A 72089-nucleotide genomic window follows, 5' to 3' on the forward strand; every position below is an offset into this window, starting at 1 on the left:
CTAAACAATTTAGCACACACTTTTCTGAGTTTCTTTTCTGTTTGGTTTTGGTGTGTGTGTGTGTGTGTGTGTGTGTGTGTGTGTGTTGAGAACTCTTTTAAATAACTTGGGCCTGAGTTTCAGTAATCATTTACTTAGAGTAATAAGCATAAAGCTGTCTTCATTTTTGTCTTTGAGCTCCCAAAGGGTACAGTGATTTTTATCCTTCATGCTCAGAGTCATTAGTATCTCCTTTCATATATTTTGCCTAGTTTTGATGCTATTGTTTCTGAGGTGAAGGTAAGGATTGTTCATCATTTTCAATCATATTTGGAAGCAGATGTTCTTCCAACAATTTTAAGTGACAAAGTACAGTGCTAAAACTTCATAAATGAAACGTAGTGTGTGTTGGTCATGAGGAAGGTCAGAAGTTCAGAATGATATTTTTCATAAATTAAGATACTGTGGCACATGCCACTCGGTTCTTAGGAAGCTAAGGTAGGCAGATGGCCAACAGCTGGAGGCCACACAGTTACTTGCAGTTCAGCTTCGGCTACAGTGTGATTCCCTGTCTTGGAAAATGTGTGTTATGTATAATATATACTTCCATTTATATTACATTATGATATGCATTGTTCCCCAACTTTATAAACAACTGTATTCAAAAGGAGCATCCAGAATTCTTGAGCAAAACAGTATGAGTTGCATTTCATTCTGCATTTGATTAGCTTTTCAATCTTATAAGAATCGTTAGTAAGAAAGGAATTAATTTTCTAACTCTCTACTAGAAAAATTTGTTTGCAGCCCAGTGAGGTAGTTCAGTGGGTGAAGATGCTCGACACCAAGCCTGACCACAGAAGCTTGCTATTTCCAATGTAGAACTAACATCTAAATTTCTAAGATGAATAATCAGTAACTAAGCTAGTAGGTAAGGGATATCTAAGAGTGACTCAGCAGCATGGAAGGAGAGGAGACAGGGTGACTGTTAAGACCCTTTATAGTCTTAACTATGCATGATCTATTTATATAAACTCATAAGTTATAAGGGTGCAGGAAATAGAAAATTCACTGCTTTCTTATTCCATGTAAATGAATAAGAAAGGATTTAATGACATTTTTAAAGGGCAATAAATTTCAACCTAATTCATTAATTAAATGATTATCTATTAATGTATATAAACTATAAAATATTTAAGCTATTATTTAACACTAGTCAAAAAATGAGACTGTTTCCGTGTATAAGGAGCTTTGAAAAAATAGCCTTACTTTTTCCCCAGAAATTGCTTCTTCTTAGAATTTTGTGTGTGAGAGATGGTCTGCGTGTGTATGTGTGTGCATGCTTATGTGTAAGCATAGATACTTGCAGTTACATATGCATGTGGGATTGTCGGTTAGATGTTGATGTTGAGTATCTTCTTTAATCACATTGCGCCATAAGTTTTGAGATAGAATACAAGCTAACCTGGTCTATAAGTTGCCTTTCCAGGCTGCTATTCAGATGAGTGCCATGCATAACTTTTTCATATGTGCTGGGGATCCAAACTCAAATACACACACAGAGATACACACACACACACACAGATACACACACACATATATATATACATACTCATACATGCACATATACATATTAATGAATGAAATACTTTATGATAGACTCAATTAATGGCTCAAAATCTTTACCCCTCTTTGCATGCCTTTACTTGTCATGAGCACAGAATGGGAAGACTGTAATTACCTTATTATTTTCTTTGGGCTCAGAGCTGTGATTTGTTTTGACCAACTGTGCCTTAAAATGGATCTTGTACTAGGTTTGCATATTAAAGTGTTAAGCTATTGCCACTATATTCATTATAAATAATTCAGGCATCTCTTTTGGTGCCAGTCAACCTACAGTATGAAGCATAGCCATCTCAGCCAACCCATGTATTATGAGGACAAATGGTTTTGTTAACATGCTAAGTTTTCATTAGACCACTGAAGCTAACAGACAAGTGCATTAAGGGCTAATAGCAGTACAAGAAATTTCTATGTTATTTATGGCTTTGGTTTTCTTTAAATTTTTTCTATAGGAACAGATAGATATATTCAGAAAAAAATCTTCCCTAAGCTCACATACAAAGAGGGCTAATATCCAGTATATATAAAGAACTCAAGAACTTAATCACAAAAAATTATTAAATAAAATATTTTTTAAAATGGGTTATAGAATTAAACCGAGAATTCACAACAGAGTAATATCGAATGGCCGAGAAACATGTAAAGAAATGTTCAAAGTCCTTAGTGATCTGAAAAATGCAAATCAAAACAACACTGAGATTCCACCTCATACCAGTCAGAATGGCTAATATGAAAAATTCAGGTGACAGCAGATGCTGGCAAGGATATGCAGAAAGAGTAACACTCCTCCATTGCTGGTGGAATTGCAAGCTGGTACAATCACTCTGGAAATCAGTTTGGTGTTTCTTTGGAAAATTGGGATTCGATCAAAAATATTCTTAAGTGTTAGGAACAATAAAAATTAAAATATACACGGAAGTAGAGAATGGTGCCACAGACTTCTAATTCTGGCACTTGGAACCTGTAGGAAGGAACATGAGTTCATGCTCAATCTTACCTACATAGCAAGTTTGATGTTATTGAGGGGTACATGACATGGTATATCAAACAAACCATGACGAAAATAAGAAGTGGAGGATTCCAGTATAACCATTAAGGAAATAAAACTTGAAAAATAAACAATGATTTAAAATAAAAGCTAAAATATTTATGCTTATTTCACTAACAAATATAGACAATAAAAAAAATCAAGATGTCATCAAGATTTCTGTATCAAGATAGCCAATTTTTTACTTATTTACTTGACATCCTGCTTACTGCCTGCCTCTAGGTCCCCCTCCCATAATCTTCCCCATTCCCCTTTGTACCCTTTCTCCTCTGAGCAGGTATGGCCCCCTTGGATATCCCCTAAACCTGGCATATCAAGTCTTTGTGAGCAAGGCTAGGGACATCCTCTCCCACTGAGGACAGACAAGATAGCCGATCTAGAAGAACATACCCCACAGACAGAAAACAGATTTGGGGATAGTCCTGCTCCAGTTGTTGAGTACGCACATGAAGAGCAAGCTGCACATCTGCTACATATGTGCAGGGAGGTCTTGGTCCATCACGTGTATGTTCTGTTGTTGGTGGTTCAGACTCTGAGAGGTTAGTTGATGCTATTGGTCTTCCTGTGAGTTCCTATACCCACTGGGGCCTGCAATCCTGGCCCCTATTCTTCCATAAGAGTCCCCAAGCCATCTACTGTTTTTGACTGTGGGTGTCTTCATCTGTCTGAGTCAGCTGCTTAGTCCAGCCTCTCAGAGACACCTATGCTAGAAACTCTGTCTGCAAGAAAAACAGTGTGTTATTAATAGTATCAGGTATTGGTGCGGGTTATTGGTTGACCATTCCCTTAGGGTCTGTTCCACCCCCTGTCCCTGCATTTCCTGTAGACCGGATAAAGTTTGAGTTGTAAGTTTTGTGGGTGGATTGCTATACCTATTGCTCCACTGGGGTTCCTGCCTGGCTACAGGAGGGGGCCACTTCAGGCGCAATATCCCCAATGTGGTGAGTCACAGCTACTGTCATCCCCATTGATTCAAGGATGACTCCCTAATCCCAGGTCTCTCTCTTGTCCTAGAGATGTCATCCATTTCCCCACCCATATCAGTTGCATATTTCCACTCATTTATATGGCCATCTGGATATCTCTTCTGTCCCAGCCCACACATTGATCCTGAACCACCCTAGCCCTCTCCGCATCCCCTCTGCCATCCAGTTTCCTCCCTCCATCTGCCTCTCATGATTTTTTTTATTCCCCTTTCTAATTGATATTCAAGCATTCTCACTTGTGAGTTCCTTCTTTTTAGATTCTATTCATCTGTGGAGTATAGCACAGGTATTCTGTATTACATAATTAACATCCACTTATCAGTGATTATATACCATGTGTGTCCTTTTGGGACTGGGTTAGCTCACTCAGGATGATATTCTCAAATTCTATCCATTTGCCTGTAAAATTCATGATATCTTCGGGGTGTTTTTTCCCCTTTGATTTTTTTGAGACAGGGTTTCTCTGTATAGCCCTGGCTGGCTGTCCTGGAACTCACTCTGTAGACCAGGCTAGCCTTGAACTCAGAAATTCGCCTGCCTCTGCCTCCCAAGTGCTGGGATTAAAGGCGTGTGCCACCACTGCCCTGCTACTTGTTTATTTCTATGTAAAATACTAAATCATGGGGCCTGCAAGATGGCTCACTGAATGAAACACATGCCACTAAACACAATTACCTGAGATTGATTCTCAGGAAACACATGGTGAAAGGAGAGTACCCACCCACATGTTGTCCTCTGACCTCCACACACATGCCTTGCTGTGACCATGCACAAAATACATACATAAACTGTAACATATATTGTTTTTATTAACCGTTAGCTGGGTGATACTGCAGTGGATAATCTTAAATGTTTTTCAGAGTTGATCAACATTTTCAGTTTTAATTGCTAACATTGATTTGCATAAATAGGAATTATAAAACATCAGAAATATGTTCAGGGCCATTTCAGAATTTGTCAGAAATTCTGCCCTAATCGTAACCCCAAACTCATTTAATGATTTTTCTCTTTTGACATAGCGTCTCATTGTGTAGCTGGCCTGGAATTCCTTTTCTAGAGTGTTCTGAACTTGAACCTGCACCAATCACACACTCTCTGCTTTCTGAGTGCTAAGATTGCAGGTCTGTACTATTTAATGATCTAGTATAAGACTCAAGTCAACAACTCAAATAAACAATGCTAATATCAAATATTGTAATACATGACAATCTAAAGATATTAGAAAAATTAAAAATCTTTCTCTGTCTCTGTGTGTGTGTGTGTGAGATAGAGAGAGAGAGAGAGAGACAGAGAGAGAGAGAGAGAGAGAGAGAGAGACAGAGAGAGAGAGGAAGAGAGAGAGAGAAAGAGAGAGAGAGAGAGAGAGAATAGAGGGTAGGTGTATGTGTGTGTGTGTTACATTGAGGCGAGTGTTTGTAAGTGTGAGTGTGGACATGTGCTAGTCCTATGTCTCTGTGGTGGTAATAGAACAACCTTGGGTGTCTGTTTTCACTTCCCTTCCTGTTTGAGGCAGGGTTGTGTGTTTATGCTGCATAGGCCAGGCTAGCTGTCCCTGGAGCTTCTTAGGGATTCTTCTGTCTGTGTGTCCTGTCCTGCCATAGGAATGCTGGGACCACAGTGCTTCTCTTGACATTGATTCCAAGGATCTGGACTCATGCGCTCACACTTGTGTGTCTGGCACTTTCCCCCTGAGCCTTCTCTCAGTAACCTGATACTTACATGCTAAAGAATGATAGTAAGAATATATTAAATGCTTTTGCATAATTAAAAATTATGTTTCTATAAGATCAGACATCGTGTGTGTACATTAAAATCACTGCAATTCAGGGCATACAGTTCAAATATGAACCAAAATGTTTCCAGTAGTGTTAGTTAGCATTGCATAGCACAATATCATACATGGTGCAAAGTATCCATTCTGTGTGATCAGAATCAAGATTGTAATAAAGTCATATATTACCACATAGAGCAGTATTGCCAGAAACACTTAGGATTTTGACTAATTAATACTTTCAGTTTTAGTTTATTTTGCTTGTTGCACGTTGAGGAACATTTTGCTCTTGCTAATTTTTTTCATGACACTCAGATTCAATTATGCCATGTGAGGTCTATACCCACAGTTTAAGAAGATGGTATATGAATTAAATCCTTTAACATAGACACCTTGGATGTGTAAATTCTTTGCTTAGTTATCTCTTAGAGGTGATGAGGAACCCCAACACATCTCTCCACCAATTTCATGTCCTCTTTTTAAGTTTTTTATTGATTTACCTTTTCAATCCACTGAATCCAATTAGTGCTGTACATCCACACATGGTCATGGGGTCACCCAGTGAGGCATGAGCAGCCTTCCACTGGCCACCCCTCCCAAAGAAAAGTGACTCTCCCTCGACTTCCACTAGCAGCCATCACTTGCCAATAGCGCCTAAGCTATGGGGGCGGGTGGGGGAGCATGAGTAGCCTTTCTCACATCTATGCTGAAAGTCTTAACTGGCTTGATTTTGTACAGTTTACAGGCATGCCCTGTTCAGAATGCGGTATTTCACAGTGCTCCTCCCCATTCTCTGTCTTTCACATACTTTCTGTTCCTTCTTCTGTGATGTTCCCTATGCCTTGGGGTTGGGGAAGGACACATGTGCTAAGCCACTTATTCTCGGCACTTTGAGTGGTTATGTAGCTCTGCATTAATTACTATGTGCTACAGTATAAAGGTTCTCTAACTAAGATTGAGAGCAGCACTCATCTATGGATATAAACTTTAGGTGTACAGAAGGCAATATACATGGCCAGTAAGAAAAAAGGCAGCAGCTGGTCCTACACTTGTTTTCCAACAGTTCTTAAATTGCATCTCATCTGATCATGATAAAAATGATGCTAGAATCTAAAAATGATAACAAGGTTAAATTTTCAAATTTATTTTTAGTAAAATAATAACAGCAAAATGAATTGAAATGGATAATATTAGTTACTAGTTTACTATACTTCAGGTCAGTAGTCTAAATAATTTAAATAAGAATCTATTTGGAGAACATACCTTCTGCACTCTGGAATTCTGACATAATATTTTCCATAGTTAGCTTTTGTTGTATAGTATAGCTTTTTTATATTTTTATATCATTGAAAATTCTTTTTTTTTAAAGATTTATTTATTATTATATGTAAGTACACTGTAGCTGTCTTATTATTAGATGTAAGTACACTGTAGCTGTCTTCACACGCTCCAGAAGAGGGAGTCAGAATTCGTTACAGATGGTTGTGAGCCACCATGTGGTTGCTGGGATTTGAACTCTGGACCTTTGGAAGAGCAGTCGGGTGCTCTTACCCACTGAGCCATCTCACCAGCCCCCTCATTGAAAATTCTTGTGTAACTTAGATTCAAGTTGATATCTTAAAAATCCCCTCCCAGATGTGCTGTGAAATTGAAACAATGAAAGAAATGGAAATGAAAGCCATTTGTGTTACATAATAAAGGACATAGGTACCTTTTGGAAGAAAATGTTCATTTCTCCCCAAAAGTCTTTACTAAGAGCCAAGTATACCTTAGGACAACCCCTTACAAATGGAAACAAAGCAATATACTGTATTCACATGTTAAAAGTGGACGAACATGAGTTTTGATCATCTGGGTTATGTATGCTGACTTTACCACATTTATTTATTTAATGGTTTGGAGATCTTTTATGAATGCCATTGAAAATACTGGCAAGTATTGGGTTGAACAAAACACATGTATTTTAACTTGTTATTATATTAATTATTTGTTAAGTCACTCTTGTAGCCAATATTCACTACAAAGTAGAAGGACAGGGGATTCTGCATAATGTAATTCAGATTTCCCAAGTTGGTTGAACATTTAAAAAGTCAATATAGTAGCTTTGTTCAAATACCACATAGGGACTATGTTTGTTAGTTTGTTTGTTTCTGTCAGTCTGCCTGTTCGTCTGTCTGTCTGTCTGTATCTGCCTGTCTGCCTGTCTATCTACGCACATATGTATTCTTTCACCTTTTGGGAACCATAAAAATTTCAGAGAAAAGACTTACAAAACTCTAGCATAAAAATTTAGACTATGAAGAGGTGCTTAGCAAAATTGCCAGTGGGGAAATGTCAGGCATATTTTTATGGAAAATGGCATTTTGGGGGTTGAAACATATCCAGGCAGTAGAAATTAACAGCTATTCTGAATATGACAAATTCTGATAGTTCAAAATTTTATCACTGTATTCATAGTCCCATATTTGTCTTTTCCTCAAGGTTTATGTACCAGTTGACTTGTAGCCACAGTGAAGTTTGGATTCTGCTAATATTTCCCAGAGCACTGCAAATTTAATGGATTGAGATATCAGAACTGAATTGTATTTCCACAATGCTGCTACAATTCCATTTTAGATTTCCTATTCATGAACTTCAAACACTGTGATGCACAGGCCTGGGGAAGGTTTCAATGGTCTCATCCTGATTTTTTGCCTCTAATATTTTATATGCCTGGTATTCAACAGGAACCTTCCACAATTCTAAGCCTCTTTATTGATTGGTGGAAATCAAGGGGTAGGTTGACCATCAGAAGGATTTGGTTAGAAAAGGAAGGCTATAGTTGTCTTCTCTGTCTCACACAGCCAGGTGGCAGTATTGCTTCTTGAAAAATAGTCATCGGAGGTTTGTAAGCTTACAATTAAGCTTAGGGCTTGACCTTTCACGTCTATTTTATTCTACTGGAGCCAATCTATCTGCATGGAGTTTTCCCTAGTCATGTCACTGGAACAACAAAACAAAAAACAAAACAACAAAAAGCTGACCCTTTAAAAATTATTGGCTTTTATTTATTTGGAAAGCACACTTCTAATGCTCTGGAGGAAAAAGAAGCGCAGGAAAGAAAAACCATATGAACAAGTATTAAATCTCAGCTCCTCACTTTTTTTTTTTTGGTAGAAAGACTCATCATCTGCAAAACAATGGCAGTCTCTGCAGGACAGTCCTTGGGAACTAATTTAAAACCTATTGCAGAAGAATACAAAAAGTAATTCCATCTAATCCATGTGAGTGCAGGATAATTAGTGAAATCTAGATTAATCAGAAACATGCTAACAGCCGGGCAATTTCACTAACAGTCTGGGAAGATACAAAATAACTGGCTAATGAAGTGGAGCCAACAATAATGTACACATTTGCTCCGGAGATTGTACTGAGTTCCATTATTTAGACAAATGTCTTGTCTTGTGGACAAGAGATCTTTAAAACTGGAAATGTATCTTTCCGAACTAATTGTGCTTCTTGCCCCTGTAGGTCGAGGAATGAAGACCATAATTAGAAAAGGAGATATTTTAGGAGACCTTCCAGTTTGATACCTGTCAATAAGAGGTGAAGGATGCATAATGCTTTATTTTAGGGTATTGTCACATAGCACTTACTTGAGCCTCATTTAAAAATAACATTGTCATTAGTAAGTAGGAAAACAGCATCACTAGAGTATATTCATTAGTGTGCATCATTATACTTCAACAAAGCTTATTTCAAGGATGAGGAGGAAGAGAAGAGGAGGAAGACAGAGGAAAGAAGAGGTTGCTTAATGAGTCTAGAATTACATTTAGCTAGTCAGAGGACAACCTGGTGTTTTGATGCATAGAGTACTGATAATGATCATGCACTATAGATGATAAAAGGCAATAGTTTGAATATTTCACCATAGTGGAATCTTTAAAGACATTGGTGTGTTTATCCTTATTTAAACATTACACATTTGACACACATATTAAAATATCATAATTGTGTATGCAATGTTCACATCTAAATACTGGTTAAAATTGAATTAATGGAAAAGAAAAATGAGTGGTGAAAATAAGTGAAATAAATACACTACCATAGATAGATGTTTACAATAAAATGCATGTGGGGATTTTATTGGATATAATTTCATTTTCCTATCAATTCCTCACAGATGTTATATATCTGATTCTTGCTTAGATTTAGATAATCTTGCTTGGATAAATTTATCTGAGTGCATTTCAAGTTTGCTTTCATCCACCTTTCATTGAGAACAGTGTCTAATCTAGGTCTTGCAAGTCCATTCCAACCTAACTCAAAATCTGAAACCATCCCCAATTTATGATTCTTTTAAACTTCAACTTCAGGCTGGGAGGAGGAGAAGGAAAAGAGGGACTGAAAGAGATGAAGAGGAAGTGGAAGCAGCCCTAGCCAGCAGCATGCAGTGCTTGGAAACTTAGGCTTCAAACCCTCCTATGAGCATGTGCCATTCCATTGGTGAAAGTGAGTTACAAGGCCAATTTAATTCACCCTCCAGTTATAAATGACTTTATTTCTTAGACATTAAGGAATTGGGCACATAATGCAATGAGCCTTTTGCAAATGCCTTGCTGGGCTTTGGTGAGACTCCCTGAAACCCACTGTAATCTTAGTGTTTTCCCTCTTGCCACCCCTTCAAAAAGTTTCATTGCTGGGATTTATATATTCAGTGCATTATTATCCTTTAATTCAAAGATCAGCAATAACAATTCTGTTTTACTTTGAACAATTAATACATTAAAATTTATATAAATTCTGTTTCAAACTTTAGCTCTATTATTGTCGGAAAGCAGATTATATATATATATATATATATATATATATATATATACATTGGTTATAGAGATTATTTATAAATCACATCTCCCTTCCCTTTTCCACCAAGAAACTCTCCTATATATGCTTCATTTCTTTCAAGTTCATGCCTCTTTTTTCGGTGTTACTGTGTGTGTGTGTACTTCAGCCTAACCCACACAATCCATACAATGTTACTTGCATATTTGTTTGCAGGTATTGGATATCCAACTGGCATGCTCTTCCAGGGGAATACTATTTACCCCGTTGTCAACATTCTTTAGTTGCCCATAGTATTTTTGTGTAGAATTGAGGCCTCATGGTCTTTTACCTGTTGTTGTCTTTGTTCAACTTGTGTTTCAGTAGTCAAGTTAATGAGACTTTGTGAGTGTAGCTTCTGACAATCCTGAAAGATTCTCATAGAAAGCTCCCTGGTTTTTATACTCTTTCTGCTCCCTCTTCTGTAATGACCCTTGAGCCTTAGATGCGGGGCTGTTTTACAGATGGGATTGTGTTCTTCAACTCTCCATTTGGAGTAGTTGTGGCTTTCTCTAGTGGCTACTGTCTATTACAAAGAGAAGGTGAAAGGTGAGGAGTAGACATAAGTTTGGTTATAAGGACAAATATTTAGAATGTGGTTTGGGATTATGCTGATTTAGTAAGCTGGCAGTCGCAGGTTCTCCTCCAAGATCCATGACTTGGCTAGCTCTGGGTAGCTGGCTAGGTTTCCCTCTTGTTGGTTATGTCTTAAGTATAACTAGAGAGCTGTTGATTCCTGGTAAGGTATGAGTGCTACTACTGCACCCTTGGATGTAGTTTGCCATGTTACCTGCTGTGATACATAGTAATCATACCTAGGCAGGACTATTGGTTGTTTGCCTCCTTTGGCAACGTTCATGATAACAGGAGGTACTATTACTCAGGGAGGAAGCATCCATGCGATCTCCAGCTCTAGAGCTTCTCGGATTGGTGTTTGAAGTTCATGAATCTTTGGTAAGAGAGATTTTAATTTCAAGTGCTATTTTGCTGAAGTAGCCCAGTCTTGCAGCCTCAAACTTCATATATAGCCAAGACTCTCCTGAACTACTGATTCTCTTGCCTCCATCTCCCAAGTGCTATGATTATAGGATTATGAAACCATGCCCAACTTTTCCTTCACATTTCATGAGAATGTAGGCATCATAATACATCACAGTGCATTGCTGTTGTTTTCATCTGTGACGCCATTATCCTTGATACCTAAGATTCTAGTATTTTCAGAACGTTCTCTAGCAAAAGATTGGTGCTACATCTGCTTGGTAATTTTAACATAGTCATTAAACATGGCTTGTCTATAGTTTAAAGTGTTAGTTTTCCTACTTTTTGTCTCTCTCTCTCTCTCTCTCTCTCTCTCTCTCTCTCTCTCTCTCTAGATGTAGATGTAGACGTAGATATAGATATAGATATTTTCTTCATTTATATTTCAAATGCTATCTCAAAAGTCCCCTATAGCCTCCCCCTGCCCTGCTCCCAACCCACCCTCTCCTACTTCCTGGCCCTGGCATTCCCCTGTACTGGGGAATATAATCTTTGCAAAACCAATGGACTATCCTCCCATTGATGGACAACTAGGCCATCCTCTGCTACATATGCAACTAGAGACACGATCTCCAGGGGTTACTGGTTAGTTCATATTGTTGTTCTTCCTATAGGGATGCAGACCCCTTCAGCTCTTTGGGTACTTTCTCTAGCTCCTCCATTGGAGGCCCTGTGTTCCATCCAATAGATTACTGTGAGCATCCACTTCTGTGTTTGCCAGGCACTGGCATGGCCTCACAAGAGACAGCTCATTCTTTGAGGGCTTTGATGGTTAAGGCAGAAGTAAAGACAGTGCCTCAGTTTAGACCTGTTTATCCTCACAGGTCAATTTTGCTGTAATTATTAGACAAGTTCTACTACTGATTACCTTGGCATGTCCTCATCAGTCCTGGTTTTCAGGCAGACCCAGAGACCAGTCAAGGAAACCACACTAGACTTGAAACTAAACCTCCCTCAAATGGAACTCAGATGTATTCCTTTCATGTTATTGTAGTCAAATTGAGGCAACATGATGAAGGCAGCTGGTATTGGATAAATCTAAATGTACGATGCCAAGACATTTGAAGCAATTCCTCCTAAAAGCTATAGAAGCCTAAAATAGCGCTATTAAATGTGTTTTAAAGGATTAGAGATTAGCGTATCTACTGTGTGTTCTACCAAGTTTTTCTTTTCTTTTTCTACCCTTTGTAAAATCTGGAAAAAAAAAAACTCTGCCTCACAGTACATATAAGGAAGTGTGGAAGTGGGAGGGAGGTTTGGAAGGAAGAGAAAAGGAGTGATTTAAGATGCTGTGCTGAGGTTGTTTAGAAGTCTAATAGCTAAGGGTCCTGTTGTGAGCAAGGAGCAATTCTGAGGCTGCCCTCCAAGGAGGTGATAATACTCAGGTGAAAGACTTATGATTGCCTCTGCTTTTCTGGGTCAAGTGGGCAAGGGATGCCACACTCACTTTGTGTGTCACAAATGATGACTAGGAAGCCGCAAAACTACCAAAACTCAAGATAAAAATCATAAAACCTTAATTAGAGCAGAAATTATACTTCCTACTAGCCTGGTCAAGTGGAATTTCAATTTGGATTCAGGTTTAATTTTACTTAAATAAGATAATAAGTAGTGAATATTTCTGGCATATCTGAACTTAATGAGCTAGAGTCCTTCCTGTTATATGTGAAGGCAATGTGCCAAGGATCCTATTATTGGAAGTAACTGTATTCATGACCAAGTCAGTTGTGCTCATCTGAATCAAGAATTGAACAAACTTGAACTGGAAAGATGGCTCAGAGGCCTGCTGCTCTTCCTGAGGACCCAACCTCACTTCCCAGCACCCAAGCCAGGTGTTTCACAGCTTCTGTCATGCCACAAATAGGGACCCTGGTGCCCTCTTCTGGCCTGTGAGAGAACTTGCACACAGACTGCAGATGCAAAGACACACATATACAAGAATAAAGAAAAATAAATCCTAAAAAGGGAATTGGACATGCCATGTACCATTTTATGTATTAGAGTGAAAAGGCGCACATCACATCTGTTCAACTCTCTGCCTTTAGAACTTCATTTTGTGTCCACCCCAACTGCAAGGCAAGAAGCTATCCTCCATGATATATCCAACTTGTATGTCAAAGACTTTGATTTGTGAGCCAAACTCTTCTGGTGTTTGTCCTTCTTACTGTTAAATGTTAGTTTTGTGCTTTTCCCCACATAGGAAATGCATCCACTCTTTGCTCAGGCAGAACAATTCCAATTTACTTATTTTACTGTATCCAACTGAACATACATGATCACTAGCTGATCTGTATTCTTTTCCATAGACTGAGACATCTGTAGGAATTATATTAGAAACCGAGAAGAATGGAAAGCACACAACAAACAATGATCTAAAGCAATAGTTAAATCTGTCTCTATGGCATGTCTTGATTAGACCCTGAATCACTGTCTAGCAAAGTTTTCCTGGTAAACATAGAGTGTCCTGGCTATTGTCTACTAATTGAATTTCTTTATCAATTTTTTTCTGGTAAGAAATTCACATTTGTCATGCTTAATTTACCAATAACTAGTTTTGTATTTAGAAAAAGGTGACATAAAGTACAGTGATCTGGAGAGCAATTAAATAATATTTACATTATCTGTATGATTGTTTTGACATTTAAAAATATATTTAGAAAAGTTTTCTGATTTGAGACAAGTATTAAAGAGTGATCAACATAAAGTATATAAATGATTAACTTGGTGTCTATTATTATTATTATTATTATTATTATTATTATATCTTTTTAACAATCCAGTCATTATCCCCTTCTTGGTCTACCTTTTGCCTGTTCCTCATAGTATTCCTCCTCCTCTGTCTCCAAGAGAATGGCCTCACCCCCCAACCCCTACCCCATTAGACCTCCCCTCTTCCTGGGGCCTCAAGTCTCTCAAGGGTTAGGTGCATCTTCTCTCACTGAGGCCAGACCAAGCAGTCCTCTTCTTTATATGTGTCCAGGGCCTCGGACCAGCTAGCACATGCTGCCTGGTTGGTGACTCAGTGTCTGAGAGATTTCAGGGGCCTAGGTTATTTGAGACTGCTGACTTCCTATGGGATTGCCCTCCTCCTCAGCTTCTTCCAGTTTTTCCCAAATTCAACCACAGGGGTCTCCAGCTTCTGTCCATTTGGGTGTAAATGTCTGTATCTGACTCTTTCAGCTGCATGCTGGGCCTCTCAGAGGGCAGTCATGCTAGTCTTCTGTCTGTAAGCACACCATAGCACCAGCCACAGTGTCAGGCCTTGGCGCCTCCCCTTGAGATGGATCCATTTGGGCCTGTCACTGGACCTCCTTTTTCCTCAGTCTCTTCTCCATTTCCATCCCTGTAATTCCTTCAGACGGGAACAATTATTGGTTCAGAGTTTTGACCATGGGATGGCAACCTCATCCCTCACTTGATGCCCTGTCTTTCTGCTGGAGATGGGCTCTACAAGTTCCCTCTCCTTACTGTCGGGCATTTCATAAAAGGTCTCTTCCTTTGAGTCCTGAGAGTCTCTCACCTCCTAGGTCTCTGGTACTTTCTAGAGGGTTTCCTTACCTTCTACCTCCCGAGGTTGCTTGTTTTCCATTCTTTCTGCTGGCTGTCAGGGCTTCTCTCCTGTTTTTCCTCCAATACCCAATCAGGTTCCCCCTTCCCCCTCCCTGTTCCCTCTCTCACCCAGGTCCCTTCCTCCCTCTGCTCCTCGTGGTTGCTTTCTTCTCCCTCCCAAGTGGAACTGAGGCATCCTCACTTGGGCCCATTGGCTTATTGAGTTCTGTAGATTGTATCCCGGGTATTCTGTACATTTTTTGCTAAATATACACTTATTAGTGAGTACATATCATACATGTTCTTTTGGGTCTGAGTTACCTCACTCAGGATGATATTTTCTAGTTTTATCCATTTGCCTTCAAAACTCAGGATGTCTTCGTTTTTAATAGCTGAGTAGTGTTCCATTTTGTAAATGAACCTGTATCCATTCTTCTGTTGAGGGACATCTGGGTTGTTTCTAGCTTCTGGCTGTCACAGATGAGGCTGCTATGAACATAGTGGAACATGTGCCCCTGTGGTAAGGTGGGACATCTTTTGAGTATATGCCCAAGAATGGTATAGCTGGGTCTTCAGGTAGATCTATTTCAAATTTTCTGAGGAACCTCCAGATTGATTTCCAGAGTGGCTGTACCGGTTCGCAGTCCCACCAGCAATGAAGGAGTGTTCTTTCTCCATCAAAAACCTGAGTTTTTGATCTTAGCCATTCTGATTGGTATAAGGTAGAATCTCTGTGTCATTTTAACCTGCATTTCTCAAATTAGTGACCTTTTGAGGGTTCACAATTCTTTTGCTTACATATGTTAACAGCAGTTTATATTTTAGCAAGTCATCATAGTAATTTTAAAAATATTTATTTTTAGTAAAGCAACACTTGCTGTTAATCATTATTTAAAAACACCAGTATTAACTTAAAGATACAATAACAAAAAATAGGCTGAAATAGATTTGCTATTCAGTGCATTAGATTTTTGGTAAACACAAAATTTAAGTAACCTGTACCAGGAAAGGCAGAGCATTCTAGGTATGCCCTCTAGACAGACATGTTCAATTTCTGCTGGGAGTCAGTCCAAGTACCTAACAGACAGGATGTAGCTTCACTTAGTCAGGAAGGTATTTGATATGGAGAGCTTAATTAAGAGATTTTTTTCCCTTGAATTTTTTTTTCAAGATTTCGAAGCTTACCTGTAGCTTTTTTTTTTTTTTCTCATTATTTTGTCTAGGTTTTGAAATAGTTCAGTGCAATAAAGAGATAGTGCGGGGTGGCCCCCAGCAGAGTGAAAAAGGAGCTCTCACAGAGCTGAGACCGTGAAGACAGCAGCACTGTAGCACTAGACACAAGGAGCAACCCAGTGTTTGGCAACAATTTCCCAGGGATTTGGAGAGCAGTTGGGAAAAGCTGAACTTGAACTCTGCCGCTTCCAGCCTTGCCAGAGATTTCTGTTTCAAGCACAGGGAAGGTGGAACAAAGAGGAACTTCATGACCCTAAGGTGACCAATCGTAAGTCACTGTTATAGAAGTTCAGGTCCAAATTGGTGGAGGAGATGGCTGAGGAATGATTAATGCTAAGTATCTCACTAGCCTTGTATATTTAGCAGTTAGAAGTCAGTTTCTATTTGATTTGAAGAAGTAAACAGGGGGATAATATTTCTTTCTTTCCCTTTTGTGATAGTGTCTCCTAATATTCCAGGCTGTCCTTGAACTGTTATTGAACTTCCAAATCTCCTGCTTCTGCCTCCCACTGCACGGTTTGTATAAGTTTATAGGCAGGGAGTTGGAGTTTGGGCTTCCTGCCTGCTAAGCAATCGCTTTACCATTTGAGCCATAGCTCCACCCCACTGCACTGTTTCTTTTTTCCTAGTAATTTATTTTCTCATTCACTTTCCATCCTAATTGCAGCCCCTCCTCTCCTCTCAGTTCCTCCTTTACAGGGCCCCTTCCCCCAACCTCTTCCCCTTCCTTTCTGACAATGGAGAGGTCACCTCTGGGTATCAATTCATCCTGACACCTCACATCACTTCAGGACTAGGTATATCCTCTCCTACAGAAGCCAGACAAGACAGCCCAGTTAGGGGAACAGGATCCACAGGCAGGCAGCAGAGTCAGAGTTAAGCCTCTCAGTTGTTGGGGGACCTCATGAAGACCAGGCTACATGTTTGCTACATATGTAAGGAGGGCTTGGGTCCAGCCCTTTTAAGCTCTTTTCTTGGTGCTTCAGTCTCTAAGAGCCTCCAAGACTCCAGGTTAGTTGACTCTCTTGGTCTTCTTGATGTGGAGTTCCTATCTCCTTTGAGTTCCTTTGTCTTTCCCCCAACTCTTCCACAAGACTTCCCAAGCTCCATCTTCTTGGCTGTGGGTCTCTGCACCTGTTTCCATTGCCTGCTGGGAGGAGCCTGTCAGAGGAGAGTTATATGAGTTATGTGAGTCTGTGAGCATCCATCTTGAATGACCAAGTTATTTACCCTTCTGCATTCAAGCATTCTCCCTTGACCTGCCCCCTTGTTATTTAGTTTCTTTGGTTCTGTGGATTGTGACATTGGTATCCTCTATTTTATGGCAAATACTGCTTTCAAGTGCTTAATACCATGTTTGTCCTTTTGGGTATAGGTTACCTCACTCGGGATAATCTTGCCAAGTTCCACCCATTTGCCTGTAAATTTCATGATGTCCTTGTTTTTCATAGCTGAGTAGTGTGGAGATTACCACATCTTCTTTATCCATTCTTGTTGTTTTTGTTGTTGTTTTCTGTTTTTCTGAGTCAGGGTTTCTCTGTGTAGCCCTGGCTGCCCTGGAAATCACCTTGTAGACCAAGCTGACCTCGAACTCAGAAATCTGCCTACCTCTACCTCCCAAGTGCTGGGATTAAAGGCATGTGCCACACTGCCCGGCTATCCATTCTTTAATTAAGAAACATCTTTGTTGTTTCCAGTTTCTGACTAATACAAATAAAGTTGCTATGAACATAGTGGAGCAAGTGTCCTTGTGGAATGGTAGAGCATCCTTTGGATATATGCCCAGGAGTGGAATACCTAGGTCTTGAGGTAGAATTATTCCCATTTTTCTGAGAAACTGCCAAACTGATTTTCAGAGTGGTTGTACAAGTTCACATTCCTACAAGCAATGGAGGAGTATTCCCCTTGCTACACATCCTCACCAGCATATGCTGTCAATTAAATTTTTTTTATGTTAGCCATTTTGACCTATGTAAGATGGAATCTCAGAATTGTTTTGATTCGAATTTCCCTGACGACTAAGGACTTGGAAATTTCTTAAAGTGCTTCTCAGCCATTTGAGATTCCTCTGTCACGATGCCCACAATACAACCCACAGACCATAAGGAGCTTAGGAGGAAGGAAGACCGGGGTGTGGATGCTTCAGTCCTTCATAGAGGGGGGGGCAGGTAGATCAGGGGAGGTGGAGGGAGGGAGACCTGGGAGGAGAGAGAGGAGAGGGAGGGGGAAAAGGGGCGCAGGATCACGTACTGGAGAGGACAGGGGAGGGGTACAGAGGGTTAGGAAATTGAATAAAATTATGTAGCAGTGGGAGATGAGGAACTGGGGATAGCCACTGAAGTGTCCCAGACACCAGGAAAGTAAGAGGCTCCATGACTTTAGCCAAAATGAACAGTGAAGGGGAGACAGAACCTGTAGAGACCACCTCCAGTAGATAGGCACAGCCCCCAGTTGAGGGATGGGGCCACCCACCCATCTCAAAACTTTTAACCCAGAAATGTTCCTGTCCAAAGGAAAGACAGGGACAAAAAATGGAACAGAGACTGAAGGAAGGGCCATCCGGGAACCTTCCCCACTTGGGGATTCATCCTGTCTGCAGACACCAAATCCCAACACTGTTGGTGTCGCCAAGAGGTGCTTGCTGACAGGAAACTGGTGTGGCTGTTCCCTTCTCCTTCCCTTCCAGGTCCCCCTCCCTCCACCTCACTTGATCTACTTGTTCCACCCTCTATGAAGGACTGAAGCATCCACACTCTAGTCTTCCTTCCTCCTTAGCTCCATGTGGTTTGTGGGTTGTAACATGGGCATCACATTGTGACAGAGGAATCTCAAATGGCTGTTCCCTTCTGCCAGCACCTGACCAGTGCAGATGTGGATGCTAGAAGCCAACCATCAAACTGAGCTCAAGGACACCAGTTGGGGAGCTGGCAGAAGAACTGCAGGAGCTGAGGGGGATTGCAACCCCATAGGAAGAACAATGTTGTCTGGCTGAAACACCCTGCGATTCCAGGGACTAGACCACCAACCAATGAGTGTACAGGGAGGAATCCATGACTCCGGATACATATGTAGCAGAGCCTTATCTGAAATTAATGGGAGGGCAGGCATTTGGTCATGAGGAGGTTTGATGTCCCAGCAAAGGGGGATGCTGGAGTGGGTGGGTGGGTGGGGGAGCACACTCATAGAGGCAAAGGGGAGGGGGAGAGGTCAGATGGGATGGGGAGGTTATGGATGGGTAACTGGGAAGGGGGATATCATTTGAGATATAAACAACAAGAATGGTTATTTTTTAAAAATGGCCACATAAAAAGCAATCACAGCCCATATCCATGACATAAAAATATTCACCGTTGTTTAGTTTTTCTAAATACATACAGACTTTTCTTGAAGAAAAAAAAGAAGAGAATTCTCTGTTTAACGTTGTACCCCATCTTTAAATTGGGCTATTTGGGTTGTTGCTATCTAACTTCTTGAGTTCGCTATAGATTTTAGATATTAGCTCTCTGCTAGATGTAGAGGTGGTGAAGGTACTTTGGCAATCTGTAGCCTGCTGGTTTGTCTTAACAGTGTCCTTTGCCTTACAGAACTGTTTCAGTTTCATGAGGTCCCATTTATCAATTGTTGGTCTTAGAGCCTGAGCTATTGGTGTTTAAGAGGTTGTCTCAATATGTTCAAGGCTATTTCCCACTTTCTCATCTATAAGATTTAGTGTATCCAGTTTTGTGTTGGGGATTTTGATCCATTCTGACTTAAGCTTTGTGCAGGGTGATAAATATGGATTTATTTGCATCCTTTGACATGCAGACATCCAGGTAGACCAACATCATTTGTTGAAGATGCTTTCTTTTTTTCCATTGGATTATTTTTGTTTCTTAAGCAACTAAAGTTTAGACAGATATTCACACTATTACAAAAGTAAGCTTGTCTTCTGTGAACAATATTTAGAAAAGTTTGATATTTCTTAGGCCATCAGAACAGGGAGGGGATGATACTTGCATATGTTTAGTTTTTTTTTAATTTGGAGGAAATATAATTAGCAACAAAAATATTATGGGTAAAGAAAGAAAAATCAGGCTGCTGTGAGCACATCATTAATGGGAAAATAAATGCCCAAATAACAGCTGTAACATCTCTGCAGACAATAGGATATGAATTTCTGGTCAATTTAAACATTTCCTACATTTTTCATTTTTACTCTCTTGTGGATGTAGCCACTGGCATTATGATATTTTGATATCTAGTATAGTGAATATAGTAGGTAGAAATAAGTATATGTGATTTTTTTGTTTATGATATTATTGACAAGTTTATTTCTCATTGCAGATTAGATTTCTAATTTTACTCGCTACTTCTGTGAGCTCAGATGCATCTTGGTTATAAACAGCTTTGTGGAAACTGGGAGCTTAAAATATCGGCAGAAAGTCCATGACTTTTTTTCTCATGAAGTGGTGGCCACGGCCTTGACAAAAGTATCTTTCTTCTGCGGCATTCACCTTTATAGTGCTATGCACTACAAAAGAAGTTAGATTACCATGATGTAGTCAAGAAAGGGAGGGAGGCTTGAGGGCCCGGAGGTATTGAAGAGAGAGAAATACTCTTGCTCCTGTAGCCATCCCACTGAATTTCTTGATTCCTGTTGCAGAGACACTGTGATGAACAAATACACACTGGTTGTTTGTGGAAGGCATTAAGTTGTGAATTGATTTGTTAGGAATAGAAATAGCCGTAGAAAATGTACCAGGGAGTTTAGACTTCTGAGTCTGGAATGAAGAGGTGCAGAAGTTGAGCAGTGAGGAAACTACCAAATCATGTCCGTAGTGAAAGGTTTCTTGATGGTAAGTCAGTTAGCCTCTGCCATGTCGCTGGGACTTTCTAATTTGAAGCTCAGTCCCAGCTAGACCTTCTATATGGACCATTAAACTACCTTTCATTGCTTATTATCCCATACCTGCCAATCTAAATACTGAGCATCTTTAGCAACTATGTAATTAACACTAAGTTCATCAGTGAGAGTTATCAAGGAAACCTACTAAGTAGCTAAAAGTCTCATGCCCTGGAAGCTTTATCTTAATCAAAATGGTCAAAGGGAGTCAAACAACCTGCAGCTATGCTGGCATTCTAACAGCTAATGTTTGGATTGGCATGATACCCAAATGTTGTCCTCTGTGTCCAAAACTTTCCAGACTTTTGCACACTTAATGCTTACAACATCCCTGTAGGTAGATTCCGTTATAACCATTTTACAAATGAGGACACCTAGTCATAGAGAGTCAAGAATATTTTTTGCAGGGTTTCTGGAGAGAGAAGCTATAGGAGGAATGGAGTTCATAGTCTCTGAATATAATTCCACTTTCTACCACAATTTACTGAGTCTCAATGGACTTAAAATTCTACAATGAAATTATTAATCATTGTTTTTAAGTAGGTGACGTGGTAAAGGATACAGAACCCAAGACTTAGGGTCTGGTTTTGTGTAAGATCTTCATGTTTTACTGAATGTGCTATCTTACACAGGTTATAAAACTTCTCTGAACAGTCCTTTGAGGAAAAAAAGTCAGTAATGGACATACTACAATATACTTTCAGGACTCCAAGCTTGTTAGCTGCTTTGCATTATGCTCATTCTAGTGACTATTCCTATTCAGTTAACTGATGGGATGGCTGTCTTCAGCTGATAAGACAAACCTGCGATGAAATTATAAGTCAAAGGCAGATACAACAACTAAGGTAGCTTCCATCGAATTGACACTGCCTAACGGATATTTAAATAGCCTACAAGGAATCATGTGAACCAAATCCTCAACTTTTTAGGAAATTTCCTTGCCAAAATAACAGAAATGTAGGAAAATTTTAAAATGAAGAACATTTCAGTTATGAAACCTGGATCTTTGTATTAGATATGACAGGTGAGTCTTCCTTGTCGCAGTCTCTGAGAGCTGGAGCAATTGGCTCAGGGTTTTCAATATTAGAAAGAAAACCTCCGTGTGCATGCTGCCAAGGTGTCTACTCAGAATTGAAGGAAGAAAGACATCAGGAGAAACTTGACACATTACAGAAATTCCAGCCCTGGAGCCAGAGAGCCTGCACTTTCTGTCAAGGTAAACGACTATTGGCCAGCCTGACTACTTGCAGCTGCTGCCTGCTCACTGTCCTCTGAGCAGACTTAGGAAGTGCTTTACAGGGGAGGCTTGGAGCCCTGCCACTGTACAGATGGGGAGAACACATAGACACAATGGGAATGTCTTCCTATTTTATACTTCTATCAAAACTCCACAGAGGAGGGAAGCATCCTTTATTCGGTAGCTCCAAACATAGCATGAAGACAGAGAGTGTTGTGAGTAAATCTCTGAGCTTTTTCAGTTTCATGATTTTGTAATGAAAACATTAGTTTTGGCTTCATTCTCAAAGTAATGTAAAAGACAAATTACACTTATCTTGAGGAAGTATAATCCCAGTAAACCTCCTTTCTCCCTCTCATTAACGGCAATAAAGCCCTTCGATATCTTCCTGTTACATTAGTGAGAAAGCAAACACCGAAAACAGAGAAAGGTGATTTAATTTACCCTCAGACTATTCTTTGATGTTATAAAACTTTCATAACGAAGTATAGGGAGAATGATGGAGGAGGACGAGGAATTATCTTGTTTTGACATATTAAACTCTTTCTCGGAGAAAATATTATTTAAAATGACCTTCAAAGTAGACAGAATTTTAACGACCCGATTAAATTTCAGGAAAAGCAAGAAACCCAGGGAAAAAATACCAACCAATGAACAAGCAACTAACAGTAAATATTTTCACAAAAGTGTTAGAATATTTTTTTTAAAAAATCTCAATTGTGACAAATATCATATGACTACCAATAATATTCACCTGTTTTTACTTGAACTTTTTAAAAATTAGTTTCAATACACCAAACTTAAGAAAACAATTCTTATCAATGCATATAGATTATACAGAATAATGAGTTTGTGACATTTTCGAATGCATAGAACATATGTGAGAAATGCTTCTCTGTTAAAATAGCTATGGTACAGGTAGAATAGGCAAGAAATTGAAGTTAAATGGCTTTTTCTGTCAATCTTGACTGGATTTTTGAGTCATGTTTCTCACTGTACATAGGTTGCCCTTCAGGCTAAACTGGTTAACAAACAAGCCTCCAGGGTTCTTCTCTCTCTGTCTCCCAGCTCTGGAATTAGAGGTGTGGGCAGGCGTTTTTCATGGGTGCTGAGGATCCAAATACAGGTCTTCTTGATTGCATGATAAGCACTTAATCCAGGGAGCTATCAATCAACTCATTCACACTCACATATCTTTATTATATGTTTACTTAGATTCTTTAGGATATATACCAGAGGAGTGGTGTAGATAAATCATAAGGTAGGTACATTTATTTTTTAAGTTATATTTTAATCTCTATGCTGTATTCTATGCTAGCTAGACTAATTTGCATTACCACCAAAAATATGTAATAATTCCCTTTCCCATAGATCATCCCCAGCATCTGATGTTGTTGTTTTATTTTAGTATGTAGAATTTCAGCACTGTTAGACTCCCTACTTCCATCTTTATTTCCTTTCATTCTTTCTAGTTTTATTTTGCTCAGTTTTTGAGACAGAGTATCACCATACAATTTACACTAGTTTCAAACTCACAATTCCCTTGCTTCATTCAACCTCTAACATACTGGAATTTCAGGAATTTGCCAAATGCTCTGGAATTCCAATGTAGTTTCGGTTTGCATTTCTCTGGTAGCTAATGATATTGAACATTTCATCACATGTGTAATAGTCATTTGTAGTTTTGACTTGAGACATGGTTACTGTCAGGTTATTTGCTCTTTTACCAGAGTTTTTTTGTTGTTGTTATTGTTAGGTTTTGTTTGTTTGTTTGTTTGTTATATACTCTAGATATCACCTGTCAGATGCATGGCTTAGATCTTACTTTCATTCAGTGGGCTGTCTGCCACTCTAGTTGTTTCTTGACCTCTGCAGAAGCTTTTTAATTTTCAAACAATCCCAATTTGCAGGGCAGAGGTGGCGGGGGAATAAAGGGAGTGGGAAAAATCTGCATCCCACCAGAGTTCCAGTGCTCTGGGCAGGGGAAGCACTCTTTCCATGCGGGTGGGTGTCTGGCTGTGGGAAGCCAGGAACCCCAGCTCAGCGAGTGGTGGACAAGGGGCAGTCTTAGGTAACTGGTTTTCAGCCTTATGCATCCCAGACACCCCCTGGACACCATGGAAGAGCTGAGAACAGAATGGGGGCTCTGGGGGGGGGGCTCAGTCAACCCCGGGCCAAAGGGAGGAGATGGCAGGGGAAGAGGGGGGCACTGGGTGGTTCCCACAAGGACGAGAGTCCTTGGTCTGGTTTGTGGCTGAAGCCACTGTAAGGCCTTCTGTCGGGAGGTTAGACAAGGCTCTTTAGAGGAAAGCCTATCCCATCATTCAAGCACGGTGACCCATGATGAGCTTTATTATAGAAAGGCATGGAGAAAGAGAGAAGGTAGAAAGAGAGAGAGAGGCTGGCCATGGTCACGTAGAGAGAGCAGGGATGAGAGAGAAAGAGAGAAGGAGAGGGCTAGAGAGAAGAGTAAGAAAGATGAGAGCTAAAGTGAGCAAGGAGGGGCCAAGCAGCCCCTTTTATAGTGGGCTGGGCTATCAGGTAACTGTGGGGAGGAGCATACCTGGCTATAGTCAGGTAACTGTGGGGGTGGAGCCTAGCTAGAATGCCAGGAGCTTGGGACATTGTCTGTGGGGGCTGTAACTTCGATAGGAGCCAGGGGTCCAGAAGACAGGATTGAACACCTTCTGTCCCATGTAGGTGGAAATCACCACTCATTGGGTCCTGCCAGGATTCAAGACCTATGCTCCACTGGAGACCATACTGTCTGTGTGCAGCTCACTGCCCACACCAATTGTTAATTTTCCTATTATATTTTGAGTTGCTGGCATCCTGTTCAGAAAGTCTTTGCCTGAGCCTGTTTCATGGAATTTTTTACTTGAATATTTTCTAAGTCCCAGGTCCTACATTAGAATCTTTAATCCATTTTTGCCTTGATCTTGGTATACAGTGGGAGATATGGATCTAATGTCATTCATTTATATATCCAGTTTTTCACCTGTTAAAAGGATGGTTTTATTCCAGTGTATTTTTGACACTTTTGCACTGAATCAGAAGGCATAGCTTCATTGGTTTATTTCTGGGTGGTCTGATATAATCAATTGGTCCATGTGTCTATTTAAGGCCCAGTACATGCTGGACTTGATGAAATTATGTTTTAATTGGCTTATTTTAAAAAATTTATATTTTTATCTTGCTTAGAAAGCAGCAGTTTCCTCATGACATTTTCATAGGAGTCTTGATGGGGATAGTATTGGATTTGTAAATTGTTTTCAGTAATATAGCCATTTTAACTCTATTTAGGTCAGTTGGTATGCATAGGAGTCTTTCCATCTTCTAAAGTCTTCAATTATTTCTTTCTTTAGTGCTTTATAGTTTTTTGTTGAATAGAACTTTCTCCTCCTTGGTTAGGTTTATTCTGAGATAGTAGTGTTGAGGATTCTGTGGATAAGATTCTTTTTTCTTTCATGTCTCTCTCTCTCTCTCTCTCTCTCTCACACACACACACACACACACACACACACACACATGTAAGATGATCTTGTAAACTCATCTGCTGATAGTTAATACAGAGGCCTTTAACCACAAGATTTGGATTAATACAATGGGAAAATTGTAAAGAGTTTTAAATATTTTTTATTTTTTGAAAATTCATGTTTTATATAGTTGTGTGAGGATTGGTGTATGTGCCCATTTGCTAAGGAAATGATTCTTAATAAATAATAAACATCCTCTGTGACAAAAATGGTAATGATAGCCACTAGCTCATCATCATCAAAAGTATCTCATCAAAATGGTTCAGTACCAATAATATTGTCATTCACTCATTTGGCAGTCCTCTGTTAACAAATGATATCTAATGCTCAAACAATACCAGCCTGAGAAAAGTATCCAAAAATTTTCAAAAGAATAATATCTGTTAATTTTTTTCACTCTTTCACCTTACATTTTCCTTGAAAAATTTGGAAAAATTGGAGGTCTCATTCTTCAGTGTATTTCCCTACATCTTATGCATGCATGGGCAATGCTAATTACACTCAGGGATTGCTTAATAACACATAAAGGAAATGAAGTTGGGAGAGATAGGTGAGTAGAGAACACCCAGGGAGGATTAGAGATAGGAAGTGACTTAAGGATATGATCAAAATGCATTTATACAAAGCATGAGGTTTCTAAAGAATAAATAAAAATATTATTTAATTGGAGCTATATTATATATGCAGATGGCCTCTTTCAGACAGGTCCATGTTCTGTGCTTGTCATTTCAGTCTCTTAGATTAGATGAACTTTGATCATGTGGATTGAGAGGGCCTTGTTTTCGAATTCCTAAACCCTCTGGCTCTTACACTTTTTTCTCAGCATCCCCTGAACCCTGAGGTGAGAGATTTGATGGAGACATCCCATTTAGAGCTGAGGGAGAAGAGCATCCCATTACTCTATGTGTAATGTCTGGTTGTAGATCTCTGTATTGTTCCTATATGCTGGAGGAGGAATCTTCTCAGATGATGTCTAAAGTAGGGATTTATCTATGAATATAACATATTATTATTTTGTTGATAATTTTTTTAATCCAGTAGTACTTGGTTTTGTCCTATATCTCTGTGCTATCTAGTCTTGGAGTCACACAAACAGTATCAGGTATGGGTGTAAGTTCCTGGAGTAGGCCTTAAGTTGAATCAGACATTATTTGGCCACTCTCCCAAGTTTGGACCTATGAGTATAGCAGAATATTATTAGCAGTCATATGGCTTCCAGTTTACTGTTTTTATGGCATTCCTGAGTGTGCAAACAAGTGGCTCTCCGATTGTTGTCCTTTCTCATGGCTTTTTCCTTCTGCTTGTCTTACCCAACTCTAATGTGATAGTTTTTATTTTATTTTATTTTGTTATATTTTATGATTATCCCTAGAAGCCTGTTCTTTTGTCATGAGAAACAGAAAGGGAGTGAATTGAGATTAGGAGGAGATGAGGGGGTGAAAGGATAGAGGGAGAGGAAACCGTTGTGAGAAAAGAACCTCTTTTCAATAATAAGAAAAATATTGTTTAAACTTCCTTCATGCTTTTGATTAAATTAATTTAAAGCTTGTGGTTAAAAGCATCCTCATTAACTTTCAGCAGATGAGTTTCTTAGACCACCTTATTTGTATTCTTGTATCATGTGACTATTTTTATCCCTTCCTCTCCCCCACAAAAAACAATGATAGAAGCAGTTTTCTGTAGAGGCAGGATCCATTTTCTTGGTGCTGTCTAGTTTGTTTCCTTACCTTTCTTTAGCACTAATACCTTGACAGTATTAACAACTGTTTTTCCAGAACTCCCCTCACTCACCATCAAGGAACATCGAAAGCACAGCAAAAAACCAAACCAAAACAAACAACAACAATAACAACAAAAACAAAAACGCAGTTGCTTGAGAGCAGGATGCTTTCTACATAATGTGCAGGAGCTCAAGCAAAGCAAATGAAATTGCATGCTAAAATCAAAGTGATTATTGGCCTACAAATCTTTCCAAATGAGGAAAAATGAGAACAAAGAATGCCAAGTTCACTCAATTGGAACTTCCAGGCATTCTCCAGGTGTGTGGATGAAGTGGTAGGTAAGGAGTATCTTCCACCTACTTACTTTTCTGAGTACCTTTTAACATCACCATTGATTCAAATTACTACTCGACATAACCTTACATGTCTCACACTGAAAAAAAATCTATATCTCTGGCTTTTGGTCTCCTGATAAGAAAAGTCATTGCTTTTATTGTTCACTAAAGCTAAATGATATTAGGTTACAATTTTATTTTTGAAATGGTATCTTCTGTAGAAAAGACTGGTATTTAACTTTTGACCCTTTTGCTTCTACCTCACAAGTGCAAGGATCACAGGCTTACACCACCCAAACTTATCACTTACATAGTGTCTCTTAAAATGAACATTAATATCTTTACATAAAAGTACAGCTGAATATATGCAGATCATGTTTTGCTTTGTATTTCTTAACCTCAGTAAGAAAATCTGATCCACGTTATGTTATACACCCTCTATACCTTTGTTACTCAGTGTCTTCTGAGGAAAAGAAACAACACCCGTATTTTTAAAAATGTAGTTGGTTTTCATTTAGGTATGTGAATGTGTATATGTAAGATACTCATTTATGCCAGAAAAGGGTTCCTGATGCCCTTGATCTGCAGTAACAGACAGATTGGGGGCTGCCCAGTGTGGGTGCTGGGAAGTGGACTTAGGTCCTCTGGAAGAGCAGCAAGCCCTCTTCACCTATGAGCTGTCTCTCCAGTTCCACCACCAGTATTTTGAATAGAGAAGATTGAACTAAAATAACTATCAATTAGACAGTACTTGAGTACGAAAAGGGTAAAAAAGATTCTAAAGTGTAAGAGGATAGCAAGTCTTAAAAGAAACTGTTCTAGTATCTAGGCAAAGAGAGAAGAAAATATAACAGTAAATTGATGGCTGATTCCATCAAGACTGGCATCTCCTGAAAGAGAACAGTTACAGGGAGTCTCCAAGGGCAGAGACAATTACTGGAGAGCACAGGCCAGATCTGATAGGTCAGTAAGTATGTAGCAAATGACCTGAGAGTCTGACTATGGAGAGCTGTTCCATTAAAGGCTGTAGGCATCCCTGCTGTTTCACTGTGTGCTGGAGAGACGGCTCAGTTGTTGAGAGCACTTGTTGCTCTTGCAGAGGAGTTTTGTCCAATTCCTAGTATCCAAATAATGCCTACTGGACGTCCCTAATTTCAGTTACAGGGGATCTGTCCCTCTCTTTTGGCCTCCGACTGTGATACACAGCATGTGATACACAAGCATGTGATACACAGGCATGGAGTCAAAACTCCCATACACAAAATAAAAGTAAATAAATACAAAGAACAAAGGACTAGAGTGTTCTTGATGTTTCGGTTCTGTAGTGCTCACTTAAGAGATTTCTCTGGTTGCAATCAGCATTGTGGCAATTATACTTCTCAGATGACAAGAAAATGAAAAGATGGAGAGGAAAGTCATAACTGGCATCTTCACATATACAGTGAATCTAACTTCTGATCCCATTGTAGTTTGGATAGGAAATGTTCTCAACAGGCTTCTGGTTTAGACGTCCAATTCCCACCCTGCCTGCTGTACTAATTGGAAGGCTCTTGAGCCTTTGGGAGACTGGGTCTTGAAAAGTCATACCCACCCCTGGTTTCACTCTGCTTTCGGTGCATACTGTCCTCAGCTATATGAGGAGTTTCTACTCTACTCTTTCTCTTTTAGGAATGATGCTGCTCAGCCATGCCTTCCCACCTATTCTGTACTGAATTCACGAAGCAAAATAAATCTTCCCTCCCACAAATTGCTTCTGTCGGGCAGGGTACTCTGTCACAGGGATAGCTAATACAGTTTCCACATTTTTTACATAATTATCAACATTTTAATAAACTACCTTCTATCTTAAAACACTAACATAGTAATGAAAGTCCAGATCAATCAAATGAGTAGCATAGAGATGTATAAGGCAGTAAAGAGTGATATGAGCAAAAAACAGGGCAAAGAAACAAAGCAACATGCTTCATCTTCCAAAAATGAATTAATCCATATATAATATATCTAGAGTCTGCACAAGGAAGCAGACTGATTTTGACCAGTTCAGAGATACCAAAATATTTTGTTAAAGTTGTAAAACTGCATAATGGAGCTATCTACAAAGGATAATTTCATTTTATTGGGGTTTGTTTTCTACTTTGTTTCTTTGTTTTGTGCAATCAGTGAAAACTTCCACTCTCATGTTAGTTGTGGGAACACAGATGAAATCATTCCAACAGAATAGAAGGGGGTTATCTGCTGTTTAAATGTTGCCTCCAGAAAGACTCCCAAATAAATGACTCGTGATATTTAGCAAGATATTTGTTTGAGTGACTTTTGGGCTAATTGAGAGTAATCATTTTTGTTTTGTATTGGAAACAAGAGCAGTAAGGTTCTTTGTATGTTTTAATATTAGTATGCCATGCCTAATTTGAGCTGGCAGACGGTTTCTATTTTGGCAATTCCTTTGTTTATAATTTAGACAGCAATGACAATAGTAGCATCAGACTGTAATACAATTATTTTGTGGAGGTAGGGAAAAACCACTTAAAACATTGTAATTGCATCAATGTTATTAAATCCTCCACATGTATTTTTAAATGTCTAAATCCTAGCATTAATTACCTTTATAAACTGAAGCATGAAATAGTTTCAGGGTCCTTAGGTAAACTAGACTTCTGACAAAATTAGTACAGGTAAAAGATGAAAACCTGAAGGAGACAAGAGTAACTGGCTTGAAACGACAGAAGTAGGGTTTCCAGAACATATTTGTTCTTTTCAAACTGGGTATCATTTATTTCATGTCACTTCATTTTTTAAAAGTAAGATGATTTGGTAAAAATCAAATAGAATTAGATGCATATTATATTTTATGCTTCCTCAGGCTTCCTGGTATAAATGTGAGCACAAATATTGAAGTTCAGATAAGTCATATATCACCATTTCTGTTTTAGAAACTGTTCACTGTAATTATGCAAAGTGACATCATGTGTGCCTAGAAGTCTTTGGTATTTCAATTTTAAAATGAATGTCAGATTATTCCCATTTAGCTTCTGTAACTCAACTGGACAACAGTGTATTTTGCAAAGGATGCAGAGACTTTTGTCATTTAAGCATACCTTGAAATTCTAGCCAAGCTTCATGCTATTGAAGGAGTCTTAGAGAACGCCTTGACACTGCATCTTCATTTTGTTAACTAGGAAGAGAATCTTTGACTTGTAACATAGTGTAGGCATTGAAAGGTATACTTTATAAACAGCACTCAAAATAAGACGCAGTTCAATGAGTATTGGCTTTTTTGCTTGAGCTCTTTTTTTTTTTTCTTTTTAAAGACTTATTTATTGATTTGTTGTTGTTTTTGAGACAGGGTATCTCTGTGCAGCTCTGGCTGTTCTGAAACTCACTTGCTTAGACCAACCTGGCTTTGAATCTTGAATTCACAGAGACCTTTCTGTCTTTATCTCCTAAATGTTAGGATTAAAATCATGTATCACTATGCCGGTGTGTGTGTGTGTGTGTGTGTGTGTGTGTGTGTGATCATAAGTTTATATCTACCACATGTAGATAAAAACCCTCAGAGGCCAGATAACATCAAATCCTATGTAACTAGAGATACAGGTGCTTGAGTGCTGCTTGATGTGGGTGCTGGGAATCAAACTAGGGTCCTCTGCAAGATCAATAAGTGCTCTGAGCCGCTGAACCATCTCTCAAACCTCTCTGGTTTTATCTTTATGGCATGTTTGCACCTGCTTTTGTTGGCTTTCCTTTCTTGTTGCAGTCCCTTCCCTGATGCTTTCTCCCACCCCTGCCATGGTTTTCTTTTTCCTTTTAGTCTAGCAGCTTCTACCTCACTATTTTTCATTTTTAAAAATTATTTCTTTTATTTTTAATCTTAATTATTTATTATTAATTGGTTATTTTATTTACATTTCAAATGTTGCCCCCTTCCCAGTTTCCCCTCTGCAAAGCCCCTATCCCATTCCCCTTTCCCTTTGCCTCTATGAGGGTTCTCCCTACCCATCCACCCATTCCCTCCTCACTGCCCTAGCATTCCCCTACTCTGGGGCATCAAGCTTCCACAGGACCAAGGGCCTGCCTCCCTTCTCATTGATGCCAAATCAGACAGTCCTCTGCTACATATGTAGCCAGAGCCATGGGCTGACTCATGTATACTCTTTGGATGGTGGTTTTGTCCCTGGGAGCTCTGAGATGTCCGGTTAGTTAATATTGCTGTTCTTCCTATGAAGTTGCAATCCCCTTCAGCTCCTTCAGTCCTTCCCTTAACTGTTCCATTGGGATTCCCGGGCTCAATCCGATAGTTGGCTATGAATATCTGTATCTGTCTTAAATGCTAGCAGAGCCTCTCAAAGGATAGCCATACTAGGCTCCTGTCTGTGAGTACTTCTTGGTATCAGCACTAGTGTTGGGGGTTGGTGTCAGCAGATGGGATGGATCTTGAAGTGGGGCAGTCTCTGGATGGCCTTTCCTTCAGTCTCTGCTCTATTTCTTTCACCCAGCATTTTCTTGAGTCAGAAACAATTCTGGGTAAAAAATTTTGGAGATGGCTGGGTGGCCCCATCTCTCAAACGGGGGTCATGCCTATCTACTAGATATGGTTTCTGCAGGTTCTCCCTCCCCTTTGTTGGGTATTTCAGATAATGTCATCCACATTGGGTCCTGGGAACCTCTTGCTTCCCTGGAATCTGTGACTTTCTAGTGGCTACCCCAGTTCCTCAGCCACCAGTGCTACCTCCATTCAATTTCCTGGTATTTCTTCCCAGCTTTCTTCTCCCACACCTGATCCTGCCCCACTTTCCCCCCTCCTCTATCTCTCCTGTGTCCCTCGTTTGCTCTAGCTCCTGTGATTGTTTTGTATCCCCCTTTTAAGTAGGACTGAAGCATTCATACTTTGGTTTTCCTTCCTCTTGAGCTTCATATGATCTGTGAGTTGTATTGTGGGTATGCTGAGCTTTGAGCCTAATACACGCTTATCATTGAGTATATACCAAGTGTGTCTTGTTGTGTCTGGATTACCTTACTCAGGATGATATTTTCTAGTTCCATCCATTTGCCTGCAAAATTCATGAATTCATCATTTTTAATAGCTGAGTAGTATTCCATTATGTAAATATACCACATTTTTTTAATCCACTCTTCCATTGAGAGACACCTGGGTTGTTTCCAGCTTCTGGATTTTATAAATAAGGCTGCTGTGAACATGGTAGAGCATGTGTCCTTGTTATATGTTGGAGAATCTTATCGGTATATGCCCAGGAATTGTATAGCTGGGTCCTCAGGTAGAACTATTTCCAGTTTTCTCAGGAACTGTGAGACTGATTTCCAGAGTGGTTGTACCAACTTGCAATGCCACCAGCAGTGGAGGAGTTTTCCTCTTCCTCCACATCCTTGCCAGAATCTGCTGTTGTCTGAGTTTTTGATCTTAGCCATTCTGACTGGTGTGAGGTGGAATCTTAGTGTCATTTTGATTTACATTTCCCTGATGACTAAGGATGTTGAACATTTCTTTGGGTGCTTCTGGGCCATTCTGTATTTCTCAGTTGAGAATTCTTTGTTTTGCTCTGTATCCCATTTTTAATAGGGTTATTTGATTATCTGGAGTCTAACTTCTTGAGTTCTTTGCTTATATTGGATATTAGTCCTCTATCAGATGTAGAATTGGTAAAGATCTTTTCCCAATCTGTGGGTTGCCCTGTTGTCTTATTATCAGTGTCCTTTGCCTTACAGAAGCTTTTCAATTTTATGAAGCCCCATTTATCAATTGTTGATCTTAGAACCTGAGCCATTGGTGTTCTGTTCAGGAAACTTTGCTCTGTGCCCATCCCACTTTTTAAGATTAAAAAGAAATGATATTATTATTTTTTAAAAAGTCTTTATAAATGTGTAAGTTTGTATTTAGGTATGTACAGATATACAGACAGGTGTCAAGGAAGCCAATTGCATAGAATCCCTTGAATCTGGAGTTAAGATTGGGAACTAAGTAATGAACTCTGATTCTGTGGAAGAACAATGCCTTAGTGAGGTTTTACTGCTGTGATCAGACACCATGACCAAGGCAACTCTTATAAGGATGAAATTTCATTGGGGTTCACTTACAGTTTCTGAGTTTCAGTCCATTATCATCAAGGCAGGAAGCATGGCAGTATCCAGGCAAGAATGGCCCTGGAGAAGGAGGTGAGTGTTCTACATCTTGTTCCAAAGGCCAACATGAGAAGATTGGCTACCACATGGCTAGGATGAGGGTCTCAAAGCCCACCCCCATAGTGGCACAGTTCCTCCAACAAGGCCATACTCACTCCAACAAGGTCACTCATGATGCTACTGCCTAGGCAAGCATATTCAAACCACCACAAACAGCAAATGCTCTTTACTGATGAGTCATTTCTTTAACACACCCATTCTCTTTTTATGTCACATATATTCTATAGTATTCCCTTTTACCCCCTCCTTCATAAAACCTCATTTTCATCTTTTACAGTTGCACTTATAGTTTCATGACCTAAACTTCCAGCCTATATACACACATAAAATTAAAATTTATTATCCCCTAGGGGAAAAACATATTTTTCTCTCTGAATCTGGTTATGTAATGTACCATAATAGTTTTCACTTCTATTTTCTCATGAATTTTAATTTTTCTTTATAGCTGAATAAGCATTTCATTATGTATGCACACTACATTTTCTCTACCCATTCATCAGTTAATGGTCATTTAGGCCAATTCCATTTCCTTGCTATTATGAATCAGTAAACATGGGTGTACACATATCTCAGTGATAGGGTACACAGACATTTGGTAACATATCAGGTGTGTTATATCTGGGTCATATGGTGGTTCTACATTTAGTATTTTGAGAAACTTACCAAACAGATTTCCATAGTGGCTGCATCAGATGCACTGCCACCCAGGGTGGATAAGGTCCTCCTTTTCCCACGTGTTAGCCAGCCTTTGTTGACAGGTTTGTTTTTTGTTTGTTTGTTTGTTTTTGTTGATAGCAATTATGACCATGGTAAAATAGAATCTCAAGATAATTTTAATTTGTTTGGTTCATAAAGCTAAGAATATTGAACATTTCTGAAATATTTATGAGGCATTTACATGTAGTCTATATAATGTTACTTGACTATATTTTTAGGCCAAGCCATTTGGTATTGGGTAAGAAATTAGTGTGCTCTTCCTGTTGAATACTATTTCTTCCGCTACACTGTCAGCGTTTCTTAATTGGCTGTAGTTCTCTGTGTAGGGTAGAGGCTTCTAGAGCTTTCTCTCTTCCACATTAGCATGTCCATAGATGTCCTCTTCAAGGTTATATTTCATTACTCCTGTTAGTAAGACTTTATTTGTGTAGCTTCTGACATTCTTAGGAGACACACTGTCATAGTAAACTTCCTGGGCATGTACTCAAAAGTTGCTCAACCATTCCACAAGGAGACTTGCTCAACTATGTCCATAGCAGCCTTATTCATAATAGCCAGAAACTGGAAACAGCCCAGATGTCTCTCAACCAAAGAATGGATAAAGAATGGGTCATTTCCACAATGGTATAGTACTCAGCTATTAAAATCAAGGACATTATGAAAATTGCAGGCAAATGGGTGGAAATAGAAAATATCATTCTGAGTGTGGTAACCCAGACCCAAAAGGACATGCATGGTATGCACTCATGTATAAGTGGATATTCGCCATAAAATACAGGATACTCATGCTATAATCCACAGACTCAGAGAAGCAAAACAAGAAGGAAGGCTTGAATCTTAACAAGGGAGCATGCTTGAATCTCATTTAGAAGGGGGAATAAAATAGTCATAGAAGGAAGAAGGAGAGAGGGACCTAGGTGGGAGTGGAGATGGGAAGGGGAATGGGGGGGGAGAGATCAATGTATAGGGAGATCCAGGAAAAGAGGGCCCAGAGAGTGAACAGAAATCTGTGGCTTGTGGGGGTCAGGTGGGGGAGGGCAGTGACTTGATGTACCAAGGTTCGGCAATACCCTGGGGGTTACCCCCTTATTAGAGGAGAAGAGGAGGGCTATATGAATGAAGAACTGGGAGGATGGGGGGCTTCGATCTTGATGTAAAGTGAATAAATAAATTAATGGAAAAATATGAAAGAGAAGAGAGGAGTCAAATTGAACATAGATGAAGGAAGATTGAAGTTGTCACACATGTTATTAAAAATAACTATAGCTATATCAAAGACTCAGTATTTATCAAAATATTAATTAAAGCACATTTGTAACTGAATATTAAAAGATTTGACTGCAAGTTCCTTCTGAGGCACCGAGAAAATAATACTCTAATTAAGGGTGGAGGTCATGATGTAGTAATTAATAAAGTTTACATAATATTTTATTATTGATAATAGATTTTTATACATCCTGACAACAGTCTCCCCCCCAACTCCTCTTATCTCTCACCCACTTCCCCCTCCCCCAGATCCACTACTCTTCCATTTCCTTTCCAAAAAGAGCAGACCTCCAAGAAACAAACACTACCAAAAAAGACACAGTAAATCTAGGCACATTGCTGCATATGAATCCAGGCTGTACACAGAAAGCCAATAGGAAGAAAAGAGTTCCAAGAGCAGGCAAAAGAGTTAGTGACAGCCCTCACTCTCACTGTTAGGAGTCCCATAAAAACACCAAGCTACTAATATGTATAGAAAAAATATTCTCTCTCTCCCTCTCCCTTGTCCTCCCTCTCTCCCTCTCTCCTGCCTTCTCTCCCTCCCTTCTTCCCCCTCCTTCCCCCCGACCCCCACTGTGTGTGTGTGTGTGTGTGTGTGTGTGTGTCTGTGCATGTGAGTGCAGTGACCATAGAAGAGGCATGATAATCATCCGCCCTGGAACCAGAGGTAAAGCAGTTGTCTCCAGTTTACAGGATCCTTAATCTGTCAACAAATTTTAAAGTGATTGGTGCCTACAAGTTTGACATTAATCACATAAGAATTGTTCTGCTCCTTTACCCTTTTCTTCTTGATGTCAGAAACATCATAGCTATTAAAAAAAAAAAGGAAGCAAGATGTTGAAGTAAGAATAGAATGACAGAAACCCCCTTGGTTAAAAACATTTGCATTTATTCTGGAGTACTGGAGTTTGGGTATCAGAGCTCACATCCATGATTTAAAACCTGTTTAACTCTAACTTCAGGAGATCTGACAGTCTCCCTGTTCTGTGGATACTTGCACATGTGTGCGTGGGAACACACACACATAAACAAACACACACACAAACTGGATATGGCTGGAATAATTAGATTTATAAACTGTCATACTGAGAAAAATAGCTATTAACTTTCATAGGTTCTAAATCAAGTCTGTGCACTTCCTTAGTAAGAAAATGATAAATAGAAGACAGAGTTTGAGACTGAGTGAAATGAAATGGGAAAAATAATATTAATTCTAACTATTTTTTCAATTGAACTATGATCTTTCCCCTTCAATTATAAATGCAAGTTATATAATACACTTGTCCTGATAATACATGACCTTGGCTGACATCTGGGAACTTCTACTTCAGATGTTCTCTTCTTTCCTAACTCATAGAAGTGATTCACCATGTCCAGACTATACACAGGGAGGTTTAGACTGAGCATCTGTTTGTTTTCTGTCTATTTGGAACTTAGATACATGATAGATGTTGAGTACCAATGTGATCAGCCTCAATAAACACATCTAAACTCAGAATCTCAAAAGATTTCACTGGACAAAACCATCACTTGCAGGTTGATTCATTTTTGTTGCCAGGGGAAGATTTCATTCTGTGTGACCCTGCATACACAGGAGAATAAAGCAAGATGCCTGCTGATGAATTCATCCACATTCTGCCTATCTTGCCCTGATACGATCCTGTCACATATTGTCACATCTCTGTAATAAATCTTAGCTCTGAGTACAAACCCACATGGAGTGCTGAAAACAGCCTAATGTAGAGGTAATCATGGGGATGACCATACAGATGGCAATAATGGGGCTTCCTAGAATGATCCGTTTTCTCTGAAATACAACCCCCATGTCATTTGGGGACTGACAACGGTGTAGAGAATGCTGAAAGCCTAGGATGTGAGCAGTAATATGAAACAGCAGCAGAACTCGTACCTGTGACCAGATGTACAATTTCCTTATGCAGTTCTGTGTGCTCTCAATATTATTCAAGAAAGGGAATTGTCATTCGCAGCTTTGTATTTCTGACTATTACATCTGGATGGTTGATATAAAATGATGTATGCTTATAATTTCCTGAAAGTTGCATGGGATTTTTCATTTGGAGAAAGCTGCAAAAAGGATACATGAGAAAAGTATGATGTTGCTCGCCTTTACTCAAGTAAAGTACTTGAGTAAAGTACTTCAGTACTTGAGTAAAGTACTCCAGTACTCAACTAAATAGAGACTAGTCATACCTTGAAGGAACAGAGCCAAGTATACTGGATACCTCATATTTGATAATTTCATGTGTCTGGTTTGCCACTGAATCGACTTCATGTGGAAGGTTTTGAACTTTAGAAGTTCATATCTTGTACAGAGAAAGTCTGTGTTCAATAGTTTCATCAGTTTTTTAATGGTCTTTGAAAAGGACAAAACCAAAACCAGATAACTTTTAATATCCACCATCAACTCATTGCTTGTGTATGTTCTGCCTTTAGAAATTGCACATTATTTTATTCACGTACTGATTCACTTCACTTAACACTATAGAGGCTCATTTATGTAGTGCAAACCACATAGTTACCACAGAACCATGCTAAATCAAAAGGAAGTCCAGTCTAGGAAGAGGCTTCTCCATTTTGATCTCCTTAATTTTTGAAACTGGACTTTATTCTGCAGCTCAGACTGACCTGGAAGTCACTCTGTTGTCCAGAGTGGCCTCAAATCTGTCATTTCCCACAGCCTCCCATGTTTTAGGATTATAAGTCACCACTCCCCAGATAGACTCTCCTTTACTTATAACACTAAATAACATTTTAGTATGTGTTTCCAAACTGTATCCACTTATTAAACAGAGGTCCCTTGCTTTGTCCCATCTGTAGCTAGGCTTTATAACTATACTTGGTATTTCGTATGTTGGGGCAACACAAAAAATTAGAACCAACATCAGGAAGAGGTACATTATTGAAGCTTTTGTATGTACCATGATTCAAAAAGGTTTGACTTGTTTGTTTCTTTTTAGCAATATGCTTTTGTGAAATCAGATATCTTATGCTCACAAGCTAAGGGTTTTCTGCCCTGATGTGCATAGTTTTACATGAGTAAAATTAGACAATATAAACTAATAGGGTAGATGGTGCTTAGGACTGGTCACTTGACTGTCTTTTCCTATATTGTCTAGTGTATACTGATGCTGAATAAAAATCCCTAGTTGTTTGGAACACTCATCTGAATCCTAACGTTGTCTGTTATCGACTAGTTCAATTTTACCACAGAACCATGCTAAATCAAAAGGAAGTCCAGTCTTCATTGAAATAATGGAATCTTCTAACTGTTGTCACCAGTTAAAGGCATCATACTAACAAAGTGTTACAGATGTTGGAATGTCTGGTGGACTCTGAATTTCTCACTTAAACCAACTGCTTTCCTATCTTACTATTCCTGCTGAAAGCTGCAGTTTCAGACAAGGAGTGTGACACCTCTGCCCACTAGATGTGCTATATAATACAGTTACATTGAAATGTTATTTGGTGAAAAATTCTTCTGTCACTCTTCAATGCAGTCCTTCCAAATGAAAAGACAGGGTGGGAAAAAACCCTAAAACACTTAAGAAAAGCTGTGAAGTTGGGAGTATTGAATAGGTCATTGATTTTGTAACAAGAAAAGAGAAAAGGATAGGTCCGAGGTAGGCAATAGGAAGGAGTTGATCAGTAATGACTTTTAAACTAATTCTGGAAGTTTTCCCCTCTGCTAGGAGAACACGTGCCAAGCTACCTTTCTTTGCAAGCTGTGATCCACATGAATGAACCCTTAGAGATTGTGGGTTTTATGTGACGTTTTGTGTCATTTTCTCAGCCTTGGAAGGTGGTCAGGTCACCTGCTACTTATTGGCCAGAAATGAGAGTGGTCAGGTAAAGAAAAGTTTCAGAAAGAAACAAGGAATAAGGCATTGGCCGCCTTAGATGGAACTTTAAACTAAAGTTGATGAGACTCACTTCATTTGCTAACTGTGCCTCTTAAGGTGCGTGGGCTCAATGTTACAGGTTGTTCCCATTGTATCAAAGGGGTAGAATACACAAAAGAGAGTGAACCCAGTCACCTTGGATTCTGTTCGTTGAAGGGCCTGCTTAAAAGGTGGGCTCTTAGCTAACAGCACAGAACTTTGATTTAGGAAGGATTCTCACTAAGGGTGACTCAGTGCCTAAATAATTTTGGCAAATATGGTGGTTCACAGTGACCACTTTTCCTTCTCTATGTTTGGAATTTTTATGTATGCAAGGTAGAGGAAGCCTATATAGCTAACCACAAGTCTCTTGTGAGACTATCTATGCCGGGGCCTAGCAAACACAGAAGTGGATGCTCACAGTCAGCTATTGGATGGATCACAGGGCCCCCAATGGAGGAGCTAGAGAAAGTACCCAAAGAGCTAAAGGGATCTGCAACCCTATAGGTGGAACAACATTATGAACTAACCAGTACCCCAGAGCTCTTGACACTAGCTGCATATGTATCAAAAGATGGCCTAGTCGGCCATCACTGGAAAGAGAGGTCCATTGGACTTGCAAACTTTATATGCCCCAGTACAGGGGAACGCCAGGGCCAAAAAATGGGAGTGGGTGGGGGGAGGGTATGGGGGACTTTTGGGATAGCATTGGAAATGTAAATGAGGAAAATACCTATTAAAAATATTTAAAAAAAATTAAAATAACTCCCTTTCTGAATTTTTTAGGGTTTCTCTGGGAAGAAGCATTAAAATATAGCAAAAATGCTGATGAGTTTTGATTTTTGGGAAAAGAATGTATCCTGTGTGAAGCTTCATGGTAGGGAGGGAGCAAAGGGGTGTCTTCTTGTGAATTTTTCCACAGTCTGCATATGCCCCTCTTCCCTTATAACCAAGTTGTATGTTCTTACTATCATTTTAATAATCTTTATCCCTGAAAATAACTATGTGCTGAGATATTTTCTTACCACATTAGAAATGTATAGATACTGAAATTACACTAACAGCTGCTTTAAAATTAAGTCAGATAGTCCACCTACTACCAATTTCTTATCTAATGTGCTGATATAAGTACATGTATTGTATACCACACGTAAAATACTATTGTATTTAAATGTTAATATTGTTCCTGGGGAGAATTGATTTTCTTTGAAATTCTAAGTATTTCATTTGGCACATAGCTCTGAGTGGCTGACCCTGATAAGTTGCAAATAAGATTCACCAGGCTTCTCAGGAGATCTTCACATAAAGATGTTTAAAACTCCGTTGAGCTGGACACAGTGGCATGGACCTATTTCAGCTCATGGGAGGATTAGCACGAATAATTTTATGAGTTGGAGATCAACCTGGGCTACATATTGAATTCAGGCAAGCCTTAGCTACAGAGTAACACCCTGGCTCAATCTAAAAAGTCCCCTTGAAATTAATTATTACATTGATCCAGAGTAACTGATTACTACTAAATAGGCAATGTGTTTCTTCTAAGTGAATGGACCTGGATAGCTTTGAATTTTATCTCACAATAATAAGAAATCTTTTTCTGAATTGTATTTAAAGGGGCTGCAGGAAGTAACTCACATGTCAGGATTGTTTAATTTGACAGTTACCCAAACAGTGTACCTAAAAGGTGAGACATAGCAAGGATTTTATGGTTATATTGAACTTTCTGAAATGATAATGCCCCCTTACATTATGTGGATTTATGATGGAACTTTAGTTCAAATTCATAATTGTATACAGAAAAATTCTAAATTCAAACTCTGGAAATATTTTTTCACTCTTAGAACATAGATTGTTTTTTTGAGTTCCAGGCAGGAACAAAGACAATCTTTTATACTGTTAATGGAAGCAGTGAAGCCAGGCAAAATAACTTTTTTTTTTAATCACTGACATACTGTAGCATTAAATTCCATGAAATTACTTATGACTATATCTTCAGTTATTTTAACTAGATTTGAAATTATTTGAAGCTGTAAACTCCAAGAAAACTCTCCAGTCTGTTTAATGGTTAGTACCTTAAATTTTATTAAAAGTTAATATTATAAATTTTATTTGGCGGGGTTAATGGAAAGAGATGTTATTTTTATGAAATTAGCTTGTTAGCCTAGTACCACACTCTTAAAGATATACAGAAATAGTGATTTGTTTGCAAATGCTTTCCTTCACAAGAAGCCAGTATGGAGCAGGGGGGTTTTTACATTGTAACTAAAGTATTTCTTCAATTGAATACAAATATACTATGCATGTAAAAATACAAGAAAGTTTGGTTTCACAAATTGTAGCACTCTTCTGCCTACAGCTACCACTTTCTCCATCTATAGTAAAATGCACTTGAGTGGACATATGCCTTCACAGCTTTGCACAGAGCATTTCCAGCATCATATCATCCATGCTGACTGCACCAATGATGGGCCTGAAAAAGAGTTCAGTGACGACATCGCTATTGATGAATCTCAGCAGGAAAAGGGCACTATTCAGTTCAGCGGATCTGATCTGGTACTCTCTCTGCATCATCCGGATGTGCTCAGTAAGGATCTGCTGGGTTCTCCACTGAAGACCCTCAATGTATTTCACGCACTGCAGGCCAGGCAGGTCTGAAAGGAGAAAACTTTATTTTAAAACAGCTCACCACAGGATCTTTATGGGTTTAGACCAAACTCTTTTTTTTTTTTTTTTTTTTTTAGTCCCATCCCGATTAAAAAGAACTCTAGCTTCTTGATTAAAAGGGTTTTCTGGGGCCTAAAATAATGGACTGAAATAAGTTCTAAGTTTTCAGAAGCAACACTTCTAAGGATGAAAGGATGTGGGCACACACACTGGAGACACTAGAGTGTGCACAAACACTGGCACACTTAATTTCATGTCAATAGAATATAATTGATGCATCACAGCTCCAGGTCATGTTCTGTGAAAATATAAAGATATTGATGTTATTTCAAGAGAAATATACCTGTGAGAATTATATCATTTGATAATAAGTTTTGCCATATTACAATTATATTGCCATTCTTTCCCACAATTACACGGACTGTCCAGTCATTAGACTGTACTCTTTATAGCCATAAACTGTGACTCGTGTGCTATTATTCTAGAGGTCCACAGTGACTTCAGTGCTAAGGTTTAGTACTATGATATTGTCTGTACCATAATTTCCAGATTGTAGGAAGTTCTAAAAATTATGATTCTAATGAATGTTCCAAAGGGTTCTTTGGGAGAAAAATACTGGCAGAAGAGTCTTTTTTTCCTTCCTTCCTGTCTGTTTGTCTGTCTGTCTGTCTTTAAAAAAAAAAAACAAAACATGCTCTTAATAGCATTCAAGGGTTAAAAGACAAAGAAAACCATCACAGAGTAAAAGATGACTCAAAAGCAACTTCCAAGCAGATTTGTTTAAATGATGATATACGTTTTCTTACTTCCTTTACAAAATTTAAGGAGAGTATTTTAAAATCATGTTAAAAAATAATAGTGGTGAAAAATAATGGTGATAGAAAATAAGCATTCCTACTATAGACCAATTTCAAATTATAAAGGAAAGAACAAAATAAAGCAACACTTCTTATCTTGATTATAATCCTGATTAAGACAGCATCAGCATCCTGCACTCTATTTATATCCTGGTAGTCAAGTTTGGATATCTATTTCATTGTATGTATTGGCACTCTCTCTAGGTCTACATATAGATGGTTCTTTGTGTAAGCTGTCTTGTGAGATATGCTTTATTTTTCATACCACAGCCCCTGGCCCTTTCCTTAAGGTACCTATGTTCCTCCTCCATTAAAAATTCTTTTTAAGATACAAAACTAAGAGGTACCCTTATGGCATTCTCATTCATACTGTTTTGATTGGCCCTCATTTCCAACTCCTACTCACATCTCCCTGCCCCTTCCCCCTACTTATACCCTTCTACCCTCACAAAATGTCCCTTCAGTGTAAAGGCAGAAAAGGGGGCTCCAGTTTACATATCCCCTTACCTTTTCTTATGCCCTTATGGTAAAAACCTATTTACATGTATATATATATATATATATATATATATATATATATATATATATATATAATTTAAAACGCTGTGTATCTTTGCCCTGTATAAGGCTTTAGATATAAAGACAAAAGAATGGGAAAAGGTAATCAAGAAAGAGAGGCCACGAGTTTTACAGACCTTGCATTGTACACACATGTGGGTGCATTACTATTTAAAAACATGCAATTTGGTGGGATAAACTCCTTTTGAGAGAGAACTCTGGAAAAGAATAGAGGAAGAATAAAGAGGGAGGGGACAAAGGGGGAGGGATGTTGGGGGGCGGACAAAGGATGTGAAACAGGGTCAAGGCAAGTGGCAAACTACTGGAAATACAGAGTAATAAAGGCTGAGACCTTGGTCTCAACTTTGAATCGCAACAGAGCAGGATTAATAGCATTGGCTGAAAGAGAAACTGTTTCTCAGATGACCTCAAAAATCACCTGAGCCACTTGTCTATGCAGACTTGCAGAATCTGGGCTGGGTTGAGCTAATGACTCCCGAGGGGAGGAGCTTGGGAAAGCATAATACACACCCCACCCCGCAGCACCCAACAGGAGCTCCTTTTTAGTGGAAAACTTGGAAAATAGGGATGTAAGAAGAGCTGTGTGAAATGAGCAAAAACTTTTTAAAAGTTATGTCACTGGATTGAAAGGATAGCTAAAGAAGGAAGAGTCAGCCATGTCCTATGAAGACAGAAACTTGTGTAGCAGCAGATAATAGAGAGCCAAGTAAAAAGCTTACTGGTCCGTCCGCGCCCCCCCGCCCCCCCCCCCACCATCACCACCAATCCAGTGCCAAGTTTCTGGCAGAAGCTCACCCATTTGACCACTTGACAGGGTATTCCTGATGTGTGCAGCAGCTTTGCAGAGTCAGTCACAGTTAGGTGGGCTCCAAACCCCCTACTAAAAACTCATAAATGTCTGTGGTGGTGCTTTTCTGACCTGAAGAGACAGTGCACAAGGTTGACAACGCTTACCTGGGTTAAAGAGCACGGTCCCCTTCAGATAGGCATACTCTTTGGTGTCAATGTTCAGACTCCAGCACTTGAAAAAGAAACTCTTGATGGCCTGGACCGCAGCAGCTGGGAGCAAGTGCCCAGCCTCCGCGGACACCATCTGTGGCTGCTCTGTGGCCTGGGGCTCTGCAGGCTCTGGACCTTCGGTCTCCTGCCGCCTGGTGGTAAGCATCTCCTGCGTCGTGTTGGTCTCCGGGATCTCCATCATCTCGAAGTGCAGGTGATCTTGGGCCAACTCAAGCATGAGTAGGGGCGCCCAACAGCTCCGCACCAGCACCAGCTGCTGATCTAGGGGCAGGATCTGGAAGCAGGGCAAGTACTTGACAAAGCGCAGGGTCTTCAACAGGCCAGCCGATGCTGCCTCGCACACCACCTGTGGATCCTTGAGTGTGATCAGACGCTGCACACCAGGTGAGGCGTCCCACCAGGGAGCCCTTGGCTGCTCTTGCGGGGTCGCTGGTGTTTGATCTGCGCTCACGGGCGTGCCAGAGGCAACGCTGATCTGCTGGGGCTGCTCTTCACCGCACACATAGCTGCGGTACAGGAACGCCATGGCCTGTGTGCTCTGCAGCCCCTCTGGGCCACCCACACTCTGGGTACAGTAGGACAGCTGCCACCACTCGCCTCTGCGCTGTGCCTCAGGTGCTTCCCGAGACACGTGCGTTTGCTGAGCGCTAGTGAGCAAGCTGTATAAGATGCTGCCCTGCCTCGGGTGCTCTTCTCCGCAGAAGCAGCAGCGGTACAGGAGCGAGGGGGCCTGGCCAGCCGGCAGCTCCTCTCTGCCCACCAGGGGCTCTGCGCTGCCGCAGGCGCAGCCCCAGCAAGGTGCTCCGAATCGTGCCCTCGGCGCCTGGGTCGCCACACTTGGCTGCCTGGCGTTGGTGAGCATAGAGTAGAGGATGCCACCCTGGCGCGGGTGGTTCTCCCCACAAAAGCAGCATCGGTACAAGAGGGACATGGCTTGCCCGCCGGACAGTCCCTCCCCACCCAGGACGGGCTGAGCACCGCAGGCGCAACCCCAGCACTGAGCCCCCAAGCGCACCTCTCGCTCTTCCTGAGACGCGTGCTTCTGCTTCGCGCTCATCAGTAGATTGTAGAGGATGCTGCCCTGCCACGGGTGGTCCTCACCCGCCATGGCCTGAGGCTCCTGTAGCTCGTTCTGCCCAGTGGCCGCCGCTTGGGACTTATTTATACTGAATGCGCACGCAAGCGCGTCCGCCTCCTCCTCTTGGACAAGGGCGCAGAGGGGGACGCGCCTTTGTGCTTGAATGTGTGCGGCCATGACCTCGAAAGCTCAAAGGGGCAAACACTCCCTAGAAGCTGGAAATTCAAGGGAGAGTCTCAGCACTGGAACTAGCATACCACATACCACCTTTCCTTCTTCACTCCACCCCTCCTGCCTCTACCTGGGGAAGAGGAGAGCTAGCAGTGAACCCCAGGCAGCGAGTTAGGGCTCTGTTCCAACTCTTGCCATTGGACTCTGACCTCTAACTTATTTCCTTTATTGGGGAAAGAAATGCTTAAATGGCAAAAAAGTCCATTTCTATGACATCTTTATTAACTTTTGTAGAATGATCACAGTGTTTATAAGTTGCGTTTTGTATAATGTTTGGAGAGTGAGTTCTCATTTTCTAAGGTGTTGAAAAGTGTAGACCCCAGACCTGGAGGCAGAAATAAATGCCTTTTTTTCAGTGCTAGCCAAGTGTGAGTTTTAACGGAATTCACACCCAGGCTGCACATACGCACCTTATATTTAAAAAACATTGGTGGGAGCTGGTAATAATAAATCTTTAGTTTAATTTGATCATTCACCTACTGTGTCCTAGATGCTGTATCAAGGAGCTGGGGGCTGCAAACAGCATGTACTTGTAGCTGACTTCTGGGAACAGACTAATCACAAGATTGTTACCGTGAGAACTTCTCATACTCTTGTAGAAGCAGGACACTGATAACTCTCCCTGTTCCCAACCATCATAAGATACTAACGAATACAAGAATCAGAAAGCCTAATTGCTGGCATTCGTCACCGATGCCTGGACAAGAGACCAGGGGGCTCTCTCTCGTCAACTATATGACTTTTGTACAGCTAGCCAATTCTTACACCCACTAGCCTCATAACTTTAAGAGTGCAAGCCTTTGCTCTTACAGAACAGGGAAGGGGAAGCAGAACACAGGAATTGATATGCTCGCTCTCTCTCTCTCTCTCTCTCTCTCTCTCTCTCTCTCTCCTTCCCTTACTTCTTCCCTCCCTCCTTCCCCGTCTCTCTCATTCTCCCTCTTCCTCTGTCTCCCCTTTTCCAATTCTGTAGGAGCTACTGAAATGTAAGAAAATTGGGCACACCCTCAATTTAAAATTTTTTTTCTTATTTTCACAATTTCATATTTACTCTTTATTTACAATTTATTCCTGATAGTGTCCCTTCTACTTCCATAGGGGTTTTAAAATTATTTATTTGTTTCTTTTTATTTTGTTTAATGTAGGTCTTGTTTGGGTAGCCATAGCTGTTATGTGTTCAAGATTGCAATGGTTGTGTTATGTCCAGAAGACAGTTTCATACCATACTTCCCCCACTTCCCCTTTGCCATCTCTTCTATAATGCACCCTAGGTTTTAGAAGATTGATATAGATATCCCCTGTAGGGCAGAGTACTTAACAGTTAATTTGTATTCTGCCTGTGCTGGCCTCTATGGCACAGAAGTTTAATTCCTTACCGTGGCATCAGATGAATGCCATTTAAATCCTGGTTCTGTTATTCTGCAGTTCCATGGCCTTGGGAAACGTGTTTCTTATTGTTGCTATAAAAAATTACAAATGTAGTGGTTTATGACAACACAAATAATATAAATTTATTATATGACAGTTTAAGAAGCCAGAAATCCAACTTGAATTTTGCCAGACTAAAATTAGAGTATCATTCCTGTCAGGTAGTTCTAAGGAAGCATCTATTTCCTTGCCTGTTCTGGCTTCTAGAAACTACCTGCATTCCTTGGCTCTTCCACACATTAGTCTAACTTTTGTCTCCATCTCCTTCTCTAATTTTAAACACAGGTCTGGGAATGTGTTAGATTCTAGATAGTCTAGAATGATATCAACATCTCAAAATTCCAACTCTAATTACATCTGCAAAACCTTTTTGCTCCATAAATAAATCTACAACTTCTTATGACTAGGACCTGCACTTCTGTGAGGGCACATTCTTCAACCATAGGAAAGTTATTTAATGTGTTTATTCCTCATCTCTCTCTCTCTCTCTCTCTCTCTCTCTCTCTCTCTCTCTCTCTCTCTCTCTCTCTCTCTCTCTCTCTTCTTTGGTATGGAAAAAGAAGTGAACAGTAGTTTCTGGGATGTAGTTCTTAAACACAAGTTAATTTGTTAAAATAGAAGAATATTAAACACCATTAGTTTTGGTTTTAGGACAAGGGATCAATTGAGGACCAAGAAGTAATACTGAAAAGCACTATAATAAAGCTATCTCTCTTGCTGAAACTCGCCCCCATTCTCTGCTCAAGCATATGTCCTACTTATTCTCTTATGTCTGTTTCTAGGTTCAGACTCCTCGATGGCTCGTATGATCTACAAGAAGAATTCATATAGAAAGTGTTATCTCATTGTCCATCCCATTATTTGTTCTTTTGAATATTCATCTACTACATATATTAAGTTTGCTATCGTTGCTTGACAATCTTTCTTCTTAACCCACCTAGCCATCTAGCTGAAAAACAGCCTACCCAAGTCCTGCACCTTAAGGTCATATTGGTAGTTGTAATTCTATCTTCTTCTCAGCCCCTGATGATACTTAACTAGTTATATGATAGTTATTGTCTTCCCTAATCTGTATCAAAGTCTCTTAGGTTCAAGAAATCTATCATGTTGTCCCTACCCATTGGCTCAGTGTTCCACACACAGTAGATCCTCAAAAGCTATATTTATTGAGCAACTGTACCTTTGGAAAGAAAGGAAAGGATCATCATCTGAGAACATAGAGAGCAACGATTCCTACACAGTTATTGTGGTGCTGACTCTTGAGGGAGGCCAGCTTAGCAAGCTTTGTTAGAATCAGAGCTCTGTGTACAAAGATTGCTCCAATCCCTACAACAAAGCAATGGGAGAACTGGGTTAACATTAAAAGATTTGACCTTAAATTTGAGCTCATTTGTTCTAAAGATATAATAGGTACCAAAGTGTTTTTATTATTATTATCATTATCATTATTATATTAATTAGGGTCATGATCTTCTTGTGACAATTTTATTAATGCAATTAATATATATTACTTTATGTATTCCCATATTACACTCCTTTGCCGTCCTCTCCTCTCAATTCCATATAAGAAAGTGTGGGCAGTCATCATGGTTTGTTGCATCTGACCTGAGGATGTCACTTCCGTCCTTTTTCTCCTGAGAACAATATGACTTCCTTTTTCTGTTGTGAAATGGGGATTGATTTCTATAACTAGACATTAATATGTACTCCCTCTTATAAGCTTTTAAAGGATTGTTATGTCTTCCTCTCATACAAGGACGTATAGAAATGTTTGCTGGACTCTTTCTTACTTACAAATGGAAGTATGGTAACTTCATGGGTAATCATTTTATTATTTCTGATGACCTAGCATTTAACAGAACATCGCAGTAAATACAGTGTTGCAAACTAGATTCTTTTCATTTGTTTTGTTTTGATAAAAGCTCACAGGCTGGCCTCAAATAGCTGCATACTAAAGGACGACCTTGAACTTCTGATCTTCCTGACTCTACCTTTTGAATATTTGTATTACAGGCATGCATGACCAACCACAGCAGGGGCCTATATATCCCAGGGGCCTCTGGAATGATAAAACAGCTCTCTAACAATTATGTTACATTCTTAGCTATAGACTAATTTTAATAAATATGTGTACTTTTATTGAACACACAAGGATTTCCCTAAAATCCTTTTATTCCATGTATGTTTTTAAATATCATAGAAACATAACTCTTTTGTTTTACTTTAATCATTCATGACTGTCATGTATTTGGTTCCTTTGCCTTTGGAGGGAGTATCGACAATTGACCCATGAGGGCTGTGCCGCGAGAGAAATGTGAGTTTGTAATGTGCTCCTTGTTCCTGTTTTTCTTCACAGGAGCCAACTCTTCTCATTTCTTCCATTTTCCCTTGAAGTTGTGATCTGGTCTTTTATTTGCAACTCTGAAGGACTTTGTGAGCTCTCTGGATTGACTGTTTCTAAAGAGAGATTGCCTGTTTGTCCTTCAGAAATATTCATCCTTGAAAATGCTACGAGAAAACTGACTTTATATTTCCACTTTCCATGTCTTCTCCTGGAGAAATGGCCCCTGGGAAGCAAAATCATCCAAATACAGCAGTGTTTGCCAGCCTGCTGGGTGCTGCAGGGTTAGGAAAGACAGAACCTTCTAGGGGCCGTCACAGACTTTCTCAGTTGATTTGGACCATAATCTCAGACCACTGTGACAGCAAAACAAAAGGACACTTATCAAATTACCTGTCATGTGCTGAGGACAGACCCTAACACTGACTCATTGTCTGGTGACCTTGGCCACTTGGACACCTGCTTTGTAGAATCCATTATCTGTTCCAACTCAAGGTGGGAGGAACACTGTTCTGCCTGCCTGCATACAACCTTCAACTTCAAAGTAATGCAGTTTTTACTAAAGGATGTGGGAGGGAAGTCCAGGTGGGGATAAGATTGGATAAAACTGTAAAACTGACCTTTGCCAGTGAGCTATGTGACCTTAAAAGACAAGGATGATTGGAAACTTGATAGGAACTTTCAATCTGGGCTTACCAGAGTTGGAATCCCATAGACTTCAGCCTTCCAGTAAGCCGATAATCAGGAATATCAGTGGTGTTTTTCTTTTTCGCCAAGGTAACACTGTTTAAACAGGACCAGGGATGAAGAGTTGCTCATTCAACCCCATATTGCCTTACCGATGAGAAGGTAATCGACCATCTTAAGGGTTACAGAGTTGCTGAGCTGGAATTACAAATGTTTTAATCATAGTAATCTTGAAATGTTCTAAAAGCAACTTTCTTAATCAAACAACCTTCAAAGATAACGTTCATCAAGTTGATTTAAATCTTCTCATTTTGAATCCATACTCGGATGCTAGTAAACTGTCTACTTGATAAACTTGACCAACTCATAGTCTTGAAAATTGTTGTCTCATTGATTTTGCTGATTGCCAGGAGACCAATCCAGGCTGATAAGGCTGAATTAAAGAAAGGTTCCTCCATAGGCCCACAGGGTTTCAAATGGTAATTTTAGTGACAGACTCCTGTCCTATACTGAAGCTGTAATTCCTAGGAAATTGCTTTGGTTTCCCCTTTGGCTTTTGCTAGCAACTTACTTTTTACACTCCTCACATCCACACTATTCACAAAAAGGCTTATTAGAAGCACACAGAACGAAGCACTGAGTGAAGAATTTCTTCCATATTTACCTATCTTTTAACTTCATTAAGTTGCTCAGTCTTTATGCCTTTCACCTGATTGTGTAGTGAATACAATTTCACCCTTCAGTGTGGTGAATACCAGTTACCTGTCTTGTTTTCTTTTTATGAGTGATTAAATACATTTTTCACTTGCACTTTACAAAAGTTTCAATGTAGTTATGTTTTTTATTATTATTTTCTATCTTTTAATTAATGTATTTTTATAATCCATAATACATTCCCTGCTCCCCCATTCGCCCTCGAACTGCTCCACATCCCACACCTCCTTCACACCTCCTGTCTCCACGTGGATGCCCCCACACCATCTGACCTTTGAACACCCTGGGGCCTCCAGTCTCTTGAGGGTTAGGTGCATCATCTCTGAATGAACACAAACCCAGCAGTCCTCTACTGTATGTGTGTTAGGGGCCTCGTATCAGGTGGTGTATGCTGTCTGTTTGGTGGTCCAGTGTTTGAGAGATCTTGGGGGTCCAGATTAATGGAGACTGCTGGTCCTCCTACAGGATCACCCTTCTCAGCTTCTTTCACCTTTCCCTAATTCAACAACAGGGGTCAGCTGCTTCTGACCATTGGTTGGGTGCAAATATCTGCATCTGACTGTTTCAGATTCTTGTTGGGTCTTTCAGAAGGCAGTCATGATAGATCCCTTTTTGTGAGCATTCCATAGCCTCAGTAATAGCATCAGGCCTTGGGACATCCCCTTGAGTTGGATCCCACTTTGGGCCTGTCTCTGGACCTGCTTTTCTTCAGGCTCCTCTCCATTTCCATCCAGGTAACTCTTTCATACAAGAACAATTATGGGTCAGAGATATGACAGTGATAGGGTAATCCCTCTCTTGATATCCTGTCTTCCTGCTGGAGGTGGGCTCTGTAAGTTCCCTCTCCCCACTGTAGGGACTTTTCATCTAAGGTCCCGCCCTTTGAGTCCTGAGAGTCTCTCACCTCCCAGGTCTCTGGTGCATTCTGGAGGATTCCCCCCAACGTCCTATTTCCAGGGGATGCCAATTTCAATTCTTTCTGATGGCCCTCAGGGCTTCAGTAATTTTCCCTCACCCAATACCAGATCAGGTTCTCCTCTCCCCCTCCCCTCTTCCCACTTTCCCTCCTAGGTTCCTCCTTCTCTCCCCAATTGGGATTGCTTTCTACTCTCTACCAAGTGGGAGTGAGGTGTCCTCACTTGGGCATTTCAGCTTGTTGACATTTTTGAGTACTGTGGACTGTTGTATATTGGGTATTCTGTACTTTTTTGGCTAATATTCACTTATTAGTGAGTACATACCATGCACATCCTTTTGGGTCTGAGTTACCTCACTCAGAATGATATTTTCTAGTTCCATTCATTTGCCTTCAAAACTCAGGATGTCCTTATTTTTAATAGCTGAGTAGTATTCCATTGTGGAAATGAAACACATTTACTGTATCCATTCTTCGGTTGTGGGACATCTTAGTTGTTTCCAGTTTATGTCTATCACTAATAAGGCCACTATGAACATAGTGGAACACATGCCCCTTTGGCATGGTGGGGCATCTTTTGGGTATATTCCCAAGGGTGGTATAGCTGGGTCTTCAGGTAGAACTATTTCCAATTTTCTGAGGAACCTCCAGATTGATTTTGAGAGTGGTTGTACCAATTTGCAATCCTACCAGCAATGAAGGAGTGTTTTCCTTTCCTTACATCATCTCCAACATATGTTGTCACCTGAGGTTTTGAGCTTAGCCATTCTGACTGGTGTAAGGTGGAATCTCAGGGTCATTTTGATTTGCATTTCTCTGATCACTAAGGACTTTTGATCACTTTGAACATTTCTTCAGGTGCTTCTCAGCCATTTGAGATTCTTCAGTTGTGAATTCTCAGTTTAGTTCTACACCCCATTTTTCTATTGTATTGTTTAGATTTTTGGTGATTAACTTCTTGAGTTCTTTATATATTTTGGATTATTAGCCCTCTATCAAATGTTGGGTTAGTGAAGATTTTTCCCCCAATCAGTACGTTGCCGATTAATCTTATTGACTATGTCCTTTGTCTTACAGAAGCTTTCCAGTTTCATGAAGTCCCATTTATCAATTCTTGATCTCAGAGCATGAGGTATTGGAGTTCTGTTTAGGAAATTTCCCCCTGTGCCAATGAATTCAAGGCTCTTTCCCACTTTCTCGTCTATCAGATTCAGTGTATCTGGTTTTATGTTGAGGTCCTTGATCCACTTGAACTTGAGCTTTGGACAAGGTGACAAAGTCTATTTTCATTCTTCAACATACAGACAGCCAGTTAGACCAGCACCACTTATTGAAGATGCTTTCCTTTTTCCATTGTATATTTTTCATGTCTTTGTAAAAGATTAAGTGACTTTAAGAGTGTGGTTTTATTTCTGGGTCTTCAATTCTATTCCATTTATCAGCATGTCTGTTTCTGTACCTAACCATGCAGTTTTTAATCACTATTGCTCTATAGTAAAGCTTGAGGTCAGGGATGGTGATTCCCCCAGTTGTTCTTTTATTGTTAAGAATTGTTTTCACTATTCTAGGTTGTTTGCCTTTCCAGATGAATTTGAGAATTGCTCCTTCGATGTCTTTGAAGAATTGTGTTGGGATTTTGATGGGGATTGCATTGAATCTATAGACAGCCTTTGGCAGGATGGCCATTTTTACTATGTTTATTCTGCCAATCCATCAGCATGGGAGATCTCTCCATTTTCTGAAATCTTCTTCAATTTCTTTCTTGAGAGACTATAAGTTACTGTCATATAGGTCTTTCACTTGTTTGGTTAGAGTCATCCTAAGATATTTTATATTATTTGTGGCTATTGGGAAGGGAATTGTTTCCCTACTTTCTTTCTCAGCCTGTTTATCCTTTGTATAAAGGAAGGCTACTGATTTATTTGAGTTAATTTTATATCTGGCAACTTTGATGAAGTTGTTTATCAGCTGGAGAAGTTCTCTGGTAGAATTTTTGGGGGTGCTTATGTATACTATCATATAATCTGCAAATAGTGATACCTTTATTTCTTCTTTACCAATTTGTATCCCCTTGATCTCTTTCTGTTGTCTTATTGTTCTTGTTAACACTTCAAGTACTATACTGAGTAGATATGGGGAGAGTGGGCATCCCTTGTCTTGTCCCTGATTTCAGTGGGATTGCTTCAAGTATGTCTCCATTTAATTTGAAATTGGCTGTTGGTTTGTAGTAAATTGCTTTTATTATGTTTAGGTATGGGTCTTGAATTCCTGATCTCTCCAATACTTTTAACATAAAGGGGTGCTGTATTTTGTTAAATGCTTTTTCTGCATCTAAAGAGATGATCATGTGATTTTTTTCTTTGAGCTTGTTTATATAGAGGATTACATTAATCGATTTTCATATACTAAACCAACCTTGTATCCCTGGGATGAAGCCTACTTGATCATGGTGAAAGATGGTTTTAATGTGTTCTTGGATTCAGTTTGCAAGATTTTTATTATTTTTGCATTGATATTTATAAGTGAGATTAGTCTGAAGTTCTCTCTTTTGGTTGGGTCCTAGTATGGTTTAGGTATCAGAGTAATTGTGGCTTCATATAACGAGTTAGGTAGTGTTCCTTCTGTTTCTATTTTATGGAATAGTTTGAGGAAAATTGGTATCAGATCTTCTTTGAAGGTCTGGTAGAATTCTGCACTAAATCCATCTGGCCCTGGGCTTTTTTTGGTTGGAAGGTTTTTAATGACTTCTTCTATTTCCTTGTGCAATATGAGCCTGGTTAGATAGTTTACCTGCTCTTGACTTAACTTTGGTATGTGGCATCTGTCTAAAAAACCATCCATTTCATCTAGATTTTCCAGTTTTGTTGAGTATAAACTTTAGTAGTAGGATCTGATGAAGTTTTGAATTTCCTCCATTTCTGTTGTTATGTCTTCCTTTTGATTTCTGATTTTATTAATTTGGATACTGCCTCTTGTCCTTTTAGTTAGTTTGGCTGGGGTTTTTTCTATCTTGTTGATTGGCTCAAAGAACAACCTTTTGGTTTTGTTGATTTTTTGCATTGTTTTCTTTGTTTCCATTTGGTTGATTTCAGACCTGAGTTTAACTATTTCCTGCCTTCTGCTCCTCTTGGGTGAGTTTGCTTCTTTTGTTCTAGAGCTCCCAGGTGTGCTGTTAAATTGTTAGTGTAAGATCTCTCCAGTTTCTTTACCAGGGTACTTAGTGCTACGAACTTTCCTCTTAGCACTGCTTTCATTGTGTCCCATGAGTTTGAGTATGATGTGTCAATATTTTCATTAAATTCCAGGAAGTCTTTAATCTCTTTCCTTATTTCTTCCCTGACCAAGTTGTCATTCAGAAGAGAATTGTTCAGTTTCCATGTGTATGTGGGCTTTCTGTAGTTTTGGCTGTTATTGAAGACCAGCCTTAGGCCATGGAGATCTGATAGGATGCATGGTGTTATTTCAGTCTTCTTGTATCTTTTGAGGGTTGTTTTGTGACCAATTATATGGTCGATTTTGGAGAAGGTACAATGAGGTCCTGGCTGCAGTAGATCTCCTGGAAGGCCTTTAGACAACTGCTCTGAGTGCAGTGGGACCTCTATGATGGATCAGGATATAGAATCTTCATGGGAGTGGACCAACTAGAGGTCTGCCCCAGCAGCAAGGACCAGGCAGAAGGGGTGGATGAGATGGAAGGGGAGTTGTATTCGGGAGGGTTGGGGTTTGGTGGGTGATTGGTCCTGAGTCCACCAGGCTCCCAGCAGCAGCTCCAGGACTGGGCGGGGGGGGGGGGGCACAGTTTCCTACAAACTGCTCTGAGTGCAGCGGGTTCTCTAGGATGGATTGGGATATGGAGACTTCACGGGAGCAGACCAACTAGGGGTCTTAAATTTATTTTTTTAATTGTTAATTTAGTTACTTTATATCCTGATCATAGCTTTCTTTCCCTCCTTTTCCTTCTCCTCTCCTCTTGCCCCTCCTCTCCTTCTTCTCCCTCCTCCTGCTCCCCTCCCTTCCTCCTATGCCATCCTCCCTTTCCCCTCAGAGAAGTGGAGGACTCCCTTGGAGATCAATCCACTTTGTCATATCAAGTTGCAGTAGGACTGGAGACATCTTGTTCTGAGACTACAAGGCAGCCCAGTTCCTTGAAAGGGATCCAAAGCAGACAGTAGGGTCAGAGACAGCCCCTGCTCCTGCTGTTAGAGATCCCATATAAACACCAAGCTGTACATTTGGTACAAATGTGTAGGGGGTCTAGATCCAGCTCCCTGTTTGGTGGCCCAAGTTCAGTGAGCCCCCATGGCCACAGGTTAGTTGGCTCTGTAGGTCTTCTTGTGTTGTCCATGAACCTTCCAGCTTACACAATTCCATCTCCTACTCTTTCACAAGACTTCCTGAGCTCCCTCTGATGTTTGACTGTGGGTCTCTGTATCTGGTTCTATCAGCTTCTGGATGAAACATCTCTCGAGAGTTATGCTAAGCTCCTGTCTGCAAGCATAGCAGAGTATCATTAATAGTGTCAGGGACTAGCTCTCACCCATGGGATGGCTCTCAAGTTGGACCAGTCATTGGTTGTCCATTCCTTCACTTCCTGATTCCTCTTTATCCCTGCACCTCTTAAAGGAAGGAAAACTTGTAAGTCAAAAGTTTTGTGGCTTGATTGGTATCCCCATCCCTCCACTGGAATTTTTGTCTAGTTATAGGAGGTGACCATATCATGTTCTATATCTCCCATTGCTAAGAGGGATCAATTGTGGGGAAAGTGGCAGGAGAGAGAACTGGAATCAGGGTTGTGGTATCTCTGGGACAAGCTAGAAATCTAGGATGATGTAAACTCCCAGGAGTCTATGAGGGTAACCACAGATACCTGCCTTAACCACACCAATTTTTAGTAAATCAATAAGTAGTATGACAGCAAACACATCTTTGCTTACTCAGCAAAGTTCTTGAACATACAAAATGATGTTTATATCCTTAGGAAATATTAACAGTACTTCAGAAATATGAATTATTAGAGCAAGATTGTGATGCAATTAGCAGCATTAGATTTTCTGAAGTGATATTTCCCAATTATACCAAATTTGTACTTCCAAAGTCCTATTCATATAAAACACAAATGGAATGGAAATGTGCTTGACTTTAGAGGACCACTGCAGTCCATGGTAAGCCATTCCATGCATTCAGCAGGAGTAGTGTCAACAACCTCAATGATTTCTTTGAGCCAGCAACAACATACATGAAGGAGAAGTCAGTAGATAGATGAACTTCTTTGCAGGAAATGAAAATGTTGATACTGAAGAAAATTTAAATTTTCACCTCCAAACTTGTTTTTCTCATAATGGATATGAGTGGGTTATAAAAAAAAAAAAGGAAAAAAAAAAGAAAAGAAAGAAAGAGCCAAAAATATCCCCCAAATAAACTGCCTCAGCAGAAATGGGAACTGTGTTAACTTCCTTGAGAGATGATTTCAGGAACAATGGTTAAGGTCTAGGAAGACGTGAGAGCGGGATGACAGACATCCCAGGAAAAACTTGCGGCCTATCTTCCAGGACTGGCTACCAGGAGATCAATCTAAGCAGGGTAGGGCACAATAGATTGAATTGATACAATATCCACCTTGGCATGACCCTGCTGAGCTTATTCATCTTTGAAAGAACAAGTTACCATTATGCCCTGAGATACTCAGTTTCTTAAGGAAATGAAGCTTGAGGGGAAGAAACAGACAAGACCTTCGCCCCAGGACTGGATAATGATTTCCCTGACTAAGTCATTATTAACTGCTTACCTTTACCAATCATTCTCTTACAAATGAAAAGTACAGCTTACATGTTAAAAAAAAAAGTTTTACCATCTAGCTCCAACTTTGAAAAATTCGAAGTCAGGGAATTTCTCAATACTTTGGCACTATGTACAATTTTTTTGATAAAAAGTTTGACAAATTTCTAGACTTGATTACTCAGATTATGTGCTAAAATTTGGTGCAGGTAACCTGTTCCCCCATTCCAATGTGTGTTATCCTTGACTTACAAGCCATAAAAGCATCAATCTTGTAGTACCTGGCTCTAGCTTTTTATTTCTAGCTCCATCACTTGCTTATTATGCCTTTATCTGATCTCCTTGACAGTCCTTATATTGTAGTCTCTCTCATCACGTGACTCATTCATATTGTCATGAGACATTTGCAACCTTCTTACATATGCTGTCTTGGAACTCCTAGTCAGAAGTACCACCTCCCCGCTCTTTATCCTTGCTGCCTGATTTATTCCTCATTTTCTTGGATGTTATTACTGAGAACACATGTTTCTTGAATTATTTGTTGATTCCTGGACTGGACTGTGGGATTATATGCTCTATGAGAATAAAGACTGAAACGTACAGTTATATTTCTAGGAGTAAAAACTGTTCCTAGAGTATGGACCATGATGACTAGTGTGGCCTGATTCTCCTCTCCTGTCTTTTGTGCATGGCTGAATTCCTTCAAGTTCTTTCAATTCTCTTGTTGACTGAGTAAATCATTATTATTCTATGGATAATTCCATAATTACTCACCTGAACAACTATCAACACTCCTGCTCTTCCTCCATATCTGCCCTTGTCTGCTTTATGAGCAGTGGTCAGTTCTCTGCCAGGTGTAAATTATCATCTATCTCAGCAAGCTTTATAGTTTTGAAAGTGTGTTTTTATTGTATGTTTTCTGTATCGTGTTTTCCTCTTTGCTACTTTATCAGTGTAACTATATCCCTTCCATCTTCAAAGCTACATTCGAATCTCTGCCCCATAGTTATAATGGATTTACCCATTTTTCACCTCAATAGAATCTTGTAAGAAGAAGGACATGCATGTATAATGTTCTACTTTTTGCCTTGAGCCACAAGCTCCTGAACAACAGTTCATCAAACATAAAAACTCATATCTCTGTCTTTCCTTCTACCTCATCTCATTCTCTGTCACTTTGTCTCTTTCTGTCTTTCTGCCTCTCTGTCTCCCTCTCTGTCTCTGTCTCTGTCGTGTCTCTCTCTCTCTCTCTCTCTCTCTCTCTCTCTCTCTCTCTCACTCTCTCTCTCTTTCTCTCTATCTCCGTGTGTGTGTGTGTGTGTGTGTGTGTGTGTGTGTGTGTGTGTGTAAAATGTTTAATAGAATAGGACTGGACATGGTGACATGCCCCTGTAATTCATTCTTCTAGTTGAGGTGAGGGTGTGTGGCTGGAGGATCACACGTTTGAGATAAGCCTGGGTAGATTTGGAGCCAGAAGAGGATAGACACATAGCTACAGAGTAAGATGCTGTCTCAAACAAACCCAAACTTAAAACTAAAAAACACACAATTGCATAATATAAAATACTATTACAGGAACTTAGCCTAAAGCAGGCTAAAATCCACAAAATTCATAATGTTAGAAATAAGTTTCCAGGCCAAAAAATGATACTTCTGTCATCTTCTTATAGGCGAAGTTGTAATGGATGGAAGAAGTAACAGTAGAGGCTAGGTCCTAAAGACAGATTCAGTACTCATTCAGCAATATTAATGTTTAATATTGACATTCTACAAGTAGAAGAGGATGCATGAAAACTAGATATGAAGCACTTCATGACAAGTCTGCTAAAAATCCCCAAACCTACAAATGCTAAAATATATTCTGATGTTTTTCTTGATATTTATGCAAGGAGAAAGTGACTTGAGTGTTACTGGAATCTAAATTCTGAAAATAAGCTTTACTTTCATAATAAATGCCTTTTTTAAAAAACAGAAAAGGTCATCACAAATAGGCTTAACTTGGTAAATGGGTTGAACTTGTTTAGCATCTGTTAAAAGTTCATTTAACACTTTTATTATGATTATATATTGATTTGCTAGGTATCCTTTTAAAGTTCTTTGATTAAGGGTCAGTAGAGCATAACCTTTCACACTTCAAGGCCATTAACGCCTATTAAAAGGGTAAATTGCATAATGCATTGCTTCTCTCTGTGCAAATCTCAGCTGTATTTTATTAAGGTGGAGAATACAGTGCTTTTCATTAGCACTCAATCACTTACATATAATATGAGAGGAGGCATCTAAACAAAGAATGCATGCCGCAGACCCTCTGGGTCTCTTTGTCTGCGTGGAACGGGTCTCTGGATGCAGATGGGCAAGGAGTTGGCAAGTGACAGACAGACCAACACAGGAGATTGTGTAGACTCTGAATGTAATTTGTCAAATTGAGCATCAAACTTTTTATACAGAAGAAAATAGGGAAGTTAAGTGACACATCGACAAGGTACAAATGAGGTTACTGGATGCTTAATGACTTACACAAAACAGGAATGTAAACACACAAAGACTGGCAGGAACTGGGCAAGAAAACAACTGAGACAAAGTCAGCCCTATCCAAGCTCAGCTATAGTCTTAGAAGCCAGGTGTGAGGTCTTTACACTCCTAGGGCAAGGGCTTTCACACCCAAGTCATGGTTCTAATTAGGGAGTTCCGTTCTAGCTAACTATCTCATGAATAGTGCAATATTCTAAAACCACAGCCCTATGATCTACTTCCTAAACCATTGTAAATTCCTGTATATGGGAGCTACTTGGCTTTTATTCTAAGTGATAGTGTAATACCAGAGGCAATTCTGAATGTCACTGAATAGGCAACATTGAATTCCAAGCCCATGGTCAGCTCAAGGACTTTCTAGGACGTTGGAACACTGGCGAAGGCTTAGCTATGTCAGAATTCAATCTTAAAAGGCACTTATACTAAAAGAGAGCACGTGGATCCATACACCAGACTAATGTGGGGATAGGGTATGAGTATATGGATTAATGAGAACGCCAAAAGTCCCAAAGGTGAGTTTCTGTGAAACTCTTTGTCTCGTGAGTGCTCCCAGGCTTCTCAGCCTGTCAATCAGACTTCACCAGAGTGTGCGTGGCAAATGCATACTTAAGTAAAACTCTTAGCACAGCCTTTAGAGCCAGGAGAAGTAAAATATTCTGTGATATCCACAAATTATCTAATTTTATTTGAAATACATTATGTGAAATTCTCAAGTAATTAATTAAAATATGTTTTTTAAAAAACAAAAACAAAAATAAAATACCTATTGCAGAAAAACTGACATTCTTTCATACTCTTAGTGGAAATATAAATTAGTTCAGGTACTATGGAATTATCAATGCTCCTCAAAATAAAGAACTACCATATGATCTCTAAAATACTAGTACTGTATGTATGTGTGTATGTATGTATGTATGTATATATAGGAAATGGAGCCTATTAAAGAGATGCCTATAATCTTATATTTCTTGAAGAATTATTCCCTGTATACAATGCATGAAATTTAGTGAAGATGGTCATCTACAAACAAGCAAATGGAAGCAGTGTAATGCACACTCTACTTGGGCATTTATTTATCCATAATAAATAATGAAATGCTATTTGTGGCAATATGTGTGGAACCAGAGACAAAACTTGTATGTTCTAACTCATATGTGGAAATATAAATGTTTATCTTATATAAATAAAGAGTAGAAGAATGGTCACTGAAGTTTATAAAGGGTAGGGGGAAAATAGAGAATACATAACAGGTACCAAAACACCACTATACAAAAGAATAAGTTTGAATATTTCCCATCATAATGTGAAAATTATAATCTGAAACAATTTACAATGGATTTTAGAAAGCTCTGAAAAACCAGATATATAAGGTTACTAACATGAAGAGTGCTAAGTTGGAAATGGAAATGTTAATTACTTGGTTTGATCAGTACATTTCGTATGCATGTACAGAAATATCACATTCTGTTCCATAAATACATTTAATTATTGGGATAATTAAATTCTCAAATGATTATATAATAGAGATATCCATATACACCATTCCCTGACTATATAACCAGTAATCTTTAAAAAGTATTACCTGAGAACTTATTAGGAATGTAGTATCCCTGCACTCAACCCATACCAATGGAGTGCTTGAATAAGATGCCCAAATGTTTCATATTCACAATAAAGTGTGCCAATCTCTTTGTAAATCTCTGTTTCTCAAATATGGCTGAATTTTATCATTACTCAGAGAGTTTAAAAATTTATTGAAAAAATTTTTACTACATGAAAACAGAATATGTGATGAGAAGCAGACAGGATAGGTAACCCCAATAAAGCGCTAGATTGCGGAATAACAGGAGTAAAATAAAACACATTGTCTTTTTTGTATAACAATATGTAGAAATCTTTACATTTGGGATACTGAAGTTTTCATAAAATACAAATTAATCTTAAAATAAGACTTCTAATTAATGGGAATCATCTATCCCATGTCTACATCGATATAGTTCAGCTTATCATATTAGCAAAATGATGAGGAGAGGAAACAAAGATGGTCGTACTGACAAGTAACACTTGAAATATGAGATGATGGGCAGTTAAACTAGACACCAGGAAGTAATAGAACATAGGACTTTCATACCAAACGTGAACTATACAAACTAGTAGTATGCTTAGAAAGAGGACAGTATTAAAATCTTCTTTGGAAAAATACAGATTCCAGGAAGTTACAAGTGGATCCCTTGTGCTCACCTACTTGTTAAGACCATCCATATACATAAATACCACCTAAGAGAGTCAAAAGAAAAGCAAAGGCCAGGTACTGTGACTGCCTTTGTTTGGATCCTCAACATTCTACCAACATGGCATGTATACTGCTGATATCACTGATTTAAAAAGATACAGAATTATTTGGGGAAAGGAGAATGCTTTTGTTTGAGAGAAAGTTACAGTCCATATTTGTTCCTATGTTCACTACCTCTGTAGGAAAGTAGTGGGACTCTCATAATTTTCCAGTCCTTCTGGATTAGTCTCCCAATTCCTTCCCTATATTGGAGATCCCTTACAGACATTTAAAAGTCATTGAATGTGCCATCATTATTTGCTGTTCCTTTAGGTTTCATTTTCTTAATGCCTCTATACTTTGAAAATGGTGGGTTTTTTTTTCCCAAGTGCCTTTCTTCAGAGAGAGGTGGTGGGGTGGAGTCCAACTTAGGTGCCGGAGAGGAGAGGTGACTCTATGGTTAAGAGCACATGCTGCCTTTCTAGAGGACTTGGACTTGATTCCCAGAACCCGCATGGTGACTCACAACTCCCTCTAATTCCATTTTCAGGGCATCTGATGACCTTTCTGGCTTCTCGTGGACACCAGACATGCATATGGTATATAGTTTTATAGACAGGCACAACACCCCTACACATAAAATAAGTTTAAAAAACAGATTTCTTGTGTATCATTTAAAATTTAAATTCATCATTATTTCATACCCAAAAATTCTTCAACTCCCTCACATAGGGTTTTTCATCTCTTCTTTAGTATACTTCTCATGCTATTGACCAGAGTGCTACCTACACTGCAGAAAATTCCTCTTCCTCATAAAATGAAGTTCTATCCTATAAAAATGTACACTTCATTAAAAATGTATGAATGTATTGAAATATTAGTAAAATTATACTATAAGCATAAAATTTGAAATGGTATTTTCTTATATAAAAAATTCATTCCTAAATTTTAACCTCAAGGTCCAAGTCTCATGGTAGCACTATTCCAGCTGACACTATTCTCTGACACAGAGAAATATCATAATCCATTGTCAGGACTAGTCTTTAGTAATCCAAGATATCAGAGAAAATTTCTTATATAAATATTTCCTATTGTACACAAACAATTCATGTTTCAATTATATTCAACAATCTAATGTCATTAAAAATATAGCCTTCATGTTCAACTCTCCTGTGGCCAATAAATCACTTCCATAGAGCATGACTAATTGTTTTCTTATTACTCTAAGGATAAAAATATAATATTGGGATCAGAGTCAATTTTTCAGATTAAATGGATTAAATTTTTAAATATTTAAAGTCAAGATCTCTAGCATTCCCTTGCTCAATATGAAAGAGTAATGAAGTCCTGGTTCTGTTTTACAGTCAAGTGAATTAAGGAGACTTAACTTTTCTTTTTCTTTACCAGCATCAACTAAATAAACACTTGACCTAAGAAGGGTCAATGCTGTTTCATAAATGCTAACAAAAACAAGGAGGAAAATATATTACTACTACTACTACTACTACTACTACTACTTTTCCAAACATTACATAGCTCTATCTTGGCCACATTAAATACACCATATGTTAATTTCTTAGGATGTGTCCCATTAAACTCACCATTTCTTTTGCTTTACATGTTCCATGAATGCTTTCATATGTGGTGCTGCTCCTACAAATACTGTAGTGGGCTTCAATTTTCTCATGATTAACTAGGCAAAGGCTTTAACTGTGTATTAGTTTTCTTCTTGCTAAGATTGCATGCGTGACTAGAAGCAATTTAAAGAAGAAAAGTTTGAATGTAGGTCACATTTCCTGCAGAGTCTATCACAGTGAGAAAGGGAGGAGAGTAAGAGAGGCCCACAGCTCTGCAATGGGAACGTGTGTGTCAATACTCAGCTCAGTGTGTAATGATACCTATAGGATGGTGCTGCCCATAGTTTTATCTCCTCAGCTAATTCTCTATGGGAATATCCTCACAGACATACAGAATAGTTTGGTTCACTAATGCCCTAGATGTTTCTTAGTACAATCAAGTTGATAAATAAAATTAGTTATTACTGTAGAATATGAGCAGGTAAATATCATTGAAATTGTTTTAGATGTAAATAGATTATGTAAATCTTTACTGGTGAAAGTAACACATTACACTTACAGATGTCCAAAAAAACCCTCAAATTAATTCACCAAGTGTACCTTCCAACGTGTCTTTTGGTGTACTACTGAATAATGGCATTCTATCTATCCAAGGGATTTATATGAGCACATTATATATTCCTGATAAGTATTTTATTTTGTATAGATTGCTTGTTTCAACGTAAAAGGCTTGTAATTAAATTGCATAATCTCAAAAATGTTTCAGGACTTTGTTATAATCATTTGTAAATTAATTCCTGGAGGGTCCATGGGATTTACATGGGAGAAAGAACAATCTTTTGAATGGCAGGTACAACTGGCCAAGATTACGGAGACACCAAGGCTGCTGAGAGTTCAAATTGAGCATATCCAACACTATTTAAAATGAAATCGGACTCTCTTTTTCTTACATTTGTAGACATAGATGAAATATTTGTTGAGTATTCTGCCACAAATAATTTGACAGAAGAATAATTATGGAGTCAGCCATGACTTTCATGTTTCTTCCATACTAAAGCACTCACTTTTTAAAGCATATGCATTTTCTTTGGTTGGAGTAACACAATGCTTCAAATGCTGCTACCATGGTAACTCCACAGTTTCTACATGTTCATAACCATACCACAGACACCCTGACAGGCAGAAAGTCATACTGTTTGACACAGTTTTGAATTCTGATTAAGTTTCATAAAAATGTGTACTTAGCAAAAGAGGTAAATAGTTTAAATGCAGGAATTTATACCCTTTCCTTTCTTCCAATGATATTTATTGAATATCTCTCAAGACACTGTATACTATTTCTTCTTGAGTGTATCCAAATGTTAATTTTATTCTTCCTCTCAAATAGTTTTGTTTATTTTTGAAATTAATATAACTGCAACATTTCTCCCTTTCCTTTTCTTGCTCCAAACTTTTTCTCATATCTCTTCCTGCTCTCCTTCAAACCCATAGCTATTTTTTCCCTAATTGTTACTAAATGCAGATATGTATGCACCACTTCTTTTTACGAACTTAGTTGGGTATGGATAAATACGTTTTTGACAATCAGTCTTCACTCATTTCAAAACATTAATGCCTTTAAGAGAACAGGGTCTCACTTCTGTTTTACTTACAATTGATCCATGTGCAAATTACATGGCTCTTAACGAATTTCAATATTTATTAAGATTTAGCATGGGCATCATTCTGTTGTTTCTCAACACTACTGTTACTGGCCTTTCAGTGAAAATGACAGCTCGAGCTCCAGCCTTCAAATTTCCTTTTGTAGAAGCAGAAGATGGGTGGCACACTAATTACGTTTCCTCTACCTCTCACTGAACTGAGAGCCTAGTTGCAAAGACTGGAGTGTGGCTTATATACCCTGTGAGATTCTTTGGGGAAAAGTGATTTTCACTTTCCCAATATGTATCAATTGCAAGGAAATTCTTGGTTAGGAGTAGGAACCATGTTCACTTCCCTCTCTCAGTACTGGGATCCCATCTGGATTAAACCAGTGCAGGTCTTGTGCATACTGCCATAGTCTCCTACGTGCATCAGTCTGTTGTGTCTGGATGATGTTGTTTCCACTGCTGATGCTTACAGTCTTTTTGGCTCCTTCTTTTTCCTCATAGTTCCATGACCCTGAAAGGAGGGATTTGATAAAGACATCCCATTTAGGATTTAGTGCTCCAAAGTTTCATTCTCTGGGCATTGTTTCAGTTGTTGGTCTCTGTGTTTATTCCCATCTATTTCAAGAAGAAGCTTCTCGGATGAGGGCTGATGGATGCATTGACCTATGTGTATAGCAATATGTCATTAAAAGTCATTTTATTGCTATGTTCCTTTAGCAGAATGATAGTAGTAAGAGGGAAAAAGTATTCATTATAGCTCATTCTTACTCCATTTCAGCTGTGTGTTCTGAGAAGTTTGGCTGCTATATTATGAAAGGAGAAGGAAAGAAAATGGATTTTAGAACAGACAGACATCTCTGAGGTAGAATATGTTCTAAAAATTTAAAGGAAGTGTTATTTTATTCATAAACTGACACGTGCTACTTTTAAAGTCTTAGCTATATTCCTCTCCCTTCCACCTATTCCGCAGCTCCAAATAATCAAGATTTCCTTTGAACTTTTACTTTGTGGCTCAACCAGAAAAGACTCTCTCTCTCTCTCTCTCTCTCTCTCTCTCTCTCTCTCTGTGTGTGTGTGTGTGTGTGTGTGTGTTAAATGAAAACAAGAAAATTCCTGACATTTGTGAGATAAATAAAGAGGACTTTATATTATATTAAGTGAAGTAAACCAGACACAGGAGGAGAAATACTGTATAACATTACTCATAATTGAGATTTAGAAATCGCTAACAAAAATGAAAAGTAGCTAGGGTAAGGTAATACACGTTGGTGATCCAAACACCCAGGAAATGGAGCCAGGAAAATCAAAAGTTTGAGGCAAGAATGAGCTACATAATAAGGCTAATTCTGCGCTAATCTGGGTACATAATGACACCTGTTTAAAGAAAGAGAAAGGAAAGAAAAGGTGAGTGGGCATTGGTGTTTTCCAGAGGCTTGGACTGAGAGAAAGTAAGATTTGACCCAAACTTTTCAGTGAGAATAAGTGTTGTAAGCAAATATTTAATATGATTGCTATAGTTAGTATTTTATTATATATTTGGAGTTTGGAAAGAAAGTAGATTTTTCATATTCTTTCTACAAGGGTGTAAGGTGATAAATGGATTAACTTTATTGTAGAAATCATGGTATACTATAAATGTATATATCAAATCACACTATAGAGTTAAACTATATACAATTGTATTTGTCAAATATATATATCCAAAATATTTTGGATGGAAATAAAGATTCACGTTGAAGTTATTTCTTACCCTTCAATTTTTTGAAATACTGTAAGAAAGGGTGGTGTTAACTGGGAGTTAAACATAAAGTAGATTTTTATTAGGAAAGCTACCTAATCACAAATTGTTTCTTGGAAGGTCTTTGATAAACAATTCAAACTCTTTACTTACCATGTTTGCTTAGGTATTCTGTATATTATTTAGTCAGGTATGGTTGTTTGTAAGTTTCTAAGAACTTTTTCATTTTTTTTCTAAGATATGTAATGTGTTCATGTACACTTCTCTGTAATATTTGCTTGGAATTATTTTAGTTTCTCTAATGTTGGTAGCAATGCCCTCATATTTCCTCTGTTAATAATGTGAAATTTCTACTTATTGTTCTTGGTCAGTCTACATAGGCATAGAAAAAAATGTGATAATCTTTCAAAAGGTCAACTTTTGACTTTCCTGACTCTAAATGACATGAAAATTCAGAGAAGGGTGATTTGAAGGGAACACATGGGGTTCTGTAATGTAATACTATAAGCTTACAGAGAATGGGGTTTTTAGTTTTTGTTGTTTTGGGTTGGGTATTTTTTTTTTGACAGGATTTTGCTATGTATCTCAGGATGGCCTAAGACTCAGTATAGAGCCCAAACTGGCCTTGAATTCAAACTGTCGATCCTCTTGGCTTAGGCAAAGGAGTGCATGTACTACCATGTCACATGTGACCTTTATCTCAGTCATGGCTAACCAGAAAGGCAGATGTTTTATGCTCTTAGTAGTCATGAAAACTTTGTTGATTTTTCAAAAGATTTGTGTGCAATAAGTAACTAAACATTTAGCAGTTGTAATTTTCTATATTTTCTCTAATATTCTATTACTAGAAATATTTGTGGATAAGTAAATAGAAAATAACATTTTTTCCATAGTCACTGATTCCTTGTTCTTTAATCATTTGAGGTTATTTATATTAACCTCTGTCCACTGCAGAACAAAAAAAAAAGGAAAAACAAAACAAAACAAAACTTCTGGCCTGAAATGTATCTTTGAGTACAGACAAAAGCACAAATCTTATTTTGCCATGAAGGAAAACCATCGTGATGTTGTATGTTTATGTCAAAGCAGTGTTAATTATAATGCCCCAAGGGTTAATATATGCATCATATTTAAAGCTGTATTTCAAGAATTTTCACTCAAGGAGGCATCAAGGATAGAGAGCATGCGGGACACTATTCAATCCCCAGCCAAGTTTTTTTCTTTTAAACAGAAATTCACAAGTTACAACATCTACAAAGATGGAATATGAGTTATGTAGTAAAAATGATTCCAAATAATACCTATTTGTTTAGGAATTTTATATATACTATCCATATATTTGCTATAAAAACACCAGAAAAGAGAGAAAAAGAGAGAAGGATAAAACAGAAAAGGGGGAGGAAAGGAGTGAATGGGGAGAGCAGAGGGCAGCATCTTTTCCCCGTTCTTGCCCGAATGCATTTTATTTTGATCAAATCCACTTTTCTTTCATCACTTCTTCAAATTCTCCTATGACCTTCCTCTACCACATCTCCCTCTAGTATTAATATCGTCTTATATATTTATTTATAGTTTACTGAGTCCAATTAGTGTTGTCCAAATGCGTGTGAGTATAGGGCTGTCCACTTTATCATGAACAAACCATCAGGGTTGCCACCCCTGAAGAAAACTGATTCTTCTCCCTCTTAGCAACTGCCTAGTATCTGTAACTTCTCTACTAAGAGAAGGACCCCATGAGCTCACTCACATCTTTGATGAAATATTTACTACATTGATCTTGAGCCTTTGAGGCAGGGGATCTGAGCATCCCATAGTTCGTGAGTCTCTGCACTTGCATCAATTGAGGTTCTCAGTATTAACTTCCATCCACTGCAAAAAGAAGCTTCTGCGTTGAATTTTCTTATTTGCTATTTATCACCTATCCATTTATTTGTGGGTCTAGACACTGGAAGGGTCCCCTACCATTGGTAGAGAAGCTGTTGGGCACTGAATGGCTACTGAAAGGAGAGTCACTCTCATGTCAGGTCATGACTCTTGGTAGGTTGCCCATGGCCCAGTGAATGGCCCCACACTTAGGCACATAGAGGAAGACATAATTGGACGCAAGTGATTATTGGTAACACAAATAAAAAGGGAGAATGTGAAGTTTTGAGGGGGTTGGGAGGGAGAACTAGAGAGGAGAACAGTGGTAGATGGATAGAATCAAAATACAATGTATAAATTTACAAAATTTAAAAGAATAAATAAATTAAAAATATCACAGAAGAAGCTTTTGAGGACAATTATAAGACTCAAATTACATGAAGGTTTTGAGTCAGGTGTGGCCACACATGGCTGTCATCCCAGTGGCTTGTGAGATGGAGGTAGGGACAATGCACTTTTGAGTACTAGTTGGGTTATATAATGAGTTCAAGGCAAGTATAAACTATATAGTGAGACTTTGTCTCAAGAACAAAGTGTGTCACTATTCTAATTGACTCTGTATACTACATTGTGGTATGTTTCTGGTATTATTTTATTTTTATATATAAATTCAGATATATTCAGTAAGTATTGTTATCCTACCAGGACATATGAGCCACTAAAGCCTACTTCTATTATTGCTGGAAAGAAGCGCAAGTCTGACGGTTTCATTTTTAATGTCTCAATGAACCAATGGGGCCACATTCCAGAGGGCCTCTGGATTGCTGCTTTCATCCTAAAGAAAAACAGAATCATCACTGATGGAGTTTGGACTTCTAGCAAAGAAAGTTTGTGAGGGTCTCTGAGTCTCACATAAGTGAAGATCTATTATCTACTGGTTGATATATCTGAGAGAAATCAGAAGGGGTCACTGGGAGAAAGTGTGTCAGGGGCTTTTGCAATCAGTTAGTTCTGATGATTGGTTAGTGTAACAAAATAGACATAGATACACGGATAGTGAGAAGTCAGTAAAGCATCAAGTTGAGGCAGGATGTGGGAGGATGATTGTTATAACACTTTAAAATGCTAGCTATCTTTGGGAGACCAAGTGTTTCCTGGTAATTTGGCAATTAGTACTGAATGTTTGTCCTCCCAGTCTTGATTAATGACACAGCTGCCTTTTCTGGCTGTGTCCAAGATACCTACTTTTAAATCTAAGCCAGGTTTTCACTACTACATTGTATATATTCCAGTAATCTGTTGAATGCCATTCATAATTAGAAATGTTTTAAAATGAAATTACATCTTTAAAGGTACTCATTATAACATGACTCAGTAATTTCAACTTTTTGGTGAAATTTAAACTTTATTATAATAATTGATTTGAATATGAATGTGTCTAGAATTTTTGCTCAGTCTTGATCACTGATTCATGTGTGTGTGTGTCTTTGTATAAGAGAACATATGCTTCATGATATAGCTACATGTGGCCAATCACCAAATAAAATTTTCTTTTAAAATAAAACACACAGACAAGTTCTCATTCAGTGAATAATTCTCAGCTCACACCCTTGTTTCTAATTTCATTCTGTGTGTATGTGCTGAGTGAATGATTATCGTGCTAATCCTCCAAGCCTTCACCTACAGTATGGATAGCAATACTTATCATATTAGATTGATTTGAGAATTACATAATGAAGCCTATCATATGCGGGTTGATCACTGATTCTTAAAGGGGCAAAAAAAAAAAAATTAAGGTTTCTCAAGCTTTGCTTCTAACAGCAATGCCATATATTTCTTTAATACTTTTCTCTCCACTAAACAAATAGTTTCATGGAAAGGGTTGCTATAAATTAATTGAAATAAGGTACCTATAATCTACTTCAGTGTAAAAATCTTATTTCACTCACATTGTATCTTTCACAGCTTAGCATAATCTAAGCTTTCAATAAATATTGGTTAGATTGAATCCTATTTTAAAAAGAACTTTGGAAACCCTATGTAAAAGATTGAGTATATCATAAGACAAGAGAGAGAAATGTTGATCTTAACTGTACCTGGAAGCATGTATGTCACTTTAGTGTTTTCTGAGAGCTAAGGAATAATCAGTCTCAAGAGACAAAAACTCCTTACTTCAAGGGAGACATAACTTCTCACATAGATTTAGTAAAATAATATCCTATTCTAATGAGTGCTTTATAATTATGTCTTAGTCATCTTTCATTTTTCCTAATTTGAAATTTATTAAATGTAAGTG

General features: G+C 38.9%; 1 protein-coding gene across 1 annotated transcript; it reads right to left on the bottom strand.

Annotated features, from left to right (window-relative positions):
- Positions 1-41989: 41989 nt before the first annotated feature.
- Positions 41990-46109, bottom strand: Nr0b1 (nuclear receptor subfamily 0 group B member 1). Its single transcript, XM_021153665.2, has 2 exons — positions 44927-46109; positions 41990-42523 (listed from the first exon to the last, which is right to left on the bottom strand). Exons 1-2 carry the CDS (start codon positions 46098-46100, stop codon positions 42279-42281), a joined length of 1419 nt encoding a protein of 472 aa, XP_021009324.1. The 5' UTR covers positions 46101-46109; the 3' UTR covers positions 41990-42278.
- Positions 46110-72089: the final 25980 nt, after the last annotated feature.

This window comes from Mus caroli, unplaced genomic scaffold (assembly GCF_978045245.1).
Source record: "Mus caroli unplaced genomic scaffold, Mus_caroli_1 scaffold_5, whole genome shotgun sequence".
In the NCBI taxonomy this organism is placed as follows: domain Eukaryota; kingdom Metazoa; phylum Chordata; class Mammalia; order Rodentia; family Muridae; genus Mus; species Mus caroli.

Coding starts and splice junctions, on each gene's coding strand:
- Nr0b1 (XM_021153665.2), bottom strand. CDS start 46,100: ATGGCGGGTGAGGACCACCCGTGGCAGGGCAGCATCCTCTACAATCTA. Junction 42,524..44,926: donor GACCGTGCTCTTTAACCCAG/GTAAGCGTTGTC, acceptor TTCTCCTTTCAG/ACCTGCCTGGCCTGCAGTGC.